Source organism: Manis pentadactyla, chromosome 6 (genome assembly GCF_030020395.1).
Source record: "Manis pentadactyla isolate mManPen7 chromosome 6, mManPen7.hap1, whole genome shotgun sequence".
Lineage (NCBI taxonomy): Eukaryota > Metazoa > Chordata > Mammalia > Pholidota > Manidae > Manis > Manis pentadactyla.
This window is the reverse complement of record NC_080024.1, coordinates 93,597,595-93,669,683: the sequence shown is the minus strand read 5'-3', so window position 1 is coordinate 93,669,683 and position 72,089 is coordinate 93,597,595.

Below are 72,089 nucleotides of genomic sequence, written 5' to 3'. Positions count from 1 at the left end.
ACTGTCCTGAACTGTCATTTCTTCCCTCTTTATATTTATTTATTTAATGTTTTCAGAATCCACATTTAAATTTCAGCAATTGTTCAAAAATACTCCTTTATAGCTCTTCCCTCCAAATCTAGAATCATGTCGCCTTTGGAGACATGTCTCTTTAATCCCTTAAATCTAGAACAGTCCTCAGCCTTTGTCTTTCATGACACTAACATTTTGTAAGAGTAGAGGCCAGTAGTTGGGTAGGATGTTTCTCAATTTGCATTTTTCTGATTGTTTCTTTGTGTTTAGATTAAGAATATGTAGTTTTGACAGGGTTACTACAAGACAGAGAATACGTCCTTCCCAGTACCTCCCATCATGTCATTTTTCCCATAATTGGTGACATTATCTTTGACCATTTGCTTAGGGTGGTGTCTGTCAGATTTATCCACTGTAAAGGCAACATTTTTATCCCTTTGTAGTAAATAAGAAATCCAAGGTCACTTTGATGCTGTGTAAAAATCCTTTCTCCAACAAACTTTCAATCACTGATTTTAACATGTATTGATAATTCTACCTGAATCAATTATTACTTTAATGGTTGCAAAATGGTGATGTCATAATTTCTTCTGGTGTATCAATTGGTATTCCACTGTCAAGAATTGTCATTTCTTCCCTCTTTATATTTATTTATTTAACGTTTTCAGAATAAGTATGCCCTTGTGAATTTTTTTAAAATTCATTGCGTTATAATCCATTTGTCATTATGCATTAATAATGCCTGAATTGTCCCAGATTTGGTAAGTGCAGGTACCTTCAAGCTGGCTCCTATTTCCTTTTGACAGGTCCTCATCTTTTTTTGAGAATCTTGCTTTCTGACACAAGATTTTTCAAGGGCATTTTATGCTTTCCTTCTCTCTGCCCTGGAATCAGCCACTTTATCCCTAGAGAAGTGGAGACTGGCTTTTAGAAGCCAAGATCTGCAGGCATGTAATGTTATTCAAAATACTAAATAATATTGTACCTGTTTCTTTGGGTCACCATAAGGAAGACTGGTGTCTGATTTGCAATCCTAACTAGCATAACCTGTGTGACTTCAGCAGTTCCCTTCATTGGGGAACTGACTCCTCATCCAAACAGAAATTGGATTAGATGAATATTTCTTAACCTTTTCAGGGTCTCCAAAACATCTGGGAATCTCATAAAAGCTATAGTCCCATCTCACCAGAGACAAGCTCAAATAAGCAAAAATTTTCGTACAATTTAAGGGGTTCGAGGTTGCGAAGCCCATCTGAAGCTCCAAATCCCTGGATTAAGTGACCTCCATCTTCAACGCTGAGCTCTCTGAGTCTCTAAGAGACCGTGCTGCTGCCAGGTTGATTCCTCAGAGACATCAAAATGTGGAGGGATTGATGCACAAACACGAAAAACAGTTACAGGGGAGCCTGTGAACGAGGCACTGTCCCTGCGGGTGCCAACACAGGCGCACCGTAGCCAGCGGCAGGAGGTTTTGGCGGGAAGGTGCCCTGGCGGTCAATAGATGCCTGGGAGAGTGGAGGCTGCAGGGCTGTCCTGGCCGCTGCACCCCTCCGCTCTGTCACCAGGACTTGCCCCTGCGCTTCTGCTGGGAGCCGAGGGACTCCGGCGGGCCGCAAGGCGGCGTCAAGAGTCCAGGGCCCTTGAGCCAGGAAAGAACGCGCGTCCAGGACCCACCCATTCCCCCTTCCAGCCACCGACGCAGCGCAGCTCCGGTCGCCATGGTGACCAGCGGAGGCCCGCCCCACCTCCGACCCTGCCCGGGACCCTGACGTCGGAGCGCATAAGCGGCCGCCACCAGAGCCGCTCGTCCGCCCGCCGCCCGCGTGCACTCCAGCCCGCTGTGTCTAGCAGAGGGCCCAGCATGGTCATGGCGGATGTCCTGAAGCACTTGCAGGGCGGGCAGGTCCGGGTGGGGTTCTACGACATCGAGGGCACTCTGGGCAAGGAAAATTTCGCCGTGGTGAAGCTGGGGCGGCACCGGATCACCAAGACGGAGGTGCGGCCCGGGCTCGCAGGAGCGTCTGAGGCTCGGCTCGGGAGAGGGGCTGTTTCCCGAGGGGGAGCGGTTGCAGGGGTCCGGGGCTGTCCGACAGGCCGCATACTGGCGGAAGCGAGAGGGTCTGGGACTGAGGAACAAGGAGGCGCCGGGGGCTGGTGTGCGCTGGTGGGGTTGGGCCTGGTCACCGGACCCAAGTGTCGTCCGATTGGCAGCCCGACCAGACCAGGCTTTGGCGCCCTGGTGGCTCCACGGAATTTCTCCTCAGGCCTCCCACCCGGGCTGTGACATGGTCTGTGGCTTCCACTTCGCATCCCAAGTTCCGTGTCTTCTCTGGTGTCACTGGGGGTGGGGCGGAGGGGAAGTCTCGGTTCCCCTAGGCTGCGTGGCCAGAGACGTCGCCAGCTGCGAGGAAGGGACCGCCTGCACTTGGCCTCCCACATGGGGCATTGTGCGGCCCCGCGAGGAAGGGTCACCAGGCGGGGAGCTGAGACGGCCACTGTCCTTTTCTCTCCTTCCTTGTACCCAGTAGTGTCTCTGATCTCGTGGCAGCCTCGCTTGATCTCGTGCCTGAGGCATTTCCATCTAGTACCCCAGACGATAGAACTGGTTGAAAGGGTCTTGGCCACATCTGCACAGTTGGTGGGTGGTCATTCCTATCCTAGGTTGTGCCTTTCCTAGGTGTGCATTGTGGCCATGCTATGAGCTCCTTAGCCGAGCAATTCTGCCTGTGCGCGCGTGAAGCCCTCCAATGCTTCCCCAAGGTGAAGCCAGCATCCCCCTGCCTTGCACATTCTAACTCACTGCACATGTTTTCTCACAAGGCTCTCTCCTTACCTAACCTGCCTCCTTTCTTTCACTGCCTCAAGCTGCTCTCCTCAGGGTCTCTATTTTAGGACGTGCAGATTAAAATACCTGCAGATTAGAAATACAGTAGAAACAAAACCATTCATTAGGATAAAACCTTGTGGTTTTGACGTACTCTACACTGTCTCGTAGTTGTTCTGGACATTAATCCTTTTTTAGGCTCCCATCCCCACCCCCAGTTTTCATCCTGTTCAGTTTCCCCCTTATTAGTGTGAATATACTAGAATTTGAATACGGAATAACGTAGGACTTTTTTTGTCAAGCGTGGCTGTGTAAGGTGAGGGTCATTTGAAAACGAATGATTTTTGTAGCTGCTCTTAGAAGTTTTGCTTCATGTGAGGGAGTCCACTTCCAAAAAAGAAGGGGTGTGTGTTCTCTCATCTTCACTTGTTTGCCCTCCCCTACTAATCCTGAAGCAGCCCAAATCTGACTTTTTTTTAGATTGTTTGTAATGATAAATAATGTGACTCTGGTAAGACTACTTCATCTAATCCAGCGTTTTTAAAAATGAAGAAATTAATTCCATTCCTCTAGTGAACCATGGTCTAATGTCATGCTGTTTCCCCTTAAATTACATGAAAAGAGTGCATTTTTAATATGTGTTTGTATTTGAGCCCCTGCTTAATGACTGCCTAAAAATGGAACAAATTGCATCTTACAGAAAGCTTCTACAGAAATTTTGAACTATGTTGTTGGGTGAGTGAATTCCAAACCTACCAGTTTACAATATTTTTTCTCATCAGCTCTTAATCAGTTTTAGTTGAAATATTTAATTAAATCAAATCTTACTTATCAGGTCAAATTTTGGTAATACAGAATCTACTTAAGAACTGCTGAGTGGAGCTGATAGTGACTGACATTTCTCGAGGTTGACAGTTCAAACGGTGTCCCTTTTAAACTGATATATCTTGTAGAGACTGGGGGCACTGTGGAGTAATATGGTTTGGCTATTAGAGTGAGATCAGTGCATTTACATAGTTGAAGGCACGGTTGAGATGGTTAAAGACCACTCAGATCCTGGATTGTGTGTATAGTATATGTGTGCAAAATTATTGAAGTTAAGAGCCAATATTTTTGGTATCATTAATCTACAATTACATGAAGAACATTATGTTTACTAGGCTCTCCCATTCACCAAGTCCCCCCCACATACCCCTTCCCAGTCACTGTCCATATGCGTAGTAAGATGCTCTAAAATCCTACTTGTCTTCTCTGTGTTGAGCAGCCCTCCCTGTGCAACCCCTACACACTATACATGCTAATTGTAATTCCCCCTTTCTTTTTCCCCACCCTTATCGCTCCCTTCCCACCCATTTTCCTCAGTCCCTTTCCCTTTGGTAACTATTAGTCCATTCTTGGACTCTGTGATTCTGCTGTTTTGTTCCTTCAGTTTTCCTTTGTTCTTATATTCCACACAAGAGTGAAATCGTTTGGTATTTGTCTTTCTCTGCCTGGTTTATTTCACTAAGAATAAAATTCTCTACCTCCATACATGTTGTTGCAAATGGTAGGATCTGTTTTTTCTTATGGCTGAGTAATTTCCATTGTGTATATGTACCACATCTTCTTTATCCATTCATCTACTTATGGACATTTAGGTTCATTTCATATCTTGGCTATGGTAAATAGTGCAGCGATTAACATAGGGGTGCATCTGTCTTTTTAAAACTGCAATGCTGCATTCTTAGGGTAAATTCTTAGAAGTGGAATTCCTGGGTCAAATGGTATTTCTCTCGGTGTCTTCTAGAGCATATTGCTGGCCTGATGGACAGCGACACTTACGGGCTACGTGGTGGGGACTTCAAAGTGGGGGTAGTCTAGGAACCATTATATTGTTCACGTAACTGTGAAGTAGTGACAACAAAACAAAAAGGAAAACACATTACCTTGGCTCTGGATTCCATTTACCCTGATGCTGTCAAGACGGTCAGTGTCCACCTCACCGGAATCACACTTGCTCCTCTCAGCATACACATTATGTCTCTATGACACAGGCACCACTGTGACATCACGGAAACTGCAGGCAACAGTGATGCCCTTAGAAACTCCACCCATGGGGGTGGAGTGGGAACTGCCCAGCCAAGGGGATGTGCATCATCTTACCAAATATTAGGGTTACTTACCTACATATATACATATATATATATATATATATATGGATAATGATATCACTCATCATTACAGTATCAGAACAAACAAAAAACTGAAGAAGGAAACAGCAGCAGTCTCAGAAAACCCAAGAATGGACTAAAAGTTAAGAGACGGAAAGAGACTGAGGTGTATGGGTGGGAATGGAGGGACTAGGGAGGGGTGAAGTAAGGACACATTAGAATAAGAATATATAATGTGGGAGGGGTGTCACAGACAGGGCGGAAAAATACAGAAAAGAAAAGTAGGGATTCTACAGTATCTTACTATGCTCATGGACAGTGACTGCAATGGGTTATCTGGGGGCACGTGCGTGATGGGGGGAGTCTTGTAAACAAAATGGAACTCATCTAATTGTGCATTAATGACAGAAACATCCATGGATAGATAGGTAGACAGATAGTAAATGAATGAATGAATGAATGGATGCATGGATGGATGAATACATACATACACACATTCATACATACAAACATACATACATAAAGAATGCAGCAGCCCAGTTCTAGAAAGACATATGCACCCCTAAATTTATGGCAGCACTATTCACAATAACCAATCTACAATTACATAAGGAACCTCAAGGTTACTAGACTGCCCAGATCATCAAGTCGCCCCCCAGACCCCATTACACTGACTGTTCACCAGCATAGTAAGATCCTACAGAATCACTGCTTGAATTCTCTGAACTATACTGCCTTCCCTATAGAATTCCCCCCCACATTATGTGGGCTAATCGTAATGCCCCCTTACCAGCCTGCAACCGTCCTTCACAACCAGCCTTCTCAGTCCCTTAACCATTCCTACGATGGTGATGGGGGGAGTGTAATAAACATGATGTTATCCACATAATTGTAGATTCATGATAAAAAAATTAATGAATAAACAGATGAATGAATGAATGAGACATTGCCGCCCCCAGTTTAAAAGCGACACGTGCATCCCTATGATTACCACAGCACTATTCTCAATAGCCAAGCTCAGTGTCCATCAGTAGATGAACAATGGAATATTATTCAGTCATAGGAAAACAAATCCCACCATTTGCAGAAACACAGATGGTGTGAGAGGGCATCATACTCAGTGTAATAAGGCAGGCAGGTGGAGAAACACAAGTATCAAATGATAATCACTCGCGTGTGCAGGAGGGGAACCAAGAGACATCCGAAGAAGGAAAACGGCACCACAAGAGTGGACTAACAGTTACCGAAGGGAAAGGGATGGAGGTGGACAGGTGGGAACGGAGGAAAATGTCAGGCGGAGCGGGGGCGAATGTGCACATTAACTTTGGCATGCATCAAGCAGACGGGGGGCACGGGGAGGGACGTACGACACAGAGAAGACAACAAGGGATTCTACAGAATCTTAATATGCTCATGGCCAGTGACTGCAATGAGGTATCTGGGGGCATCTCATTGTGGGGGGCAGTTTACTAAGCTACATGAGACTCACGTAGATGAAGACTAATGATAAATAAATAAATAAATAACAGATATGCAAGTGAGTAATGAACTAACTAAATATATTCATACATCCGGACATACAGAAATAAACACTAGAATACAGCAGCCCAGTTTAAAAAAGACATGTGCACCCGTATAATTATCACAGCACTGTCCACAACAACAGACAAGGTAAGTGTCTATCAGAGGATGAAAAGTGGAATATTATTCTGCCATATGCAGAAACCAATCCTACCATGTGCAACAACATGGAGGGAGGTAGAGGGTATCATGCTCCGCGAAATAAGCCACGCAGACAAAGACAAGTGTCAGCTGATTTCACTCACCTGTGGAGAACCAGAGAAAAGAAAAGGAGTGATAGAAAAGGACAGTAGCAGGCGCACCGAACCCAAGAATGGACTCACAGTTACCAAAGGGAATGGGACTGAGGAGGATGGCTTAGGAGGGAAGGGAGAGAGGGAAAATGGGGCATTATGAGTGGCACACAGGGTGTGGCCCGGCGGCAAGCTTAGGTAGGTCCGTATAACATAGCGATGATCAGCAGCACTTCTACAGCATATTCCTGGGCTGTTGGACAGCGACTCTTATGGGCTACGTGGTGGGGACTTGACAGTGGGGGTAGTCTAGGAACCATAATGTTGTTCATGTAACTTTGAAGTAGTGACAACAAAATGAAAAGGAACACACAGTACCTTGGCTCTGGATTCCATTTAGCCTGATGCTGTCAAGTTGGTCAGTGTCCACCTCACCGGAATCACACCTGCTCCTCTCAGCATACACATTATGTCTCTAGGACAGAGGCACCACTGTGACATCGTGGAATCTCCAGGCAACAGTGCTGCGCTTACAAACTCCACACACGGGGGGGGGAGGGGCAGTGCCCAGCCGTGTGGAGCATCATCTTAGCAAACATTAGAGTTACTTACCTACATACATACATTTATATATATATATATATATATATATATATATATATATATATATAAAATTATCTATATATGTATAATAATATCACTCGTCATTACAGTATCAAAACAAACAAAAAACTGAAGAAGGAAACAGCAGCAGTCTCAGAAAACCCAAGAATGGACTAAAAGTTAACAGAGGGAAAGAGACTGAGCTGTATGTGTGGGAATGGAAGGATTAAGGAGTGGCGAAGTAAGGACACATTAGAAGAAGAATATATAATGTGGGAGGGGTGTCACAGACAGGGCGGAAAAACACAGAAAAGACAAGTAGGGATTCTAAAGTATCTTACTATGCTCATGGACATTGACTGCATGGGGTATCTGGGGGCACGTGCGTGATGGGGGGAGTCTAGTAAACATAATGGAACTCCTCTAATTGTACATTAATGACAGAAACATCCATGGATAGATAGGTAGACAGATAGTAAATGAATGAATGAATGAATGGATGCATGGATGGATGAATACATACATACACACATACATACATACAAATATACATACATAAAGAATGCAGCAGCCCAGTTCTAGAAAGACATCTGCACCCCTAAATTTATGGCAGCACTATTCACAATAACCAATCTACAATTACATAAGGAACCTCAAGGTTACTAGACTGCCCAGATCATCAAGTCGCCCCCCAGACCCCTTTACACTCACTGTTCACCAGCATAGTAAGATCCTACAGAATCACTGCTTGAATTCTCTGAACTATACTGCCTTCCCTATAGAATTCCCCCCCTCATTATGTGAGCTAATCGTAATGCCCCCTTACCAGACTACAACCGTCCTTCACAACCAGCCTTCTTAGTCCCTTAACCATTCCTACGTTCGTGATGGGGGGAGTGTAATAAACATGATGTTATCCACATAATTGTAGATTCATGATAAAAAAATTAATGAATAAAAAGATGAATGAATGAATGAGACATTGCCGCCCCCAGTTTAAAAGCGACACGTGCATCCCTATGATTACCACAGCACTATTCTCAATAGCCAAGCTCAGTGTCCATCAGTAGATGAACAATGGAATATTATTCAGTCATAGGAAAACAAATCCCACCATTTGCAGAAACACGGATGGTGTGAGAGGGCATCATACTCAGTGTAATAAGGCAGGCAGGTGGAGAAACACAAGTATCAAATGATAATCACTCGCGTGTGCAGGAGGGGAACCAAGAGACATCCGAAGAAGGAAAACGGCACCACAAGAGTGGACTAACAGTTACCGAAGGGAAAGGGATGGAGGTGGACAGGTGGGAACGGAGGAAAATGTCAGGCGGAGCGGAGTCGAATGTGCACATTACCTTTGGCATGCATCAAGCAGACGGGGGGCACGGGGAGGGACGTACGACACAGAGAAAACAACAAGGGATTCTACAGCATCTTACTATGCTCATGGACAGTGACTGCAAAGAGATATCTGGGGTCATCTCATTGTGGGGGGAAGTTTACTAAACTACATGTGACTCACGTAGATAAAGACTAATTATAAATAAATAAATAAATAAATAACAGATATATAAGTGAGTAATGAACTAACTAAATACATTCATACATCCGGACATACAGAAATGAACACTACTTTACAGCAGACAAGTTTAAAAAAGACCTGTGCACCCGTATGATTATCAGAGCAATGTCCACAACAGCCAAGGTAAGTGTCTGTCAGAGGATGAACAGTGGAATATTATTCTGCCATACGAAGAAACCAATCCTACCATGTGCAACAACATGGAGGGAGGTAGAGGGTAACATGCTCAGCGAAATAAGCCACGCAGAGAAAGACAAGTGTCAACTGATTTGACTCACCTGTGGAGTACCAGAAAAAAGAAAAGGAGTGATAGAACAGGACAGTAGCAGCCTCAGCGAACCCAAGAGATGACTCACGGTTACCAAAGGGAATGGGACTGAGGAGGAAGCGTTAGGAGGGAGGGGAGAGAGGGAAAATGGGGCATGACGAGTGTAACACAGGGTGTGGCCTGGCGGCATGCTTAGGTAGGTCCGTATAACATAGCGATGATCAGCAGCACTTCTACAGCATATTCCGGGCTGGTGGACAGCTACTCTTACGGGCTACGTGGTGGACACTTGACAGTGGGGTTAGTCTAGGAACCATAATGTTGTTCATGTAACTGTGAAGTAGTGACAACAAAATGAAAAGGAACACACAGTACCTTGGCTCTGAATTCCATTTATCCTGATGCTGTCAAGTTGGTCAGTGTCCACATCACCAGAATCACACTTGCTCCTCTCAGCATACACATTATGTCTCTAGGACAGAGGCACCACTGTGACATCGTGGAATCTCCAGGCAACAGTGCTGCACTTACAAACTCCACCCACGGGGGGAGGCACTGCCCAGCTGTGCGGAGCTGAATCATCTTAGCAAACATTAGAGATACTTACCTATATTTTTATATATATATATATATATGTATATATATGTATGTATGTATATATATATGTATATATATATATAGATGTATATATATGTATGTATGTATATATATATGTATGATGATATCACTCATCATTACAATATCAGAACAAACAAAAAGTGAAGAAGAAAACAGCAGTAGTCTCAGAAAACCCAAGAATGGACTAAAAGTTAACAGAAGGAAAGAGACTAAGGTGAATGGGTGTTAATGGAAGGATTAGGGAGGGGGTAAGAAAGGACACATTAGAATAAGAATATATAATGTGGGAGGGGGGTCACAGGCAGGGCGGCAAAACACACAAAAAGACAAGTAGGGATTCTACATTATCTTATTATGCTCATGTACACTGACTGCAATGGGGTATCAGGGGGCACGTGCGTGATGGGAGGAGTCTAGTAAACATAATTTACTCATCTAATTGTACATTAATGACAGAAAGATACATGGGTAGATAGGTAGACAGATAATAAATGAACGAATGAATGAATGGATGCATGGATGGATGAATACATACATACACACATACATACATACACACATACATACATAAGGAATGCAGCAGCCCAGGTCAAGAAAGACATCTGCACCCCTAAACTTATGGCAGCACTATTCACAATAACCAATCTACAATTACATAAGCAACATTAAGGTTACTAGACTGCCCAGATCATCAAGTCGCCCCCCAGAACCGATTACACTTACTGTTCACCAGCATAGTAAGATCCTACAGAATCACTGCTTGAATTCTCTGAACTATATTGCCTTGCCTATAGAATTCCTCCCCAAATTATATGAGGTAATCGTAATACCCCCTTACCAGCCTGTAACCGTCCTTCACAAACAGCCTTCCTAGTCCCTTAACCATTCCTACATTGGTGAAAGGGGACTGTACTAAACATGATGTTATCCACATAATTGTAGATTAATGATAAATAAATGAATAAATAGATGAAGGAATGAATGAGACATTGACGCCCCCAGTTTAAAAGCGACACGTGCATCCCTATGATTACCACAGCACTATTCTCAATAGCCAAGCTCAGTGTCCATCAGTAGATGAACAATGGAATATTATTCAGTCATAGGAAAACAAATCCCACCATTTGCACAAACACGGATGGTGTGAGAGGGTATCATACTCAGTGTAATAAGGCAGGCAGGTGGAGAAACACAAGGATCAAATGATATCACTCGCCTGTGCAGGAGGGGAACCAAGAGACATCCAAAGAATAAAAACGGCACCACAAGAGTTGACTCACAGTTAACAAAGGGAAAGGGATGGAGGTGGACAGGTGGGAATGGAGGAAAATGTCAGGCGGAGCGGGGGCGAATGTGCACATTACCTTTGGCATGCATAAAGGAGAAGGGGGGCACGGGGAGGGACGTACGACACAGAGATGACAACAAGGGATTCTACAGAATCTTAATAGGCTCATGGACAGAGACTGCAATGAGGTATGTGGGGGCATCTCATTGTGGGGGGCAGTTTACTAAACTACATGAGACTCACGTAGATGAAGACTAATGATAAATACATAAATAAATAACAGATATATAAGTGAGTAATGAACTAACTAAATATATTCATACATCCGGACATACAGAAATAAACACTAGAATACAGCAGCCCAGTTTAAAAAAGACCTGTGCACCCGTATAATTATCACAGCACTGTCCACAACAACAGACAAGGTAAGTGTCTATCAGAGGATGAAAAGTGGAATATTATTCCGCCATATGCAGAAAGCAATCGTAACATGTGCAACAAAATGGATGGAGGTAGGGGGTATCATGCTCAGCGAAATAAGCCACACAGAGAAAGACAAGTGTCAACTGATTTCACTCACCTGTGGAGTACCAGAAAGAAGAAAAGGAGTGATAGAAAAGGACAGTAGCAGCCGCACCGAACCCAAGAATGGACTCACACTTACCAAAGGGAATGGGACTGAGGAGGATGGCTTAGGAGGGAAGGGAGAGAGGGAAAATGGGGCATTATGAGTGGCACACAGGGTGTTGACCGGCGGCATGCTTAGGTAGGTCCGTATAACATAGCGATGATCAGCAGCACTTCTACAGCATATTCCTGGGCTGTTGGACAGCGACTCTTACGGGCTACGTCGAGGGGACTTGACAGTGGGGGTAGTCTTAGGAACCATAATGTTGTTCATGTAACTGTGAAGTAGTGAGAACAAAATAAAAAGGAACACACAGTACCTTGGCTCTGGATTCCATTTACCCTGATGCTGTCAAGTTGTTTAGTGTCCACCTCACCTTAATCACAACTGCTCCTCTCAGCACACACATTATGTCTCTAGGACAGAGGCACCACTGTGACATCATGGAATCTCCAGGCAACAGTGCTCCACATACAAACTCCACCCACGGGGGGGTCGGGGCACTGCCCAGCCGTGCGGAGCTGCATCATCTTACCAAACATTAGAGTTACTTACCTTTAGGGAGAGGGGAAGTAAGGACACATTAGAATAAGAATATATAATGTGGGAGGGGTGTCACAGTCAGGGCAATAAAACACAGAAAACACAAGTAGGGATTCTACAGTACCTTACTATGCTCATGGACAGTGACTGCAATGGGGTATTTGGCGGCACGTGCGTGATGGGAGGAGTCTAGTAAACATAATGTTACTCATCTAGTTGTGCAGTAATGACAGAAAGATACACAGATAGGTAGGTAGACAGATAATAAATGGATGAATGAATGAATGGATGCATGGATGGATAAATACATACATACACACATACATATACACAAACATACATACATAAGGAATGCAGAAGCCCAGTTCAAGAAAGACATCTGCACCCCTATATTTATGGCAGCACTATTCACAATATCCAATCTACAATTACATAGCAACATTAAGGTTACTAGACTGCCCAGATCAACAAGTCGCCCCCGCAGACCTGCCTTGTATGTAAATTATACCTTGATAAAGATGTTATAAAACTATATGTTTGATGTTCTTCAATGCTTGAAGCTCAGGATCCTTTTCCTTAAAGGATCCTTCACCACTCAATCTAGTGACCACCATTCTTTTATCTCAACTCCTGGTATTATACCTTTTCCTATCACTCACTTAGCAATTAATTTTATCCCCCATATGACAAATCTCTGGTGTTTTTTAATTACCATTACACCTTAATTATTTCATTATGCTTTGTTTACAAAACTAGTTTCGTTGCTCAAATTATCAAATTAAGACCCATATTTAATTTTTGTTTTTACTATTTTTCAAACAAGATTAATAACAGCTCACTCTTAAATCAGGATCCAGAAGCCCTCTGCCTTCTTCAAATCATCAAAAATAATTCAATTTTATACTTGTACAAATACATGAAGTAAAAATTTCAATTATGTTAAGAGAAAGCATTCTGGGAAAAAATAATCAGAATATTCATTACTTGGGCTCTCCAATTAATAAGGGATGTAACAGATTTAGTTCAGTAAAATTATTTTTAAAAATAAGATATTTTCTACAGAAAATTTTCTGATTGACTTGTCATTTTTCTTTTTCCCCAACTGAATTAAAGACAAAACCCTACACATAAAAAATTAAAACAAAATAGTCAAAGAATACACAAACATTCAGCACATGTACTGATATATTTTATGTATAAGTAGAAATGTTCAGGATATATACTTCTACTCCTGGATGGAATTAACTAAAATATGTAATTACACAGATTATTTAGTTACAATAAAGAAGGGTGTTTTGGGGCCAATGAATATTTTTGTTTACTTAAAAAGTTCATTTAATGATTACAGTGAACTTAAATTTTACTCAAGTATTTGGGGTAAAATAATGAAAGAGTAGACTTTAAAGAAAGGAAAAAGATGGATGAATATGTATTTTTTCTTTCTTTGAAAAACAGCATAAAATGTTTTTAAATGTAAAAACCAGTACACTTGAAATAAAGCCATATACTTACAGAACAGAAACATAAAGGCTAGGTGAATTTCCTACCTATGTCCTAAATTATAGGCTTTGTGAATCCACAGCAGGGCTTTAATATTTCTTGTCTGAAGAATATCTGAAATTACTTGCTCTTAAGTATGTCTTTCAAAACATATAAATACATACAGTATCAAGTTTCATGAAATTTAAGACATAATTTTGATCTAAAGGCAAACGTTTAAGTATTTGAAATATGGCATCATTACCGCAAAAGCAAACGTTTCAATGGACACCAATATACCCATTTCCTACTGAAATAGAAGGACTTATGTTCAATTTCACAGTGAAAATAGCCATTGGCATCTCAGAGAATATTGCTTTTCCAGTCAGAAAAACAGCTCTTTATCAAACTCACCTCCCCAGAAAACAGCCAATAAAGGGAAAGAAACAAAAAATGGCTTCTGTGAGACAAAATACATGCGTTAAAACTAATGGTTCATTAATTAGGAAGTCCTTAATCTCTGAGGTTTTATAATTTACACGATTCCAATAAGCTTGATTTGCTATTGCCCAGGCCACAACATGCTAGAGGGGGAGATAAAGACGACGATGACAGCAGCTGTGGTTTTCTAAGTACGTATTAAGCACTACACGTGGGAATGGAGGCTGGGGAAAGAGGACCTTCTGTAAGAGCCAACTGTACTGACAGCTGCAGTTCAAAAAATAATAACCAATGATAGGACTCCACTTCCTTGCAACATTAAACAAAAGTTTAAAAATTCACAAAGTTAAAAAATAGACATTTAAAAAATAAGGAACATGGGCAATAGGATCTAAAGACCTACATTTTAATCCACACTGATCGCTTAATATATCACTGACCTCTGGCAATGTTAATCTCTCTCAGACCCAGTTTCTCCAAATGTAAAATAGGAGTCATGTTTTGTTAAGGAACTATGGTAAAAATCAATATATGTAAAAGCACCCAGTACAACTTATGGATACAGCAGCCGCTGAAATACTCTGAAAACTTGACCCAGAATAATTTGTTGAGATAAAAAATCTTATTGCTTTTTAAATAATACTCTTTAGATGTTTAGATATTACAATGTAGTAGTAAAATAGAGAATGCGTAAAGTAGATAATGCCAAGATTCATTTAAGTGTATAAAGAATGCTTTCAAATCTCATCATAAATCACCTCTTTGTTATGTCCAATTTATTCTTCAACCTCGATTTAGATGGTATTCCTCTGGAAAGTTTTCAACAATCTCCACTTGTGTATCTACTAGACACTTAAACACCTACTATATCCAAAACCAAACTCCTGAATTCCCCATTCCTATCCCAAACCTGCTCCATCTGACAAACTTCAACATCTCACAGTTGATGACAACACCATCTTGCCAGTTGCTCAGCCAGAAAGTCAAATTGGGATTCATCTTGTCTTCTCGTTTTCTCATATCACATATCCACCCAATCAAAGAAACTTTTTTGTACCTTATAAACATTCAGAATTTGACTGCTACCACTATTATACAAGCCACTATCTTCAAATACTGACTCTTTGTTCCTTATGCAGACGTCCATGTCACACAAAACTTGTACCACATAAATTTGTATGCTTTCCTCCTGTTGAGCTCTTATGTCAGTTTAACCCCCAGGCCCAGGCAAAAGAACTCTAAAAAGGTGAAAGTTTACCTCTCTTACAACAGAATTAGCCCAGTTATTTGCACATACTAGGTATCCAATATATGACATTGTTATAAATTAAATAGAGGCACTACATAGGCACTACTGTTAAGTCTCACTTCATTAATCTCACTAAGCTAGAATATTTGCTAAACATCTTAGAATCTCCTTAGGAAGCACCAATAATTTATATTAAAAAATCCTGAGTTACTAAATAACTCTGATAAGCATTTTGTAAAATAAGGTACCTTTAACTCTCTCAATAAAAGTAGGATTCTATTTACATCATCAGAGACTATACCTGTATAATATAGTAAGAGCATTAAATGTCAGCTATTTGAATGAATTAATAAATGCAGGTAATCTAGTCTGGCTGTGTATAGACCATATGCAGAAAATAGTGGTTGAAAAGGTAGTTTAGGACCTTATAATAGATAACCCTGAATACCACATTAAGTGTTTAAATTTAACACTGCAAACAATGGTAAACTACTTACATGAGAAATACTGATCTAGCACTTTTAAGCAGGATGGATTGGAGCAGGAAGAGATTTCCAATAGAGAGACTACAATATTCACTCCGGTGCAATAGTTTAGGAAACAAGTAAGGGTCTCATCTAAGGTTGTAGCAGTAGAGTCAAAAATACAGAGATGATTAGGAATACGAGATAAAATGAATCAAAAATTTTTCTCACTTCGTGGCTGGGCAAAGAAGAGCTAGAAATAAAAAATTGTTGAAGTAAAATCTACTGGACTTCATAGCAAGTTCTATATAGAGAAAGTGGGAAGGCAAAAAACAAGGAACTCCCAAAGATTGGCAAAAATGTAGAGCAGGAAATCTCTTACGCACTGGTGGTGCCAACGGGTATCAACACTGTCTAAAAATATTAAGCAGTACATTGTAAAATCAAAGCTGAATGCCATTTCCATCACAGCAATTCCACTTCCAGATATAGAATCCAGAAAAGTTCTCATCCATGTGCACAAGAGGTCATTTACAAAAATGTAAATTTCAGCACTATTTGTATACTGAAATATTGGAAAAATAAATTAAGAGGCTGTGGTATGTTTATAAAACAAATTAGTATATACCAGTTAAAATGAATGAACTAGAGCTACACATATTAACATGGACATGTATCTTTAGTATATAAACACAACCACCTGAGGAAAGAAAAAGTTATGTTTATTTACTTCTATTCATCATTTTTAAGACAGAGCAATCCTAATAAACCAGTGAAAAAAGGAAATGGGTATGTCTTATGAATGATCAATGAAACAAGTCTCTGGAGAACATAGAAGAGGAAGAAAATCAAAAAGTACGAATAGTCTCAGGTTTAGTGGGGGGATGAAACAGTTTTTTGTTTGTTTTGACAAATATAACACTTGAAACCATAGAACTCTGGAGAGAAAGAATAGGTAGTAAGCGCTTGGATGTCGGTTTCAGCAAACTTTTTCTGCGTATGTCTCCCCAGGCAGGGGAAACAAAAGCAAAAGTAAACAAGTGTGGCTACATCAAACTAAATGGCTTCTGGGCAGGAAATGAAACCCTCTAAAAGACAAAAAGGAAACCTACTTGTTAGGCAGGAAAATAGCTGTAGCGAGGTGGAAAGAGAAAAAGGCCAGAAAGTCCACTAAAAAGACCCAAAATTAATCAATCAAAGCTCAAAACGCCAAGAGCAACTTAGTTACTTCTGGGCAAATAGTGAATCTGTGGCATCTTACTACACTGATGGACAGTGACTGCACTGGGGTAATGGGGGTGGCGTCTAGATAATATGGGTGAATGTAGTAACCACATTGTTTTTTCATGTGAAACTCTCATAGGGGTGTATATCACAATACTTTAATAATAATAATAAAAAGAATCTTACTTCTCAACTGCCTGGGTGTTAAAATGCAATCTCATCTTTAAGATGGGATGCTTCCTGCCTTTTACTATGTTGTCTGTGGCTGGGCTTACTTGCCATATTAATTGTCCAGGTTATACATTACTTGATTAGGGGCTGGAGGAGGAAAAGCAGCATCTGGGCAAAGTTAAAGGTAAACTGGGCCTTTTACTGGGCTAAAGTAAATTTCACAACAGCCTCATTTAATTGACACAATGAAGACATGATCTATTGAACTTGCTGGGTGTAAAAATGCAATCTTATCCTTAGGATGGGGTGCTTCCTGCCTTTTAGTATGTTGTCTGTGGCTGAGCTTACCTGCCATATTAATTGCCCAGGTTATATAGTACGTGATTGGGGCTAGAGGAGGAAAAGCAGCATCTGGGCAATGTTAAAGATAAGCTGGACCTTTTAGCGGCTAAAGTAAATGTCACAACAGCCTCATTAAATTGACACAATGAAGTCATGGGCTATGTGGAGGTATTTTCTTATCTGGGGGATGTTTGATCAAACATTCCAGGACAGGTTACTCCTGGCTTTTTAGTTTTAAATAATCTTCACTGAAGAATAATTATACTCGTAATTTGGTATTTTACTTTAGAGAATTAATGTGATCCTGACTTTGCTGAATTGTTTAACATGGAATTTTGGTAGGGGTATTTTTCCAGAGGCCCCCACTGTACTGTGACTACACCCACGGTCCCTGTCTCAGAATCTCTGTGGCTAGTTATAAATTACCCAACTGAAGATTACAAACAGAAAAGATAGAAAGATAGGAGTTTCTAAATAAAAGAGAATGCACTGTCAGTTCCCAGACCAAAGTAAAGAAACTTCATTCAAAAAAAAATACAGGAGGTGCCTCATGAAAAACTTCTAATTCTAAAGCTGCCGCCTCCGGGCGGCATCTCGCCCGCTGCCCCGCCGCGGGTCACACTTGAACCTCAGCCCACCCGGCCCGCGCCCTCGAGGCCCCCGCCGAGAAAATCCACACACGTCAGGGCGTCCGCCAGCCTCCCCATCTGCCCGGCCCAGCCCGGCCCCTCTGCCTGGGGCCCCGGCCCGGGCGGCAGCGCGACACCGGGCCGGGCAGACACGCGCCGCGGGGCGGAGAGCAGCCTCTCTCACCATCCGGGCCCGGACGGAGGAGCATCGGCTCCAGCGGGCCCCTTTATCCCCACCCCGGCAAACTTCGCAGGCCGGTGGGGCGTCCGCCCCGGGCCCTCCTACACCGCTCCCTCCCTTCCCGGGCGGCCCCTTTGGCGGAGTGCGCCAACTCCTGACCCCAGGCCGGGCCCCGCGAGTCCCCCACCCGTGGTGGCCGCCCGCCATACCCCGCGGGCCACGCGCCGCCCGCCGACCTCGCACGGCCTTCCCACTCGGGGCCCCGCGGCCACGTACCTTAAGGCCTGCAGAGCCGTCGCTGTCACCTTCACCCATGAAGAGGGGCCCTACCTATACGCTCCGCCGCAGGTCTGACGGCGACAGGCTGGAGGCGGCAGAGCTGGAAGAGCGCAGGTCAGCCCGGGGCGGCGGCTCCAAGTCCGAACCGGTCTCCGCCCTCCGTCCGCCGCGGGAGAGCCGCGAAGGGGCGAGTGCGGCGCTGGGAGCCCAGCCGGCTGAAGGAGGAGATCCGAGGCCGAGGGCGAGGTCGGTGCGGCCTGGCGCCTGCGCGCCGGTAGGACGGCGCGAGTCCGCCATCTAGGCTCCGCCGGTCTCGCTGCGCGAACGGGACGGCGGGCCAGAGGCGCCCGGACAGGGATGGCTGGCCGGAGGATGGACTGAGCAATGGGAGCAGCCCCTCCCAACGGCGCTCGCAACGCTTCTGACTCTTCAACATGGCGGCGGCGGCGCCGGCGACTACAACGCAGCCGCTGGAGTTACGTGTTTGGCACACGCGCCCAATGGCTGCCTGCTCCACGGAGCCGCTCCCTCACTGGTCGCGAGTGCCGTCAGTCGGGGGCGGGCCCGAGCGCGGCGCCGCATGCTCATTGGCCGAGAGGGCTGTCAGGCAGGAGCTTTCATTTTGTTCAAAGTACTTTCCAATTTTTCATGAGATGACCCACTGGTTATTTTTTACTTATTTATTTTAATTAATTTTGCTGTCGTTAATCCACGATCACATGAGCAACAATGTGGTTACTAGAGTACCCCCGTTATCAAGTCCCCGCAACACACCCCATTACAGTCACTGTCCTTCTGCGTAGTGAGATGCTGTAGAGTCACTACTTGTCATCTCCGTGTTGTACCGCCCTCCACGCGCCCCCCCTGCATTATGTGTGCTGATCTCAATGCCCTCATTTCCCTTCTCCCTCCCTTCCCACCTGCCTCCCCAGTCCCTTTCCGTTTGGTAACTGTCAGTCCATTCTTGGGTTCTGCGACTCTGGGGCTGTTTTGTTCCTTTAGGTTTTTCTTTGTTCTTATACTCCACAGATGAGTGAAATCATTTGGTGCTTGTCTTTCTCCACCTGGCTTATTTCACTGAGCATAATACCCTCTAACTCCATCCATGTTGTTGCAAATGGTTGGATTAGTTTTCTTCCTATGGCTGAATAATATTCTACTGTGTATATGCACCACCTCTTCTTTATCCATTCATCTACTGATGGACACTTAGGTTGCTTCCATTTCTTGGCTATTGTAAGTAACTCACGTGTTATTAAGTTATTTAATTTTCAAGTGACTGGGATTTTCTAGATATCTTTCTGAAGGAACAGAACAGCAGCAGACTCACAGAACCCAAGAATGGACTGACAGTTACCAAAAGGAAAAGGACTGCGGAGGGTGGGTGGGAAGGGAGGGATAAGGTGGAAAAGGGGCATAACGATTAGCACACATAATGTAGCGGGGGGACACGAGAAAGGCAGGAAATACAGAGAAGACAAGTAATGACTCTATATCATCTTACAACGTTGATGGACAGTGACTGTAATGGGGTATGTGGGAGGGGACTTGATAATAGGGGGAGTCTAGTAACCATAATGTTACTTAGGTAATTGTACATTAACGATACCAAAATAATAATAATAATAAAAACAAGCAAATCCATTTAAGCACTAGTGTTGTTTTTGTGTCTGTTCTTTGGATCCTCCCTTAAAGTAGTAGTGACATCTACTGGTTCCTTTGTTAATTAATTAATTTAATAGAACCTTTACAAATGTTCGTTTTATGTTTGTATGAAAGTCATGATCGTACCTTTTTAAAATGATTATCCCCTACCAGCATTTCAAATACTAAACTATGATAGGATTATAGTAAATGAAACTGCAGAGAAATCAGAGTGAATTTTAGAATTACTTTCTGCATGGCCAGCGCTATGCCAGAGGCTGGAATAAATGAAGCTCAAGACCTGGCATCTGGCCCTGGGAGCTTAGATGCTGTCATGCACGGCCAATGTATGAGGCTCTTATCCCATCAGTGTTCCTCAGGGATTGGTTAGTTTTTCTCATCCATGCTCCCCTCTCCTGTGCTCTCAGCTATGCCTTAGTTGTCGCTCCAATCTTCACAAGATCCCCTCTTCCATTGCTTCTCCACCATCCACTTCTTGCCCCCCCACCAGAGCCTTGTAAACAACCACCTGCTTGTACTATTTCACTTTGATGCCCCACCAGTGCCTCAAGCTCAGCATGTTCAAAGCACTTGCAAGGTCCATCCAGGAGTACCAGCCTCCTCCAACCTGCTGTATTTTCAGTATGGCTGAGACCATGCCTGGAACTGCTGGGACTATGGGCAGTACCCACTTTAGCTAAGCCTGAATAGTCTCTATGTGCCATCTACCTTTGCACAGGCCAGACAGGACCTACTGTACAGCAAATCTATGGACACCAGTGCTCCAGCTTCCAGCATGTCACTCCTACGAATGGTGATAAGTTTGTCACCTTCCAGCCATTCCCAATTTAGCATGTCCAAATAAACAGGCCTGAGGGCAGGCTTACATGCCTTCTGTTTTACTGTATTAGGCAGGGGAAGCCAACCCCAGTTAGACATAGTATCCATCGCAATAATACTTTCAGGTAAAGGGGATGCAACCACCTCAAGAAAAACCTGATCAAACACCCAATTTTCACCCAAACTTCCACCGCAATACCATCAGCCACTGCATCTCCATACCTTCTCAATCTAACCTTAGCCCCTGCTAGGACTTCACCAACAGGTTTTGGTATCGCAGAGCATTGGGCTCCTGTACCAAGGAGTTCCAGGGCCATTTTCCTCCTCTCCTGGCCATTTTTCTCACACATCCAACTAAAATGCTCTGTACTGCGAAGGACACCATCAACCATACAGAAGAATAATGTACTGAATGGTAGAAGATGTTCGCACAGGACATGTTCAATTTGGGGTTAACATACAAAACATACAAAGTACTCCTACAACTACTATTGAAAAGACAATCCAATTAAAGAAATGGTCAGAGGACCTAGACAGGCACTTTTCCAAGGAAGACATGTAGATGGACAACTGACAGGAAACAAGTCTCAGTATCACTAAACGTCAGGGATATAAAAATCAAAACCACAATGAGATCTCAATTCAAACCTGTTAGAATGGAAGTTAGAACTGAAGACAAAAAGTAAGTAGACAAGGATGTGGAGAAAATGCAACCCTTGATTATTTTGAATGGGAATTGGCATATCCAATGCGAAGAACAGTATGGAGGCTCCTCAAACAATTCAAAATAAAACTCCCATATATCCCAGCAATTTTGCTGTAGTATTTACCCGAAGACAGTGAAAATATTAATTTGAAAAGATATATGCACTTCTATGTTCACTACAGCATTATTTACAATAGACAAGATAAGGAAGCAGCCTAAATTTCTGTAGATACATAAATGGATAAACATATGACAAACACCCATACACACACATACACAGTGGCATATTACTCAGCTTTAAGAAAGAAAAAAATCCCTGCCATTTGGGACAACATCTACAATATCAGTCTCTTTCAGAGTACTTGCCCTTGACATGAAGTGCTGTGAACTGGACTTGCCCTCTGTAACCTTCTTCCCCATAAAACACAGCTCCAAGTAATCACTAGAGAAATGTCACAGTAAGTGCCATTGGGGAAAAATTCTACAATATTAAATGCAAAGAATCTTGAAATGGAAAACATCATCCAAAACAAAGAATGTCTCAGAAATGCCAACAACAAAGAGTGTCCTAAGAAGAAGAGGTCACTGGATGTACTGAGGTGTCATGAACTGGATCTTCGAGAAAGGGTCCAACTATGGAAATCTGAGGGAAAGAATGGATGGTGGATGGTGACAGTGCAGCATCACTGTTTGTAACTGTAACAAAGAACTGTAGTGATGGTAGGAAGAGGCAAGGTGATCTGAGCAAACTGCGAAACCCTGCCGCGTCTTTGCAAATTTTCTGTAAATCTGAAACCATCTTAAAATAAAAATGTACTAAAACACTTTTCATAGTTCAACACTTATTACCTTTAAACTATCTGCTAGAAATTACTATTATTTTTGATTGGCAACTAGTTCTGTTTTGTTTTTTAAAGATACTATTTACGTCACAGAGAAATAATTAACCCAGGAAGATAATTTCCAAACTATGTTGCAGTTTTCACATTTAATGGAGAATGCATGTGCGTATTTACTTATTACACATAACATTTGCAGGGTCTTTTTTAAGTCATTGTTTCACTGGTATGGCTGTGTCCTGGGGTCCCACTGAAAAAGTGTCATCATAAATATATGTAGAGATTCAGATACTATGGGTGTGTATTTCACTTCATGGCTGAACATATTCAAAAGACTGCTTAAAAGAACACAAAATAAAGTGGTCCAGTGTGACTGGCTCACAAACTCCAAGAATATCTCTATATTTCAGTAGTAATGAAACAAAATCAACTGTCTGTGACTCAAATACTCAGATTATAATAACAAGAACAGACATGTGACCATGAAGAGATTCAATGTTTCATCTCGATATTTTATAATCAGAAAATGTCTAAAACATATTCAAACATCAGTTCCTATGTGAAAGTGAGCAAACAGTGAAAAAAATCAAAGAATTAGAACTGGCAGACATTCCTGCAAATGATAGTAGGGGTTGATACACTGTGTGCCAGACGGAAATGATTCTTAAGCGATCACAGATAATTATTCAAAGCTAGGACACTGGTATGCTTCACAATTTGGTAAAACTTACAAGTTGATGTAATTCTTTATACCTAATGATGTAGGTTAACACAAAAAGTGATCCATTGCTTTATGCTTACAATTCAAAAGGAACATATAACGTGCCTAGGAAACTGGGTTAGATCTGAAATACAACTGAGAACATAAAAATCTAATCATTTTCCTACACTTTTGATTGCATAAGAGAAGTAACCCTGCATGAATACGTCAGAGGACAAGCTATGTTTAAGGTAAGAGGACTGCCATCACCACAGAAGCACGGCCCCTCAACAGACCCAAAGGCACATCTAGCAGAGATGCACCCCACTGCCCCTCTCAGTCTACAATCACAGGAAATGCAAAAATAGGAAAGAAACGTGGGACAGAGAGAACACCTGGCAAACAAACAGTGATCAGAAAGAGTAAATTTTCCACTAGCCTCTGGGAATATCTTGCCAAGTGTTTCTATGCAGTTTTAGAAAGATTTTGCTTGAAATGTGGTTGGGACCACTCTGAACTATGAAGTTAGTTAACGTAATAAACCAGGACAGGAGAGCAAAGAGCACCAATGGTGTGTCTCCTGTGTATTAGGCCAAGGTGTAGGGGCTTTATTTCTACTACATCACTTCATCTCGACATGATTGATGTGATTTTACTCATCACTTTCATACATGTGTAAAAAATTGCTTCACAATCATTTCTCTAAACAGAAATGCAAGGACATAAATATTCTTAGAATTCCTGACACCTTCACCCAACTCTTTAGGCTCAGCACCTTTTTCATACAAACAAAAATAAACATAGCTCTAAAAGCTACAATTCCATTTCAAATAGAACTCACTCAAACCTAAATGCCTAAATGTAGTGAAATACCACCTCCACCTTGACAGAAGAGAGGGAAGCAATTTCCCAGCAAGCTAGCTGGCCTGCCACCTCAGCAAGCTCAAGGGCCACTAATCCAAACTAGGCCTAGGTATCCCCAAAAGGTGACTCCCTTACCTGTGACTACCCATACACTCTGGAGAAGGGCCACCAGGCAGGGCCATGGGGGTGACATCAGTGCACAGGCACAAAGACCTACTGGGCCTGCACCTGCCTCGGCCCCCACAGGCAAGTCAGGGTGCTCCCTCTGTGGGGCCTCACATCCAGCACCTGGTCAGCCTCTCTCTCCATGAGGGTGTACCCTCGCCTTGTAGCCTGTGTGACAGTGGTCGATCACCTCCTCTGCCAGGCCTACTGAGCTTCACCACTGCTAACCACCATGGCCTGCACCTTGCCTTGATTTCCCTCTTGCCTTCCTACTAAGCAAGAGTCACCTCAGAGCTCTGGATTTTTAGTGCGACCTTACCAGTGTGCTCCTACTTTATGTCTTTTGGGAGTTCTAATCTAGATCCTACTTTTCTCTGCACAAGCTTTAGCATAGTACACTCTGGATCATTCCTTGAGAGCCCCCTGCCTGTCTGATAAGTGCAGGGACTGTGTGACCTCTCACTGCCAGAGCCTTGGTCAGAGTCACAAGCCGTCTACTAGTCTGGTCTGCCCTCGCAGTCTGCAGATCAGGAGAGGAAAGGAAGAGATTTGCTCTGCCACTCCCTGACATACCTGTCCATCCAGAGGCGGGGGACCAAGGAGTGGCAGACACTGGGAAACCTTTCACACGAGACTTAAGACTGGAAGACGATGATGATTGTCTTTTAAGTTGCTAACTGGTGTCCACACACACTTTTAGGACATAAACACAACAGCATTTATTCAGGAATAAAAGTGACACAAAGATCTCGTAACTTGTGGTGGTGAGCATTGGGTTCTGTGACATTGATGAAGTTAGAAGAGAGTTAGGGATGCCCCCTGCCTCACAAAGAGGCCAGAGCAGCCTTAAGAACCAGACTGTAAGTGAAAGAGAGACAGAAAGAGAGACACTCCTCATGGATACCCAGTTGGGCTGCCGGAGTCTGATTCCAGACATGCGGGCCTTTAAGAAGCCGCAGAAGTATAGCCTCAGCCTAGACTCTGGCAGTTGCCCATGGCCTTCCTCAGTGCCTCGCATCCAAGGAGATGCCTCTCAAGGGGAATCCTGGCCTCCACTCAGGTGACATTCCTGGCTCCCAAGGGAGATGGGGGATCCACTGAGGGAGACACAGGGGAACCTGTCACTTGAGACTTTGAGATCGCAGCCGGGCTAGTCCCATTTAAGTGGCTGACGAGTGCCCAATGTTCTGTGCCATAGACGGCTTCCTTCTATAAAGACAGTGAAAGAAAAGGCAGGCTGGGATGCTGATACTCACCTCCGAAATTATCCCAGATGAGCCCTCAGAAATGATGCAGCTTCTCACACCACAAGGGTATGAAACTAGAAATAACTTGCATGAATAAAATGAAAAAGCATACCGTCATGTGGAGACTTAACAACATGCTCCTAAATAACCAACACATCAATGACCAAATAAAAACAGAAATCAAGCAATATGTGGAGACAAATGACACAATAATTCAATGATGCAAAATCTGTGGGACACAGACAAGGTGGTGCTATGAGGGAAGTATACTGCAATACAGGCCTACCTCAGGGAAGAACAATCCCATATGAACAGTATAAATTCACAATTATCACAACTAAAAAAAGAAGAACAAATGAGGCCCAAAGTCAGAAGAAGGAGGAACATAATAAAGATTAGGGCAGAAATAAAGAAAATTGAGAAGAAAAAGCCATACAAAGAATCAATGAAAGCAGGAGCTGTTTCTTTGAGAAAATAAGCAAAACAGACAAATCCCTTTCCAGACTAATCAAGAAAAAAAGAGAGCCTGCACACATAAACAGAATCAGAAATGAGGAAGAAAAAATCACTACAGAAACCACAGAAATACAAAGAATTATTAGAGAATACTATGAAAATGTATATGCTAACTGGATAACCTACAAGAAATGAACAACTTTATAGAAAAATGAAACCCTCCAAGGCTCACCCAGAAAGAACAGAAAATCTGAACAGATCAATTACTATCAACAAAATTGTACTGCTAATGAAAAAACTACCTGAGAACAAAACACCTGAACCAGATGGCTTAGCCGATGACTTTAATCAAACATGCAGTGTAGATATAATAGTCATCCTCCTTAAACTTTTCCAAAATGTAGAAGAGGAAGGAATACTTCCAAACTCATTCTACGAAGCCAGCATCACCTTAATACCAAAACCATCCAAAGCCTGGAAAAAATAAAATTACAGACCAATATCGTTGACAAATATACATGCAAAAATACTCAACAATCTACTTCTAGGAATTTACCCTAAGAATGCAGCAGCCCAGTTTGAAAAAGACAGATGCACCCCTATGTTTATCGCAGCACTATTTACAATAGGCAAGAAATGGAAGCAACCTAAGTGTGCATCAGTAGATGAATGGACAAGGAAGATGTGGTACATATACACAATGGAATATTATTCAGTCATAAGAAGAAAACAAATCCTACCATTTGCAACAACATGGATGGAGCTAGAGGGTATTATGCTCAGTGAAATAAGCCAGGTGGAGAAAGACAAGCACCAAATGATTTCACTCATGTGGAATGTAAGAACAAAGAAAAACTGAAGGAACAAAACAGCAGCAGAATCACATGAACCCAAGAATGGACAAGCAGTACCAAAGGAAAAGGGACTGGGGAAGATGGGTGGGAAGGGAGGGATAAGGGCGGGGAAACAAAAAGGGGGAATTATGATAAGCATGTATAATTTAGGTGGGGAGCATTGGGAGGGCTGTGCAACATAGAGAAGAAAAATAGTGATTCTACAACATCCTACTACACTGATAGACAGTGACTGTAATGGGGTTTGTAGGGGGGACTTGAAGAGGGGAGCCTAGTAAACATAATGTTCTTCATGTAACTGTAGATTAATGGTAACAAAATTAAAAAATTATTAGATAAATAATAAATAAAAGAAGAGCATCAGAGTAAATATTGTTACCTTTTTGGAAAGATAGAGCTAAACTTAACATAGTGCTCCACTTATTGTTATAAGGCCACAGATTTACTGTTGAATAGCCTTAGTTTCTTCACTTTTAAAATAGGAAATGATAACAGAGCCAACCTCATAGTATATAATTCAACATGATTAGCACAATTCCCATTGCACAGCAAAAACACAATAAGTATTAGCATGTATCTATTATGTCTTTCCTATCAAACATGAACTCATGGAGGTAAACTTTTGATGGAGATAATAGGACCAACCTTAAATAGGCTGAAGACCAGACCCTATTCAACATCCTGGAGATGTTACTTTTGCAAAGGCAATGTGCTATAAAGAATTTTTTCCTTCTCTTTATTTTTCCAGTCAGCTCACACAACACACTTCTTGTTACTGAGGGCCACCAGTAGGGAATCTCACTGTAATTAAAATATTGATCTTCTAGAAACAATGCTTAATAACAGGCATGAAAAAGTGTGAGTAATTCTGCATTTTCAAACACTGTCCTCAAGTTAATTTAACCTGAGTTGCTTGTGAACAACCTAGAAAGTCTACAATCAGTATGTCCAGGCTGAAATCAATGGACCAGAGAGAAGAGGAGACAAACTACAATTTTCCAGTTCATTCGGATCAGGGGAGCCTTGTTAAAAAAAAAAAAAGAGGTGAACACACATTTTATGTGCTCCAGATGCTAACAGTTCAAATTTGCAATGGTAATTTTTTTTGTATTTTCTGTGTTCTCTAAAGGAAAAATCTATCCTTATACATATGTGTGTGTGAGTGTTTGCACATGCGGGCTGCAGGTATAGTGGGAAAATCACTTTGTATATTGAAAGGCAAAAAATACAAGTGGCTCTGGACAAAAAAAATACTCAACAAAATATTAGCACATTAAATTCAAAACTACATCAAAAAGATCATCCATCATGAACAAGTGGGACTCATTCCAGGGATGCAAGTATGGTACAGTATTAGAATATCCATCAACGTCATCCACCACATCAAAAAAAGGAGGACAAAAACCACATGATCATGTCCACAGATGCTGAAAAACATTTGACAAAATTCAACATCCATTCATGATAAAAACTCTCAGCAAAATGGGTATAGAGGGCAAGTACCTCAACATAATAAAGGCCATATAAGACAAGCCCACAGCCAACATCATACTTAACAGCAAGAAGCTGAAAACTTTTCCTCTAAGATCAGGAACAAGACAGGTATTCCCACTCTCCAAACTGTTATTCAACATAGTACTGGAGGTCCTAGCCATGGCAATCAGACAAAACAAATAAATACAAGGCATCCAGGTTGGTAAAGAACAAGTCAAACTGTCACTATCTGCAGATGACATGATATTGTACATAAAAAACCCTAAAGACTCCACTCCAAAACTACTACAATTAATATCTGAATTCATCAAAGTTACAGGATACAAAATACACAGAAATCTGTTGCTTTCCTAGACACTAACGATGAACTAGCAGAAAGAGAAATTAGGAAAACAATTCCATTCACAATTGCATCAACAAGAATAAAATACCTAGGAATAAACCTAACCAAGGAAGTGAAAGACCTACTATACCCTGAAATCTACAAGACACTCTTAAGAGAAATTAAAAAGGACCCTGACAAATGGAAACTCATCCCATGCTCTTGGCTATGAAGAATTAGTATTGTCGTAATGTCCATTCTGCCAAAAGCAAACTACAGATTCAATGCAATCCCAATCAAAATACCAACAGCATTCTTCAACAAACAAGACACATATTTTTATGAGATAAAAAGTACAGCATTTTGTCAAGAATAAGAGCGAAATGTAGATCTCCTACCTTGCAGTGGTGAGCATCGGGTTCCGTGATGTTGATGAAGTTAGAAGAGAGTTAGGGACACCCTCTGCCTCACTGAGGCCAGGGCGGCCTGAACAACCAGGCTGGAAGTGAAAGAGTGACAGAAAGTGAGACACTCCTCATGGATACCCAGTTGGGCTGTCGGGGTCTGATTCCAGACATGTGGGCCTTTGAGAAGCTGCTGAAGTGTAGCCTCAGCCTAGACTCTCGCAGTTGCCCATGGCCTTTCTCAGTCACTTGCATCCAAGGAGATGCCTCTGAAGGGGAATCCTGGCCTCCACTCAGCTGACTTTCCCGGCTCCCTTGGGAGGCGGGGATCCACTGAGGGAGACACAGGGGAACTTGTCACTCGAGACTTTGAGATCGGCAGCCGGGCTAGTCCCATTTAAGTGGCTGACAAGCGCCCGATATTGTGTGCCATAGACAGCTTCCGTCTATAAGGACAGTGAAAGAAAAGGCAGGTTTGGAAGCTGATAACTCACCTCCAAAATTATCAAGGATTAGCCCCACAAAATGATCCTCGAGTTCTTCTTGTCTGCAGAGTCGAAGAATGAACTTAGCAAACACCCAAGGTAGGAGAGGCTTTCAGTGGGAGATACAGTAAGAGGACAGAGCTCCTGGCTTGTGACGGCAGGAGGGGACAAGAGAACCCATAGCTGTGCATCGTCTAAGGGGCTTTATAGGCAGTTGAGGATTTTGGGGAACTGGATAAAGGCTCCACGGTGTGGACTTGTTAAGTGGTCCCTGAATATTTAACATTAACTTAACACACAAAATTTACTGCTCTGGCTTCTCCCTGGGATACCAGCATCTTGGTCAGGGAGTATATCAGACAAGGCTGCCTGCCCAGCCCTCAAGGTGGGCTGAGTTGTTGTCTGTCTGCTAAAGAATAACTTAAGAATCTTACCACTTCTTCATTCTGAAGTGGAAAGGTAAATCCCAGATATCACAGTAGCTCCTCTCCTGACAGTAAATTAACTGCACCCAACAGAGCCATACAGATTTGACAAGTCACATCTCCAAGTTATGGGAAGAGAATCAAAACAACAGAGACTGGATTAAAGACAGCGGCATGAGAGGTGAGACAGACAACCCCTCGTAAAACCACATATAACATGAAAACATAATTAACACAACTAATTCTGAAAGAGCACCAGGAAAGAGGCTGCACCAGACTGCATACACCTGGAGAAAACAGCAGACCTCACAGAATAGGGCACCTGCACCACTCCCCTGTGACCCCGGACATCCCTCCAGGCATTGAGCAGCTCTAGGGAGGAGAGCTTCTGGGCGCTAGAGGGGGCCACATACAAATATGAAAAGTCAAAGGAACCTGGTTCAAAGCAAAATCTCAACAACAGAGAAAGGACTGAGACTGAATTAATAAATCTTCCTGAAAGAAATTTCAAAATAAAAATCATAAACATGATCATGGAGGTACAGAAAAATATTCAAGAACTCAGCAAAGAATTTAGGACTGAGATCTAATCATTGAAGAGCACCGTGGAGGATATTAAAATCAGATTAGATTTGGTGGAGAAGATGATAAATGAAAATAGAAAGTAGGGAAGAGGAATACAAAGAAGCTGAGGCACAGAGAGAAAAAAGGATCTCTAGGAATGAAAGCATACTGAGAGAACTGTGTGACCAATTCAAACGAAACAATATTCGTATTAAGTGGTGCCAGAAGAAAAAGCAGAGAGAGAGAGAAAGGGATAGAAAGTGTCTTTGAGGAAGTAATTGCTAAACACTTCCCCAATCTGGGAAAGGAGAGAGTCTCTCAGGCCATAGAGGTGCACAGATCTCCCAACACAAGGGACACAAGGAGGACAACACCAACACATATAATAATTAAAATGGCAAAGATCACAGATAAAGACAGACTATTAAAAGCAGCCAGAGAGAGAAATAAGACCACAAAGAAAAACCCAATAGGCTATCATCAGACTTCTCAGCAGAAACCTTACAGGCCAGAAGAGAATGGCATGATATATTTAATGCACTGAAACAGAAGGGCCTTGACCCAAGAATACTGTATCCAGCATGACTATCATTTAAATTTGAAGGAGGGATTAAACAATTCCCAGACAAGCAAAAGTTGAAGGAATTTGCCTCCCACAAACCACCCCTACAGGATATTTTAAAGGGACTGCTCTAGATGGAAGCACTCCTAAGATTATATAGATGTCACCATAGTAAATAAAATCACAGCAAGGAAAGAAGACCAACTAAATATTAACTAAAGGCAAAAAAATAACATCAATTATCCACAAAAGCAGTCAAAGGAAACACAAAGGAGTACAGAATAGAACACCTAACATGTAAAGAATGGAGGAGGAAGAATAAGAAGGGAGAGAAATAAAGAATAATCAGACTGTGTTTATAATAGCCTAATACAAGAGTTAAGTTAGACAGTTGGACAGTAAAGATGCTACCCTTGAACCTTTGGTATCCACGAATCCAAAGCCTGCAATGGCAATAAGCACGTATCTTTTGATAGTCACCCTAAATGTAAATGGACAGAATGCACCAACCAGAAGACACAGAGTAACAGAATGGATAAAAAAAGCAAGAACCATCTACATGCTGCTTACAAGAGACTCACCTCAAACCCAAAGACATACACAGACTAAAAGTGAAGGGATGGAAAAAAGATCTTTCACGGAAACAACAGGGAGAAAAACGCAGGTCTTGCAGTACTTCTATCAGACAAAATAGACTTCAAAACAAAGAAATTAACAAGAGATAAATAAGTACATTACAGAATGGTAACCACAACATTCCAACAAGAGGATATAACCATTATAAATATATATGCACCCAACACAGGAGCACCAACATATGTGAAACAAATACTAACAGAGTTAAAGGAGAAAATAGAATGCAATGCATTCATTCTAGGAGACTTCAACACACTACTCACTCCAAAAGATAGATTAACCAGACAGAAAATAGGTAAGGACACAGAGGCACTGAACCACACACTGAGAACAGATGGACCTAACAGACATCTACAGAACTCTACACCCAAAAGCAGCAGGATACACATTCTTCTCAAGTGCACCCCAAACATTTTCCAGAATAGACCACATTACTAGGTCACAAAAGGAGCCTCAGTAAATTCAAAAAGACTGAAATTCTACCAACCAACTAATCAGACCACAAAGGTATAAAACTAGAAATAAATTGTACAAAGAAAACAAAAAGGTCCACAAACACATGGAGGCTTAGCTACATAGTAGCTACACTTACTACGAGAAAAAGAGAATCTACACACGTAAACAGAATCATAAATGAGAAAAGAAAAATTACAAAGGACCCCGTAGAAATGAAAAGCATTATTAGAGAATACTATGAAAATCTACATGCTAACAAACTGGATAACCAAGAAGAAGTGGACAACTTCCTAGAAAAATACAATCTTCCAAGTCTGACCCAGGAAGAAATAGAAAACCTAAACAGGCCATTTACCAGCAAACAAAATTGAATCGGTAATCAGAAAACTACCCAAGAAGAAAACCCCTGGCCCAGATGGATTGACCACTGAATTCTAACAGACATATAGAGAAGACATAATTTTCATTCTCCTTAAAGTTTTCCAAAAAAACAGAAGAGGACAGAATACTTCCAAATTCATTCTGTGAAGCCAGCTTCATCACTCTAATAACAAAACCAGGCAAAGACCCCACGAAAAAAGAAAATTACAGACCAATATCGCTGATGAACATAGATGCAAAAATACTCAAGAATATATTATCAAATCGAATTCAAATATACATCCACAGGATCATACACTATGATAAAGTGGGATTCATCTTAGGGATGCAAGGATGGTATAACACTTGAAAATCTATCAACATCATTCACCACATCAACAAAAAGAAGGACAAAAACCCCACGATCATCTCCATAGATGCTGAGAAAACATTCAACAAAATTCAACAACCATTCATGATAAAACTCTCAACAAAATGGGTATAGAGGGCAAGTACATCAACATAATAAAGGCCACATATGACAAGCCCACAGCCAACATCATACTTAACAGTGAACAGCTGAAAGCTTTTCCTCTAAGATCAGGAACAAGACAGGGATGCCCACTCTCCCCGCTGTTATTCAACATAGTATACTGGAGGTCCTAACCATGGAAATTACACAAAACAAAGAAATACAAGGCATCCAGACTGGTAAAGAACAAGTCAAACTGTCATTTGCAGATGACATGATATTGTATATAAAAAACCCTAAGGACTCCACTCCAAAACTACTAGAACTAATATCTGAATTCAGCAAAGTTGCAGGAGACAAAATTAATACACAGAAATCTGTTGCTTTCCTATAGACTAACGAAGAACTAGCAGAATGAGAAATCAGGAAAACAATTCTTTAAACAACTGCATCAACAACAATAAAATAGCTAGGTATAAACTTAACCAAGGAAGTGAAAGAACTACTGGACGCTGAAAACTACTAGACACTCTTTAGAGAAATTAAAGAGGACACTAAAACATGGAAACTCATCCCACGCTTTGACTAGGAAGAATTAATATTGTCAAAATGTCCATCTTGCCTACAGCAATCTACAGATTCAATGTAATCCCCATCAAAACACCAACAGCATTCTTCAAAGAACCAGACACATTTTTATAAGATAAAAAGTACAGCATTTCGTCAGGAATAAGAGTAAAGCGTACATCTCCTACCTTGCGGTGGTGAGCATTGGGTTCCATGATGTTGATGAAGCTGGAAGAGAGTTAGGGACACCCCCTGCCTCACTCAGAGGCCAGGGCGGCCTGAAGAAGCATGCTAGAATTCAAAGACAGACAGAAAGAAAGACACTCCTCATGGATACCAAGTCGGGCTGTTGGGGTCTGATTCCAGACATGCAGGCCTTTGAGAAGCTGCTGAAGTGTAGCCTCAGCCTAGACTCTCGCAGTTTCCCACGGCTTTACTCAGTCCCTTGCATCCAGGGAGATGCCTCTGAAGGGGAATCCTGGCCTCCACTCAGGTGACTTTTCCAGCTCCCAAGAGAGAAGTGGGAACCACTGAGGGAGACGCAGGGGAACCTGTCACTCGAGACATTGAGATTGGCAGCCCAGCTAGTCCCATTTAAGTGACTGATGAGCGCCTGATGTTGTGTGCCACAGACAGCTTCCTTCTATAAGATCAGTGAAAGAAAAGGCAGGCTTGGATGCTGATACTTATCTCCGAAGTTATCCCGGACGAGCCCCCCAAAATTATGCAGTTTCTCACACTATAAGGGTATGAAACAAGAAATAAATTGTGCAGATGAAATGAAAAAGCCTACCGTCCCATGGAGGCATAACAACATGATCCTAAATTACCAACGGATCAATGACCAAATAAAAACAGAGATCAAGCAATATATCGAGACAAATGACAACAATAATTCAACAATGCAAAATCTGTGGGACACAGACAAGGCAGTGCTAAGAGAGAAGTACACTGGAAAACAGGCCTACCTCAGGAAAGAACAACAATTCCATACGAACAGTCTAAACTCACAATTATCACAACTAGAAAAAGAACAAATGAGGCCCACAATCAGCCGAAAGAGGAACATAATAAAGATTAGAGCAGAAACAAGTAAAATCAAGAAGAATGAAACAGTACTAAGAATCAACTGAAGCAGGAGATGGTTCTTAAAGAAAGAAAACAAAGTAGATAAACCCCTAGCCAGACCAATCAAGAGAAAAAAAGAGCCGGCACACATAAACAGAATCAGAAATGATAAAGGAAAAGTCACTACAGAAACCACAGAAATATAAAGAATTATTAGATAATACTATGGAAAATTATATGGTAACAAACTGGATAACCCAGAAGTAATGGACAACTTTCTAGAAAAATGCAACCTTCCAAAGCTAACCCAGAAAGAATAGAAAATCTGAACAGACCAATTACTAGCAACCAAATTGAACTAGTAATCCAAAAATTACCTAAGAACAAAAGACCTGAACCACATGGCTTCACCGCTGACTTTAGTCAAACATTTAGTGAAAATATAATACCCATCCTCCTGAAAGTTTTCCACAAAGTAGAAGAGGAAAGGATACTTCCAAACTCATTCTATGAGGCCAGCATCACCCTAATACCAAAAAACAGGCGAAGACACCACAAAAAAAGAAAATTACAGACCAACATCCCTGATGAATACAGATGCAGAAATACAAAACAAAAGATTAGCAAACCGAATTGAAAAACACATCAAAAAGATCATCCGTCGTGAACAAGTAGGATTTATTCCAGGGATGCAAGGATGGTACAGTATTAGAAAATCCATCAATATCATTCACCACATCAACAAAAAGGAGGACAAAAACCGCATGATCATGTCCATAGATGCTTAAAAAACATTCGACAAAATTCAACATCCATTCATGATAAAAACTCTCAACAAAATGGGTAAAGAGGGCTAGTACCTCAACATAATGAAGGCCATTTAGGACAATCCCACAGCCAACAACATACTTCACAGTGAGAAGCTGAAAGCATTTCCTCTAAGATTGGGAACAAGACAAGGAAGCCCACTCTCCCCACTTTTATTCTGCATAGTTCTGGAGGTCCTAGCCATGGCAATCAGACAACACAAAGAAATAAAAGGCATTCAGATTGGCAAGGAAGAAGTCAAACTCTCCCTGTTTACAGATGACATGATATTGTACATAAGAAACCCTAAAGTATCCACTCCAAAACTACTAGAACTAATATGTGAATTCAACAAAGTTGCAGGAGACAAAATTAACACACAGAAATCTGTTGCTTTCCTATGCACTAACGATGAACTAGCAGAAAGAGAAATCAGGAAAACAATTCTGTTCACAATTGCATGAAAAATAATAAAATACCTACGAATAAATCTAACCAAGGAAGTGAAAGACCCATACCCTGAAAACTATAAGACAGTCTTCAGAGAAATTAAAGAGGACACTAATAAATAGAAACTCATCCCATACTCTTGGGTAGGAGGAATTAATATTGTTAAAATGACCATCCTGCCTAAAACAATCTACAGATTCAATGCAATTGCATTCAAAATACCAACAGCATTCCTCAATGAACTGGAACAAATAGTTCAACAATTCATATGGAACCACAAAGACCCAAACTAGCCAAAGCAATACTGAGAAGAAAGAAAAAAGCAGGGGGGACTTCCCTTCCCAACTTCAAGCTCTCCTACAAAGCCACAGTAATCAAGACAATATAGTACTGCCACAAGAACAGACCCACAGACCAGGGGTACAGAATTGAGATTCCAGATATTAATCCAAGCATATATGGTCAATTAATATACGATAAAGGAGCCATGAATACACAATGGGGAAATGACCGCCTCTTCAACAGCTGGTGTTGGCAAAACTGGACAGTTACATGCAAGAGAATGAAACTGGATTATTGTATAACCCCATATACAATAATAAACTCAAAATGGATTTTAAAAAGACCTAAATGTAAGTCATGAATCCATAAAACTCTTGGGAAAAAGCAAAGGCTAAAATCTCTTAGACATAAACATGAGCAATTTCTTCATGAACATATCTCCCCAGGAAAGGGAAACAAAAGCAAAAATGAACAAGTGGGACTATATCAAACTAAGAAGCTTCTGTACAGCAAAGGACACCATGAGAAGAAAACAAAGACATCCTACACTATGGGAGAATATACTCATAAATGACATATCCGATAAGGGGTTGACATCCAAAATATATGAAGAGCTCATGCATCTCAACAAACAAAAAGCAAATAATCCAATTAAAATTTGGGCTAAGTATCCGAACAGACACTTCTCCAAAGAAGAAATTCAGATGGTCAACAGGCACATGAAAAGATGCTCCACATCACTAATTATCAGGGAAAATCAAATTAAAACCACAATGATATATCATCTCATACAAATTAGGATGATCAACATCAAAAAGACTAGGAACAACAAATGGTGGAGAGGATGTGGAGAAAAGGGAAACCTCTTACACTGCTGGGGGGAATGTAAAGTAGTTCAACTACTGTGGAAAGCAGTATGGAGGTTCCTCAAAAAACTCAAAATAGAAATACCATTTGACCTGGGAATTCCACTCCCAGGGATCCGCCCAAGGAAAACAACCTCTCACATTCAAAAAGACATGCACCCCTATGTGTACTGCAGCACTATTTACAGGAGCAGAGATATGGAAGCAACCTAAGTGTCCATCAGTAGATGAATGGATAAAGGAGAGCTGGTACACTTACGCAATGGAATACTACTCAGCCATAAGAAATAAACAAATCCTATCAATTGCAACAACATGGATGGAGATAGAGGGTATTATGCTCAGTGAAATAAGCCAGGCAGTGACAGACAAGTACCTAATGATTTCCCTCATTTGTGAAGTATAACAGCAAAGAAAAACTGAAGGAACAAAACAGCAGCAGTCACAGAACCTGCTGCCTGGGGCCCACATCCCACTAAACACACAGCCCACCTGCCTGCACCTCAGGGGTCCCTGCGCCCACGCCCCGCCTACCTTAAACCAGCGCCTGGAGCAAGTGTAGCTGGAGCGTCATGAGCGGCCACCACCTGCGCCGCCAGGCTGCCCTCAACTTTGGAGTCGGCCGCCCGCGGCAACACCCCACGTCCTGTCAGGGCTCTCGGGCACTGCGCGGACTCAGCAGCGCAGCCGCCACAGCTGCTTGGGGTGGGGAAGGGAGCCCCGTAGGCCATATTGAGGGGCTGCAACCTACCCATGGCTTAGGGCCCTCACGTGCTCGCAGAATGGCCCATTAATGGCGGGGGTGTGTGTGTGTGCAGGCTTTGAAGGGCATGGCAGCGGCGGCGGCAGCAGCCAAATTGTCAGCATGGCAATTCCCGTCAGAATGCCTTCAGCGACCCTGCAACAAGAGCACCCGGTCCATGCCACGCCTCGCGAGGAGTCTGACTGCAGCTGAGGAGACGCTGCTTTCGTTTTCCTCCTCTCCCGGTGCAGGGGAGAAAGTGCACCCCCACAGGTGCCCGCTGCAGCTGCTGATTGGCCAAAGGGAGGTGGCTCGTGGGCCCCGCGTGCCCCCCCCTCCCCGCCACCCTCATGTGTTTTCTAACTTGTCGAACTGCCTGCTTGGAATTTTGCACAGACCAGCAAGCCCAGGCGGCTTGCCGCATGGCTTGCCCCCTAAGGACATGCGGCAGGCCCTCCTGCCCTTAAACCTTTGGTAACCACATATCCAAAGCCTGGCATTGGCAGTAAGTATATATCTATCAATAATTACCCTAAATCTAAATGGACTGAATGCAACAACCAAAAGACAGAATTGCACAGTGGCTAAAAAAGCAAGACCCATCTATATGCTGCCTACAAGAGACTCACTTCAAACCCAAAGACATACAAAGACCCAAAGTGAAGGGATGGAAAAAGATATTTCATGCAAACAATAGGGAGAAAAACACAGGTGTTGCAGTACCTGTATCAGACAAAATAGACTTCAAAACAAAGAAAGTAACAAGAGACAAGGAAGGACAGGATATAATGATAAAGGGGTCAGTCCAAAGAGTGGATATAACCATTATAAATATCCATGCATCCAACACAGGAGGGAGCACCAACATATGTGAAACAAGAACTAACAGAATTAAAGGGGGAAATAGAATGCAATGCGTTCATTTTAGGAGACTTCAACACACCACTCAAAGGACAGATCAACCAGACAGAAAATAAGGAAGGACACAGAAGCCCTGAACGACACCCTAGAACAGATGGACCTAACAGACATCTACAGAACTCTACACCCAAAATGGCAGGATACACATTCTTCTCAAGTGCACATGGAACATTTTCAAGAATAGATCATATACTAGGCCACAAAAAAAGCCTCAGTAAATTCAAAAAGATGGAAATTGTACCAACCAGCTCCTCAGACCACAAAGGTATGAAACAAGAAGTATATTATGCAAAGAAAATGAAAAAGCCCACAAACACATGGAGGCTTAACAACATGCTCCTAAAAAACCAATGGATCAATGACCAAGTAAAAACTGAGAACACGCAATTTATGGAAACACATGACAACAATAATTCAACACTGCAATATCTGTGGGATGCAGCAAAGGCCATGCTAAGAGGGAAGAATATTGCAATACAGGCCTACCTCAGGAGACAACAACAATCCCATATGAACAGTCTAAACTCACAATTAATGAAACTAGAAAAGAAGAAAACCTGAGGCCCAAAGTCAGAAGGAGGAGGGACATAATAAAGATTTGAGCAGAAAAAAATAAAACTGAGAAAAATAAAACAACAGAAATCAATGAAAGCAGGAGCTGGTTCATTGAGAAAATAAAATAAATAAACCCCTAGCCAGACTTATCAAGAAAAAGAGTGTCTACATGCATAAACAAAATCAGAAATGAGAAATGAAAAATCACTACAGATGCCACAGGAAAAAAAATTATTAGAGAATACTATGAAAAATGATATGCTGACAAACTGCATACCCTAGAAGAAATGGACAACTTTCTATAAAAATACAACCTAGCAAGGCTGACCCAGGGAGAAACAGAAAATCTGAACAGACCAATTACCAGCAACGAAATTTAATTTGTAATCAACAAACTACCTAAGAACAAAATCCCTGGGTCACATGGCTTCAATGCTGAATTTTATCAAACGTTTAGTGAAGACCTAATACCCATCCCCCTTAAAGTTTTCCAAAACGTAGAAGAGGAGGGACTTACACTCATTCTATGAGGCCAGCATCACTTTAATGCCAAAACCAGGCAAAGACACCACAAAGAAGGAAAATCACAGTCCAACATCCCTGATGAGTATAGATGCAAACTACTCAACAAAATACTCCAAACCAAATACAAAAATACATCAGAAAGATCATCCATAATGATAAAGCAGGATTTATTCCAGGAATGCAAGGATGGTACAACATTTTAAAACCTATCATCATCATCCACCACATCAACAAAAAGGGTAAAAACCACATGATCATCTCCATAGATGCTGAAAAACTATTCAACAAAATTCAACATCCATTTGTGATAAAAATTCCCAACAAAATGGGTATGAGGGCAAGTACCTCAACATAATCAAGTCCATATATGACAAAGGCACAGCCAACATCATACTTAACAGAGAGAAGCTGAGAGCATTTCCTTTAAGATTGGGAATAAGAGAAGGATGCCCAATCTCCCTCCTTTTAGTCCACGTAGTTCTGGAGGTCCTAGCCACGGCAATCAGACAACACAAAGAAATAAAAGGCATCCAGATTGGTAACAAAGAATTGAAACTCTGACTGTTTGCAGATGATGCGATATGGTACATAAGAAAACAAGAAGAATCCACAACAAAACTATGAGATCTAATATTTGAATTCAGCAATGTTGAAGGAGACAAAATTAACACATAGAAATCTTGCATTCATATACAATAATGATGAATTAGGAGAAAGAAATCAAGAAATCAATTCCATTCACAATTGCATCTAAAAGAATAAAATACCTAGGAATAAACCTAACCAAGGAATTGAAAGACATATACCATGAAATTACAAGACACTCATTAGAGAAATTAAAGATACCAATAAATGGCTAGGAAGAATTAGTATCATCAAAATGGCCATCCTGCCCAAAGCAGTATACAGATCCAATGCAATCCCTATCAAATTACCAACAGCATTCTTCAATGAACTGGAACAAATAGTTAAAAAATTCATATGGAACCGTCAAAGACCCCGAATAGCCAAAGCAATCCTGAGAATGAAGAATAAAGTGGGGGGGATCTCGCTCCCCAACTCCAAGCTCTACTACAAAGTCACAGTAATCAATACAATTTGGTACTGGTACAAGAACAGAGCCACAGACCAGTGGAAGAGAATAGAGACTCCAGACATTAACCCAAACGTATATGGTCAATTAATATATGATAACGGAGCCATGGACATACAATGGGGAAATGACAGTCTCTTCAACAGATGGTGCTGGCCAAACTGGACAGCTACATGTAAGAGAATGAAACTGGATCACTGTCTAACCCCATACACAAAAGTAAACTCCAAATGGATCAAAGACCTGAATGTAAGTCATGAAACCATGTAGAAAAAAACATAGGCAAAAATCTCATGGACATAAACATGAGTGACTTCTTCATGAACATATCTCCCCGGGCAAGGGAAACAAAGGCAAAAATGAACAAGTGGGACTATATCAAGCTAAAAAGCTTCTGTACAGCAAAGGACACCATCAATAGAACAAAAAGGTATCCTACAGTATGGGACAACATATTCATAAATGAAAGATCCGATAAAGGATTGACGTCCAAAATATATAAAGAGCTCACATGCCTCAACAAAAAAAAAGCAAATAATCCAATTAAAAAATTGGCAGAGGAGCTGAATAGACAGTTCTCTAAAGAAGAAACCCAGAAGGCTAACAGGCACATGAAAAGATGCTCTACATCGCTAATCATCAGAGAAATGCAAATTAAAACCACAATGAGATATCACCTCACACCAGTAAGGATCGCCATCATTGAAAAGACAAACAACAACAAATGTTGGCGAGGTTGTGGAGAAAGGGGAACCCTCCTACACTGCTGGTGGGAATGTAAACTAGTTCAACCATTGTGGAAAGCAGTATGGAGGTTCCTCAGAATGCTCAAAATAGGAATACCATTTGACCCAGGAATTCTACTTCTAGGAATTTACCCTAAGAATGCAGCAGCCCAGTTTGAAAAAGACAGATGCACCCCTATGTTTATTGCGGCATGTTTACAATAGCCGAGATATGGAAGCAACCTAAGTGTCCATCAGTAGATGAATGGATAAAGGAGAGCTGGTACACTTACGCAATGGAATACTACTCAGCCATAAGAAATAAACAAATCCTATCAATTGCAACAACATGGATGGAGATAGAGGGTATTATGCTCAGTGAAATAAGCCAGGCAGTGACAGACAAGTACCTAATGATTTCCCTCATTTGTGAAGTATAACAGCAAAGAAAAACTGAAGGAACAAAACAGCAGCAGTCACAGAACCTGCTGCCTGGGGCCCACATCCCACTAAACACACAGCCCACCTGCCTGCACCTCAGGGGTCCCCGCGCCCACGCCCCGCCTACCTTAAACCAGCGCCTGGAGCAAGTGTAGCTGGAGCGTCATGAGCGGCCACCACCTGCGCCGCCAGGCTGCCCTCAACTTTGGAGTCGGCCGCCCGCGGCAACACCCCACGTCCTGTCAGGGCTCTCGGGCACTGCGCGGACTCAGCAGCGCAGCCGCCACAGCTGCTTGGGGTGGGGAAGGGAGCCCCGTAGGCCATATTGAGGGGCTGCAACCTACCCATGGCTTAGGGCCCTCACGTGCTCGCAGAATGGCCCATTAATGGCGGGGGTGTGTGTGTGTGCAGGCTTTGAAGGGCATGGCAGCGGCGGCGGCAGCAGCCAAATTGTCAGCATGGCAATTCCCGTCAGAATGCCTTCAGCGACCCTGCAGCAAGAGCACCCGGTCCATGCCACGCCTCGCGAGGAGTCTGACTGCAGCTGAGGAGACGCTGCTTTCGTTTTCCTCCTCTCCCGGTGCAGGGGAGAAAGTGCACCCCCACAGGTGCCCGCTGCAGCTGCTGATTGGCCAAAGGGAGGTGGCTCGTGGGCCCCGCGTGCCCCCCCCTCCCCGCCACCCTCATGTGTTTTCTAACTTGTCGAACTGCCTGCTTGGAATTTTGCACAGACCAGCAAGCCCAGGCGGCTTGCCGCATGGCTTGCCCCCTAAGGACATGCGGCAGGCCCTCCTGCCCTTAAACCTTTGGTAACCACATATCCAAAGCCTGGCATTGGCAGTAAGTATATATCTATCAATAATTACCCTAAATCTAAATGGACTGAATGCAACAACCAAAAGACAGAATTGCACAGTGGCTAAAAAAGCAAGACCCATCTATATGCTGCCTACAAGAGACTCACTTCAAACCCAAAGACATACAAAGACCCAAAGTGAAGGGATGGAAAAAGATATTTCATGCAAACAATAGGGAGAAAAACACAGGTGTTGCAGTACCTGTATCAGACAAAATAGACTTCAAAACAAAGAAAGTAACAAGAGACAAGGAAGGACAGGATATAATGATAAAGGGGTCAGTCCAAAGAGTGGATATAACCATTATAAATATCCATGCATCCAACACAGGAGGGAGCACCAACATATGTGAAACAAGAACTAACAGAATTAAAGGGGGAAATAGAATGCAATGCGTTCATTTTAGGAGACTTCAACACACCACTCAAAGGACAGATCAACCAGACAGAAAATAAGGAAGGACACAGAAGCCCTGAACGACACCCTAGAACAGATGGACCTAACAGACATCTACAGAACTCTACACCCAAAATGGCAGGATACACATTCTTCTCAAGTGCACATGGAACATTTTCAAGAATAGATCATATACTAGGCCACAAAAAAAGCCTCAGTAAATTCAAAAAGATGGAAATTGTACCAACCAGCTCCTCAGACCACAAAGGTATGAAACAAGAAGTATATTATGCAAAGAAAATGAAAAAGCCCACAAACACATGGAGGCTTAACAACATGCTCCTAAAAAACCAATGGATCAATGACCAAGTAAAAACTGAGAACACGCAATTTATGGAAACACATGACAACAATAATTCAACACTGCAATATCTGTGGGATGCAGCAAAGGCCATGCTAAGAGGGAAGAATATTGCAATACAGGCCTACCTCAGGAGACAACAACAATCCCATATGAACAGTCTAAACTCACAATTAATGAAACTAGAAAAGAAGAAAACCTGAGGCCCAAAGTCAGAAGGAGGAGGGACATAATAAAGATTTGAGCAGAAAAAAATAAAACTGAGAAAAATAAAACAACAGAAATCAATGAAAGCAGGAGCTGGTTCATTGAGAAAATAAAATAAATAAACCCCTAGCCAGACTTATCAAGAAAAAGAGTGTCTACATGCATAAACAAAATCAGAAATGAGAAATGAAAAATCACTACAGATGCCACAGGAAAAAAAATTATTAGAGAATACTATGAAAAATGATATGCTGACAAACTGCATACCCTAGAAGAAATGGACAACTTTCTATAAAAATACAACCTAGCAAGGCTGACCCAGGGAGAAACAGAAAATCTGAACAGACCAATTACCAGCAACGAAATTTAATTTGTAATCAACAAACTACCTAAGAACAAAATCCCTGGGTCACATGGCTTCAATGCTGAATTTTATCAAACGTTTAGTGAAGACCTAATACCCATCCCCCTTAAAGTTTTCCAAAACGTAGAAGAGGAGGGACTTACACTCATTCTATGAGGCCAGCATCACTTTAATGCCAAAACCAGGCAAAGACACCACAAAGAAGGAAAATCACAGTCCAACATCCCTGATGAGTATAGATGCAAACTACTCAACAAAATACTCCAAACCAAATACAAAAATACATCAGAAAGATCATCCATAATGATAAAGCAGGATTTATTCCAGGAATGCAAGGATGGTACAACATTTTAAAACCTATCATCATCATCCACCACATCAACAAAAAGGGTAAAAACCACATGATCATCTCCATAGATGCTGAAAAACTATTCAACAAAATTCAACATCCATTTGTGATAAAAATTCCCAACAAAATGGGTATGAGGGCAAGTACCTCAACATAATCAAGTCCATATATGACAAAGGCACAGCCAACATCATACTTAACAGAGAGAAGCTGAGAGCATTTCCTTTAAGATTGGGAATAAGAGAAGGATGCCCAATCTCCCTCCTTTTAGTCCACGTAGTTCTGGAGGTCCTAGCCACGGCAATCAGACAACACAAAGAAATAAAAGGCATCCAGATTGGTAACAAAGAATTGAAACTCTGACTGTTTGCAGATGATGCGATATGGTACATAAGAAAACAAGAAGAATCCACAACAAAACTATGAGATCTAATATTTGAATTCAGCAATGTTGAAGGAGACAAAATTAACACATAGAAATCTTGCATTCATATACAATAATGATGAATTAGGAGAAAGAAATCAAGAAATCAATTCCATTCACAATTGCATCTAAAAGAATAAAATACCTAGGAATAAACCTAACCAAGGAATTGAAAGACATATACCATGAAATTACAAGACACTCATTAGAGAAATTAAAGATACCAATAAATGGCTAGGAAGAATTAGTATCATCAAAATGGCCATCCTGCCCAAAGCAGTATACAGATCCAATGCAATCCCTATCAAATTACCAACAGCATTCTTCAATGAACTGGAACAAATAGTTAAAAAATTCATATGGAACCGTCAAAGACCCCGAATAGCCAAAGCAATCCTGAGAATGAAGAATAAAGTGGGGGGGATCTCGCTCCCCAACTCCAAGCTCTACTACAAAGTCACAGTAGTCAATACAATTTGGTACTGGTACAAGAACAGAGCCACAGACCAGTGGAAGAGAATAGAGACTCCAGACATTAACCCAAACTTATATGGTCAATTAGTATATGATAACGGAGCCATGGACATACAATGGGGAAATGACAGTCTCTTCAACAGATGGTGCTGGCAAAACTGGACAGCTACATGTAAGAGAATGAAACTGGATCACTGTCTAACCCCATACACAAAAGTAAACTCCAAATGGATCAAAGACCTGAATGTAAGTCATGAAACCATGTAGAAAAAAACATAGGCAAAAATCTCATGGACATAAACATGAGTGACTTCTTCATGAACATATCTCCCCGGGCAAGGGAAACAAAGGCAAAAATGAACAAGTGGGACTATATCAAGCTAAAAAGCTTCTGTACAGCAAAGGACACCATCAATAGAACAAAAAGGTATCCTACAGTATGGGACAACATATTCATAAATGAAAGATCCGATAAAGGATTGACGTCCAAAATATATAAAGAGCTCACATGCCTCAACAAAAAAAAAGCAAATAATCCAATTAAAAAATTGGCAGAGGAGCTGAATAGACAGTTCTCTAAAGAAGAAACCCAGAAGGCTAACAGGCACATGAAAAGATGCTCTACATCGCTAATCATCAGAGAAATGCAAATTAAAACCACAATGAGATATCACCTCACACCAGTAAGGATCGCCATCATTGAAAAGACAAACAACAACAAATGTTGGCGAGGTTGTGGAGAAAGGGGAACCCTCCTACACTGCTGGTGGGAATGTAAACTAGTTCAACCATTGTGGAAAGCAGTATGGAGGTTCCTCAGAATGCTCAAAATAGGAATACCATTTGACCCAGGAATTCTACTTCTAGGAATTTACCCTAAGAATGCAGCAGCCCAGTTTGAAAAAGACAGATGCACCCCTATGTTTATTGCGGCATGTTTACAATAGCCGAGATATGGAAGCAACCTAAGTGTCCATCAGTAGATGAATGGATAAAGGAGAGCTGGTACACTTACGCAATGGAATACTACTCAGCCATAAGAAATAAACAAATCCTATCAATTGCAACAACATGGATGGAGATAGAGGGTATTATGCTCAGTGAAATAAGCCAGGCAGTGACAGACAAGTACCTAATGATTTCCCTCATTTGTGAAGTATAACAGCAAAGAAAAACTGAAGGAACAAAACAGCAGCAGTCACAGAACCTGCTGCCTGGGGCCCACATCCCACTAAACACACAGCCCACCTGCCTGCACCTCAGGGGTCCCCGCGCCCACGCCCCGCCTACCTTAAACCAGCGCCTGGAGCAAGTGTAGCTGGAGCGTCATGAGCGGCCACCACCTGCGCCGCCAGGCTGCCCTCAACTTTGGAGTCGGCCGCCCGCGGCAACACCCCACGTCCTGTCAGGGCTCTCGGGCACTGCGCGGACTCAGCAGCGCAGCCGCCACAGCTGCTTGGGGTGGGGAAGGGAGCCCCGTAGGCCATATTGAGGGGCTGCAACCTACCCATGGCTTAGGGCCCTCACGTGCTCGCAGAATGGCCCATTAATGGCGGGGGTGTGTGTGTGTGCAGGCTTTGAAGGGCATGGCAGCGGCGGCGGCAGCAGCCAAATTGTCAGCATGGCAATTCCCGTCAGAATGCCTTCAGCGACCCTGCAGCAAGAGCACCCGGTCCATGCCACGCCTCGCGAGGAGTCTGACTGCAGCTGAGGAGACGCTGCTTTCGTTTTCCTCCTCTCCCGGTGCAGGGGAGAAAGTGCACCCCCACAGGTGCCCGCTGCAGCTGCTGATTGGCCAAAGGGAGGTGGCTCGTGGGCCCCGCGTGCCCCCCCCTCCCCGCCACCCTCATGTGTTTTCTAACTTGTCGAACTGCCTGCTTGGAATTTTGCACAGACCAGCAAGCCCAGGCGGCTTGCCGCATGGCTTGCCCCCTAAGGACATGCGGCAGGCCCTCCTGCCCTTAAACCTTTGGTAACCACATATCCAAAGCCTGGCATTGGCAGTAAGTATATATCTATCAATAATTACCCTAAATCTAAATGGACTGAATGCAACAACCAAAAGACAGAATTGCACAGTGGCTAAAAAAGCAAGACCCATCTATATGCTGCCTACAAGAGACTCACTTCAAACCCAAAGACATACAAAGACCCAAAGTGAAGGGATGGAAAAAGATATTTCATGCAAACAATAGGGAGAAAAACACAGGTGTTGCAGTACCTGTATCAGACAAAATAGACTTCAAAACAAAGAAAGTAACAAGAGACAAGGAAGGACAGGATATAATGATAAAGGGGTCAGTCCAAAGAGTGGATATAACCATTATAAATATCCATGCATCCAACACAGGAGGGAGCACCAACATATGTGAAACAAGAACTAACAGAATTAAAGGGGGAAATAGAATGCAATGCGTTCATTTTAGGAGACTTCAACACACCACTCAAAGGACAGATCAACCAGACAGAAAATAAGGAAGGACACAGAAGCCCTGAACGACACCCTAGAACAGATGGACCTAACAGACATCTACAGAACTCTACACCCAAAATGGCAGGATACACATTCGTCTCAAGTGCACATGGAACATTTTCAAGAATAGATCATATACTAGGCCTATACTAGGCCTCAGTAAATTCAAAAAGATGGAAATTGTACCAACCAGCTCCTCAGACCACAAAGGTATGAAACAAGAAGTATATTATGCAAAGAAAATGAAAAAGCCCACAAACACATGGAGGCTTAACAACATGCTCCTAAAAAACCAATGGATCAATGACCAAGTAAAAACTGAGAACACGCAATTTATGGAAACACATGACAACAATAATTCAACACTGCAATATCTGTGGGATGCAGCAAAGGCCATGCTAAGAGGGAAGAATATTGCAATACAGGCCTACCTCAGGAGACAACAACAATCCCATATGAACAGTCTAAACTCACAATTAATGAAACTAGAAAAGAAGAAAACCTGAGGCCCAAAGTCAGAAGGAGGAGGGACATAATAAAGATTTGAGCAGAAAAAAATAAAACTGAGAAAAATAAAACAACAGAAATCAATGAAAGCAGGAGCTGGTTCATTGAGAAAATAAAATAAATAAACCCCTAGCCAGACTTATCAAGAAAAAGAGTGTCTACATGCATAAACAAAATCAGAAATGAGAAATGAAAAATCACTACAGATGCCACAGGAAAAAAAATTATTAGAGAATACTATGAAAAATGATATGCTGACAAACTGCATACCCTAGAAGAAATGGACAACTTTCTATAAAAATACAACCTAGCAAGGCTGACCCAGGGAGAAACAGAAAATCTGAACAGACCAATTACCAGCAACGAAATTTAATTTGTAATCAACAAACTACCTAAGAACAAAATCCCTGGGTCACATGGCTTCAATGCTGAATTTTATCAAACGTTTAGTGAAGACCTAATACCCATCCCCCTTAAAGTTTTCCAAAACGTAGAAGAGGAGGGACTTACACTCATTCTATGAGGCCAGCATCACTTTAATGCCAAAACCAGGCAAAGACACCACAAAGAAGGAAAATCACAGTCCAACATCCCTGATGAGTATAGATGCAAACTACTCAACAAAATACTCCAAACCAAATACAAAAATACATCAGAAAGATCATCCATAATGATAAAGCAGGATTTATTCCAGGAATGCAAGGATGGTACAACATTTTAAAACCTATCATCATCATCCACCACATCAACAAAAAGGGTAAAAACCACATGATCATCTCCATAGATGCTGAAAAACTATTCAACAAAATTCAACATCCATTTGTGATAAAAATTCCCAACAAAATGGGTATGAGGGCAAGTACCTCAACATAATCAAGTCCATATATGACAAAGGCACAGCCAACATCATACTTAACAGAGAGAAGCTGAGAGCATTTCCTTTAAGATTGGGAATAAGAGAAGGATGCCCAATCTCCCTCCTTTTAGTCCACGTAGTTCTGGAGGTCCTAGCCACGGCAATCAGACAACACAAAGAAATAAAAGGCATCCAGATTGGTAACGAAGAATTGAAACTCTGACTGTTTGCAGATGATGCGATATGGTACATAAGAAAACAAGAAGAATCCACAACAAAACTATGAGATCTAATATTTGAATTCAGCAATGTTGAAGGAGACAAAATTAACACATAGAAATCTTGCATTCATATACAATAATGATGAATTAGGAGAAAGAAATCAAGAAATCAATTCCATTCACAATTGCATCTAAAAGAATAAAATACCTAGGAATAAACCTAACCAAGGAATTGAAAGACATATACCATGAAATTACAAGACACTCATTAGAGAAATTAAAGATACCAATAAATGGCTAGGAAGAATTAATATCATCAAAATGGCCATCCTGCCCAAAGCAGTATACAGATCCAATGCAATCCCTATCAAATTACCAACAGCATTCTTCAATGAACTGGAACAAATAGTTAAAAAATTCATATGGAACCGTCAAAGACCCCGAATAGCCAAAGCAATCCTGAGAATGAAGAATAAAGTGGGGGGGATCTCGCTCCCCAACTCCAAGCTCTACTACAAAGTCACAGTAATCAATACAATTTGGTACTGGTACAAGAACAGAGCCACAGACCAGTGGAAGAGAATAGAGACTCCAGACATTAACCCAAACGTATATGGTCAATTAATATATGATAACGGAGCCATGGACATACAATGGGGAAATGACAGTCTCTTCAACAGATGGTGCTGGCAAAACTGGACAGCTACATGTAAGAGAATGAAACTGGATCACTGTCTAACCCCATACACAAAAGTAAACTCCAAATGGATCAAAGACCTGAATGTAAGTCATGAAACCATGTAGAAAAAAACATAGGCAAAAATCTCATGGACATAAACATGAGTGACTTCTTCATGAACATATCTCCCCGGGCAAGGGAAACAAAGGCAAAAATGAACAAGTGGGACTATATCAAGCTAAAAAGCTTCTGTACAGCAAAGGACACCATCAATAGAACAAAAAGGTATCCTACAGTATGGGACAACATATTCATAAATGAAAGATCCGATAAAGGATTGACGTCCAAAATATATAAAGAGCTCACATGCCTCAACAAAAAAAAAGCAAATAATCCAATTAAAAAATTGGCAGAGGAGCTGAATAGACAGTTCTCTAAAGAAGAAACCCAGAAGGCTAACAGGCACATGAAAAGATGCTCTACATCGCTAATCATCAGAGAAATGCAAATTAAAACCACAATGAGATATCACCTCACACCAGTAAGGATCGCCATCATTGAAAAGACAAACAACAACAAATGTTGGCGAGGTTGTGGAGAAAGGGGAACCCTCCTACACTGCTGGTGGGAATGTAAACTAGTTCAACCATTGTGGAAAGCAGTATGGAGGTTCCTCAGAATGCTCAAAATAGGAATACCATTTGACCCAGGAATTCTACTTCTAGGAATTTACCCTAAGAATGCAGCAGCCCAGTTTGAAAAAGACAGATGCACCCCTATGTTTATTGCGGCATGTTTACAATAGCCGAGATATGGAAGCAACCTAAGTGTCCATCAGTAGATGAATGGATAAAGGAGAGCTGGTACACTTACGCAATGGAATACTACTCAGCCATAAGAAATAAACAAATCCTATCAATTGCAACAACATGGATGGAGATAGAGGGTATTATGCTCAGTGAAATAAGCCAGGCAGTGACAGACAAGTACCTAATGATTTCCCTCATTTGTGAAGTATAACAGCAAAGAAAAACTGAAGGAACAAAACAGCAGCAGTCACAGAACCTGCTGCCTGGGGCCCACATCCCACTAAACACACAGCCCACCTGCCTGCACCTCAGGGGTCCCCGCGCCCACGCCCCGCCTACCTTAAACCAGCGCCTGGAGCAAGTGTAGCTGGAGCGTCATGAGCGGCCACCACCTGCGCCGCCAGGCTGCCCTCAACTTTGGAGTCGGCCGCCCGCGGCAACACCCCACGTCCTGTCAGGGCTCTCGGGCACTGCGCGGACTCAGCAGCGCAGCCGCCACAGCTGCTTGGGGTGGGGAAGGGAGCCCCGTAGGCCATATTGAGGGGCTACAACCTACCCATGGCTTAGGGCCCTCACGTGCTCGCAGAATGGCCCATTAATGGCGGGGGTGTGTGTGTGTGCAGGCTTTGAAGGGCATGGCAGCGGCGGCGGCAGCAGCCAAATTGTCAGCATGGCAATTCCCGTCAGAATGCCTTCAGCGACCCTGCAGCAAGAGCACCCGGTCCATGCCACGCCTCGCGAGGAGTCTGACTGCAGCTGAGGAGACGCTGCTTTCGTTTTCCTCCTCTCCCGGTGCAGGGGAGAAAGTGCACCCCCACAGGTGCCCGCTGCAGCTGCTGATTGGCCAAAGGGAGGTGGCTCGTGGGCCCCGCGTGCACCCCCCTCCCCGCCACCCTCATGTGTTTTCTAACTTGTCGAACTGCCTGCTTGGAATTTTGCACAGACCAGCAAGCCCAGGCGGCTTGCCGCATGGCTTGCCCCCTAAGGACATGCGGCAGGCCCTCCTGCCCTTAAACCTTTGGTAACCACATATCCAAAGCCTGGCATTGGCAGTAAGTATATATCTATCAATAATTACCCTAAATCTAAATGGACTGAATGCAACAACCAAAAGACAGAATTGCACAGTGGCTAAAAAAGCAAGACCCATCTATATGCTGCCTACAAGAGACTCACTTCAAACCCAAAGACATACAAAGACCCAAAGTGAAGGGATGGAAAAAGATATTTCATGCAAACAATAGGGAGAAAAACACAGGTGTTGCAGTACCTGTATCAGACAAAATAGACTTCAAAACAAAGAAAGTAACAAGAGACAAGGAAGGACAGGATATAATGATAAAGGGGTCAGTCCAAAGAGTGGATATAACCATTATAAATATCCATGCATCCAACACAGGAGGGAGCACCAACATATGTGAAACAAGAACTAACAGAATTAAAGGGGGAAATAGAATGCAATGCGTTCATTTTAGGAGACTTCAACACACCACTCAAAGGACAGATCAACCAGACAGAAAATAAGGAAGGACACAGAAGCCCTGAACGACACCCTAGAACAGATGGACCTAACAGACATCTACAGAACTCTACACCCAAAATGGCAGGATACACATTCTTCTCAAGTGCACATGGAACATTTTTAAGAATAGATCATATACTAGGCCACAAAAAAAGCCTCAGTAAATTCAAAAAGATGGAAATTGTACCAACCAGCTCCTCAGACCACAAAGGTATGAAACAAGAAGTATATTATGCAAAGAAAATGAAAAAGCCCACAAACACATGGAGGCTTAACAACATGCTCCTAAAAAACCAATGGATCAATGACCAAGTAAAAACTGAGAACACGCAATTTATGGAAACACATGACAACAATAATTCAACACTGCAATATCTGTGGGATGCAGCAAAGGCCATGCTAAGAGGGAAGAATATTGCAATACAGGCCTACCTCAGGAGACAACAACAATCCCATATGAACAGTCTAAACTCACAATTAATGAAACTAGAAAAGAAGAAAACCTGAGGCCCAAAGTCAGAAGGAGGAGGGACATAATAAAGATTTGAGCAGAAAAAAATAAAACTGAGAAAAATAAAACAACAGAAATCAATGAAAGCAGGAGCTGGTTCATTGAGAAAATAAAATAAATAAACCCCTAGCCAGACTTATCAAGAAAAAGAGTGTCTACATGCATAAACAAAATCAGAAATGAGAAATGAAAAATCACTACAGATGCCACAGGAAAAAAAATTATTAGAGAATACTATGAAAAATGATATGCTGACAAACTGCATACCCTAGAAGAAATGGACAACTTTCTATAAAAATACAACCTAGCAAGGCTGACCCAGGGAGAAACAGAAAATCTGAACAGACCAATTACCAGCAACGAAATTTAATTTGTAATCAACAAACTACCTAAGAACAAAATCCCTGGGTCACATGGCTTCAATGCTGAATTTTATCAAACGTTTAGTGAAGACCTAATACCCATCCCCCTTAAAGTTTTCCAAAACGTAGAAGAGGAGGGACTTACACTCATTCTATGAGGCCAGCATCACTTTAATGCCAAAACCAGGCAAAGACACCACAAAGAAGGAAAATCACAGTCCAACATCCCTGATGAGTATAGATGCAAACTACTCAACAAAATACTCCAAACCAAATACAAAAATACATCAGAAAGATCATCCATAATGATAAAGCAGGATTTATTCCAGGAATGCAAGGATGGTACAACATTTTAAAACCTATCATCATCATCCACCACATCAACAAAAAGGGTAAAAACCACATGATCATCTCCATAGATGCTGAAAAACTATTCAACAAAATTCAACATCCATTTGTGATAAAAATTCCCAACAAAATGGGTATGAGGGCAAGTACCTCAACATAATCAAGTCCATATATGACAAAGGCACAGCCAACATCATACTTAACAGAGAGAAGCTGAGAGCATTTCCTTTAAGATTGGGAATAAGAGAAGGATGCCCAATCTCCCTCCTTTTAGTCCACGTAGTTCTGGAGGTCCTAGCCACGGCAATCAGACAACACAAAGAAATAAAAGGCATCCAGATTGGTAACAAAGAATTGAAACTCTGACTGTTTGCAGATGATGCGATATGGTACATAAGAAAACAAGAAGAATCCACAACAAAACTATGAGATCTAATATTTGAATTCAGCAATGTTGAAGGAGACAAAATTAACACATAGAAATCTTGCATTCATATACAATAATGATGAATTAGGAGAAAGAAATCAAGAAATCAATTCCATTCACAATTGCATCTAAAAGAATAAAATACCTAGGAATAAACCTAACCAAGGAATTGAAAGACATATACCATGAAATTACAAGACACTCATTAGAGAAATTAAAGATACCAATAAATGGCTAGGAAGAATTAGTATCATCAAAATGGCCATCCTGCCCAAAGCAGTATACAGATCCAATGCAATCCCTATCAAATTACCAACAGCATTCTTCAATGAACTGGAACAAATAGTTAAAAAATTCATATGGAACCGTCAAAGACCCCGAATAGCCAAAGCAATCCTGAGAATGAAGAATAAAGTGGGGGGGATCTCGCTCCCCAACTCCAAGCTCTACTACAAAGTCACAGTAGTCAATACAATTTGGTACTGGTACAAGAACAGAGCCACAGACCAGTGGAAGAGAATAGAGACTCCAGACATTAACCCAAACTTATATGGTCAATTAATATATGATAACGGAGCCATGGACATACAATGGGGAAATGACAGTCTCTTCAACAGATGGTGCTGGCAAAACTGGACAGCTACATGTAAGAGAATGAAACTGGATCACTGTCTAACCCCATACACAAAAGTAAACTCCAAATGGATCAAAGACCTGAATGTAAGTCATGAAACCATGTAGAAAAAAACATAGGCAAAAATCTCATGGACATAAACATGAGTGACTTCTTCATGAACATATCTCCCCGGGCAAGGGAAACAAAGGCAAAAATGAACAAGTGGGACTATATCAAGCTAAAAAGCTTCTGTACAGCAAAGGACACCATCAATAGAACAAAAAGGTATCCTACAGTATGGGACAACATATTCATAAATGAAAGATCCGATAAAGGATTGACATCCAAAATATATAAAGAGCTCACATGCCTCAACAAAAAAAAAGCAAATAATCCAATTAAAAAATTGGCAGAGGAGCTGAATAGACAGTTCTCTAAAGAAGAAACCCAGAAGGCTAACAGGCACATGAAAAGATGCTCTACATCGCTAATCATCAGAGAAATGCAAATTAAAACCACAATGAGATATCACCTCACACCAGTAAGGATCGCCATCATTGAAAAGACAAACAACAACAAATGTTGGCGAGGTTGTGGAGAAAGGGGAACCCTCCTACACTGCTGGTGGGAATGTAAACTAGTTCAACCATTGTGGAAAGCAGTATGGAGGTTCCTCAGAATGCTCAAAATAGGAATACCATTTGACCCAGGAATTCTACTTCTAGGAATTTACCCTAAGAATGCAGCAGCCCAGTTTGAAAAAGACAGATGCACCCCTATGTTTATTGCGGCATGTTTACAATAGCCTAGATATGGAAGCAACCTAAGTGTCCATCAGTAGATGAATGGATAAAGGAGAGCTGGTACACTTACGCAATGGAATACTACTCAGCCATAAGAAATAAACAAATCCTATCAATTGCAACAACATGGATGGAGATAGAGGGTATTATGCTCAGTGAAATAAGCCAGGCAGGGACAGACAAGTACCTAATGATTTCCCTCATTTGTGAAGTATAACAGCAAAGAAAAACTGAAGGAACAAAACAGCAGCAGTCACAGAACCTGCTGCCTGGGGCCCACATCCCACTAAACACACAGCCCACCTGCCTGCACCTCAGGGGTCCCCGCGCCCACGCCCCGCCTACCTTAAACCAGCGCCTGGAGCAAGTGTAGCTGGAGCGTCATGAGCGGCCACCACCTGCGCCGCCAGGCTGCCCTCAACTTTGGAGTCGGCCGCCCGCGGCAACACCCCACGTCCTGTCAGGGCTCTCGGGCACTGCGCGGACTCAGCAGCGCAGCCGCCACAGCTGCTTGGGGTGGGGAAGGGAGCCCCGTAGGCCATATTGAGGGGCTGCAACCTACCCATGGCTTAGGGCCCTCACGTGCTCGCAGAATGGCCCATTAATGGCGGGTGTGTGTGTGTGTGCAGGCTTTGAAGGGCATGGCAGCGGCGGCGGCAGCAGCCAAATTGTCAGCATGGCAATTCCCGTCAGAATGCCTTCAGCGACCCTGCAGCAAGAGCACCCGGTCCATGCCACGCCTCGCGAGGAGTCTGACTGCAGCTGAGGAGACGCTGCTTTCGTTTTCCTCCTCTCCCGGTGCAGGGGAGAAAGTGCACCCCCACAGGTGCCCGCTGCAGCTGCTGATTGGCCAAAGGGAGGTGGCTCGTGGGCCCCGCGTGCACCCCCCTCCCCGCCACCCTCATGTGTTTTCTAACTTGTCGAACTGCCTGCTTGGAATTTTGCACAGACCAGCAAGCCCAGGCGGCTTGCCGCATGGCTTGCCCCCTAAGGACATGCGGCAGGCCCTCCTGCCCTTAAACCTTTGGTAACCACATATCCAAAGCCTGGCATTGGCAGTAAGTATATATCTATCAATAATTACCCTAAATCTAAATGGACTGAATGCAACAACCAAAAGACAGAATTGCACAGTGGCTAAAAAAGCAAGACCCATCTATATGCTGCCTACAAGAGACTCACTTCAAACCCAAAGACATACAAAGACCCAAAGTGAAGGGATGGAAAAAGATATTTCATGCAAACAATAGGGAGAAAAACACAGGTGTTGCAGTACCTGTATCAGACAAAATAGACTTCAAAACAAAGAAAGTAACAAGAGACAAGGAAGGACAGGATATAATGATAAAGGGGTCAGTCCAAAGAGTGGATATAACCATTATAAATATCCATGCATCCAACACAGGAGGGAGCACCAACATATGTGAAACAAGAACTAACAGAATTAAAGGGGGAAATAGAATGCAATGCGTTCATTTTAGGAGACTTCAACACACCACTCAAAGGACAGATCAACCAGACAGAAAATAAGGAAGGACACAGAAGCCCTGAACGACACCCTAGAACAGATGGACCTAACAGACATCTACAGAACTCTACACCCAAAATGGCAGGATACACATTCTTCTCAAGTGCACATGGAACATTTTCAAGAATAGATCATATACTAGGCCACAAAAAAAGCCTCAGTAAATTCAAAAAGATGGAAATTGTACCAACCAGCTCCTCAGACCACAAAGGTATGAAACAAGAAGTATATTATGCAAAGAAAATGAAAAAGCCCACAAACACATGGAGGCTTAACAACATGCTCCTAAAAAACCAATGGATCAATGACCAAGTAAAAACTGAGAACACGCAATTTATGGAAACACATGACAACAATAATTCAACACTGCAATATCTGTGGGATGCAGCAAAGGCCATGCTAAGAGGGAAGAATATTGCAATACAGGCCTACCTCAGGAGACAACAACAATCCCATATGAACAGTCTAAACTCACAATTAATGAAACTAGAAAAGAAGAAAACCTGAGGCCCAAAGTCAGAAGGAGGAGGGACATAATAAAGATTTGAGCAGAAAAAAATAAAACTGAGAAAAATAAAACAACAGAAATCAATGAAAGCAGGAGCTGGTTCATTGAGAAAATAAAATAAATAAACCCCTAGCCAGACTTATCAAGAAAAAGAGTGTCTACATGCATAAACAAAATCAGAAATGAGAAATGAAAAATCACTACAGATGCCACAGGAAAAAAAATTATTAGAGAATACTATGAAAAATGATATGCTGACAAACTGCATACCCTAGAAGAAATGGACAACTTTCTATAAAAATACAACCTAGCAAGGCTGACCCAGGGAGAAACAGAAAATCTGAACAGACCAATTACCAGCAACGAAATTTAATTTGTAATCAACAAACTACCTAAGAACAAAATCCCTGGGTCACATGGCTTCAATGCTGAATTTTATCAAACGTTTAGTGAAGACCTAATACCCATCCCCCTTAAAGTTTTCCAAAACGTAGAAGAGGAGGGACTTACACTCATTCTATGAGGCCAGCATCACTTTAATGCCAAAACCAGGCAAAGACACCACAAAGAAGGAAAATCACAGTCCAACATCCCTGATGAGTATAGATGCAAACTACTCAACAAAATACTCCAAACCAAATACAAAAATACATCAGAAAGATCATCCATAATGATAAAGCAGGATTTATTCCAGGAATGCAAGGATGGTACAACATTTTAAAACCTATCATCATCATCCACCACATCAACAAAAAGGGTAAAAACCACATGATCATCTCCATAGATGCTGAAAAACTATTCAACAAAATTCAACATCCATTTGTGATAAAAATTCCCAACAAAATGGGTATGAGGGCAAGTACCTCAACATAATCAAGTCCATATATGACAAAGGCACAGCCAACATCATACTTAACAGAGAGAAGCTGAGAGCATTTCCTTTAAGATTGGGAATAAGAGAAGGATGCCCAATCTCCCTCCTTTTAGTCCACGTAGTTCTGGAGGTCCTAGCCACGGCAATCAGACAACACAAAGAAATAAAAGGCATCCAGATTGGTAACAAAGAATTGAAACTCTGACTGTTTGCAGATGATGCGATATGGTACATAAGAAAACAAGAAGAATCCACAACAAAACTATGAGATCTAATATTTGAATTCAGCAATGTTGAAGGAGACAAAATTAACACATAGAAATCTTGCATTCATATACAATAATGATGAATTAGGAGAAAGAAATCAAGAAATCAATTCCATTCACAATTGCATCTAAAAGAATAAAATACCTAGGAATAAACCTAACCAAGGAATTGAAAGACATATACCATGAAATTACAAGACACTCATTAGAGAAATTAAAGATACCAATAAATGGCTAGGAAGAATTAGTATCATCAAAATGGCCATCCTGCCCAAAGCAGTATACAGATCCAATGCAATCCCTATCAAATTACCAACAGCATTCTTCAATGAACTGGAACAAATAGTTAAAAAATTCATATGGAACCGTCAAAGACCCCGAATAGCCAAAGCAATCCTGAGAATGAAGAATAAAGTGGGGGGGATCTCGCTCCCCAACTCCAAGCTCTACTACAAAGTCACAGTAATCAATACAATTTGGTACTGGTACAAGAACAGAGCCACAGACCAGTGGAAGAGAATAGAGACTCCAGACATTAACCCAAACGTATATGGTCAATTAATATATGATAACGGAGCCATGGACATACAATGGGGAAATGACAGTCTCTTCAACAGATGGTGCTGGCAAAACTGGACAGCTACATGTAAGAGAATGAAACTGGATCACTGTCTAACCCCATACACAAAAGTAAACTCCAAATGGATCAAAGACCTGAATGTAAGTCATGAAACCATGTAGAAAAAAACATAGGCAAAAATCTCATGGACATAAACATGAGTGACTTCTTCATGAACATATCTCCCCGGGCAAGGGAAACAAAGGCAAAAATGAACAAGTGGGACTATATCAAGCTAAAAAGCTTCTGTACAGCAAAGGACACCATCAATAGAACAAAAAGGTATCCTACAGTATGGGACAACATATTCATAAATGAAAGATCCGATAAAGGATTGACGTCCAAAATATATAAAGAGCTCACATGCCTCAACAAAAAAAAAGCAAATAATCCAATTAAAAAATTGGCAGAGGAGCTGAATAGACAGTTCTCTAAAGAAGAAACCCAGAAGGCTAACAGGCACATGAAAAGATGCTCTACATCGCTAATCATCAGAGAAATGCAAATTAAAACCACAATGAGATATCACCTCACACCAGTAAGGATCGCCATCATTGAAAAGACAAACAACAACAAATGTTGGCGAGGTTGTGGAGAAAGGGGAACCCTCCTACACTGCTGGTGGGAATGTAAACTAGTTCAACCATTGTGGAAAGCAGTATGGAGGTTCCTCAGAATGCTCAAAATAGGAATACCATTTGACCCAGGAATTCTACTTCTAGGAATTTACCCTAAGAATGCAGCAGCCCAGTTTGAAAAAGACAGATGCACCCCTATGTTTATTGCGGCATGTTTACAATAGCCGAGATATGGAAGCAACCTAAGTGTCCATCAGTAGATGAATGGATAAAGGAGAGCTGGTACACTTACGCAATGGAATACTACTCAGCCATAAGAAATAAACAAATCCTATCAATTGCAACAACATGGATGGAGATAGAGGGTATTATGCTCAGTGAAATAAGCCAGGCAGTGACAGACAAGTACCTAATGATTTCCCTCATTTGTGAAGTATAACAGCAAAGAAAAACTGAAGGAACAAAACAGCAGCAGTCACAGAACCTGCTGCCTGGGGCCCACATCCCACTAAACACACAGCCCACCTGCCTGCACCTCAGGGGTCCCCGCGCCCACGCCCCGCCTACCTTAAACCAGCGCCTGGAGCAAGTGTAGCTGGAGCGTCATGAGCGGCCACCACCTGCGCCGCCAGGCTGCCCTCAACTTTGGAGTCGGCCGCCCGCGGCAACACCCCACGTCCTGTCAGGGCTCTCGGGCACTGCGCGGACTCAGCAGCGCAGCCGCCACAGCTGCTTGGGGTGGGGAAGGGAGCCCCGTAGGCCATATTGAGGGGCTGCAACCTACCCATGGCTTAGGGCCCTCACGTGCTCGCAGAATGGCCCATTAATGGCGGGGGTGTGTGTGTGTGCAGGCTTTGAAGGGCATGGCAGCGGCGGCGGCAGCAGCCAAATTGTCAGCATGGCAATTCCCGTCAGAATGCCTTCAGCGACCCTGCAGCAAGAGCACCCGGTCCATGCCACGCCTCGCGAGGAGTCTGACTGCAGCTGAGGAGACGCTGCTTTCGTTTTCCTCCTCTCCCGGTGCAGGGGAGAAAGTGCACCCCCACAGGTGCCCGCTGCAGCTGCTGATTGGCCAAAGGGAGGTGGCTCGTGGGCCCCGCGTGCCCCCCCCTCCCCGCCACCCTCATGTGTTTTCTAACTTGTCGAACTGCCTGCTTGGAATTTTGCACAGACCAGCAAGCCCAGGCGGCTTGCCGCATGGCTTGCCCCCTAAGGACATGCGGCAGGCCCTCCTGCCCTTAAACCTTTGGTAACCACATATCCAAAGCCTGGCATTGGCAGTAAGTATATATCTATCAATAATTACCCTAAATCTAAATGGACTGAATGCAACAACCAAAAGACAGAATTGCACAGTGGCTAAAAAAGCAAGACCCATCTATATGCTGCCTACAAGAGACTCACTTCAAACCCAAAGACATACAAAGACCCAAAGTGAAGGGATGGAAAAAGATATTTCATGCAAACAATAGGGAGAAAAACACAGGTGTTGCAGTACCTGTATCAGACAAAATAGACTTCAAAACAAAGAAAGTAACAAGAGACAAGGAAGGACAGGATATAATGATAAAGGGGTCAGTCCAAAGAGTGGATATAACCATTATAAATATCCATGCATCCAACACAGGAGGGAGCACCAACATATGTGAAACAAGAACTAACAGAATTAAAGGGGGAAATAGAATGCAATGCGTTCATTTTAGGAGACTTCAACACACCACTCAAAGGACAGATCAACCAGACAGAAAATAAGGAAGGACACAGAAGCCCTGAACGACACCCTAGAACAGATGGACCTAACAGACATCTACAGAACTCTACACCCAAAATGGCAGGATACACATTCTTCTCAAGTGCACATGGAACATTTTCAAGAATAGATCATATACTAGGCCACAAAAAAAGCCTCAGTAAATTCAAAAAGATGGAAATTGTACCAACCAGCTCCTCAGACCACAAAGGTATGAAACAAGAAGTATATTATGCAAAGAAAATGAAAAAGCCCACAAACACATGGAGGCTTAACAACATGCTCCTAAAAAACCAATGGATCAATGGCCAAGTAAAAACTGAGAACACGCAATTTATGGAAACACATGACAACAATAATTCAACACTGCAATATCTGTGGGATGCAGCAAAGGCCATGCTAAGAGGGAAGAATATTGCAATACAGGCCTACCTCAGGAGACAACAACAATCCCATATGAACAGTCTAAACTCACAATTAATGAAACTAGAAAAGAAGAAAACCTGAGGCCCAAAGTCAGAAGGAGGAGGGACATAATAAAGATTTGAGCAGAAAAAAATAAAACTGAGAAAAATAAAACAACAGAAATCAATGAAAGCAGGAGCTGGTTCATTGAGAAAATAAAATAAATAAACCCCTAGCCAGACTTATCAAGAAAAAGAGTGTCTACATGCATAAACAAAATCAGAAATGAGAAATGAAAAATCACTACAGATGCCACAGGAAAAAAAATTATTAGAGAATACTATGAAAAATGATATGCTGACAAACTGCATACCCTAGAAGAAATGGACAACTTTCTATAAAAATACAACCTAGCAAGGCTGACCCAGGGAGAAACAGAAAATCTGAACAGACCAATTACCAGCAACGAAATTTAATTTGTAATCAACAAACTACCTAAGAACAAAATCCCTGGGTCACATGGCTTCAATGCTGAATTTTATCAAACGTTTAGTGAAGACCTAATACCCATCCCCCTTAAAGTTTTCCAAAACGTAGAAGAGGAGGGACTTACACTCATTCTATGAGGCCAGCATCACTTTAATGCCAAAACCAGGCAAAGACACCACAAAGAAGGAAAATCACAGTCCAACATCCCTGATGAGTATAGATGCAAACTACTCAACAAAATACTCCAAACCAAATACAAAAATACATCAGAAAGATCATCCATAATGATAAAGCAGGATTTATTCCAGGAATGCAAGGATGGTACAACATTTTAAAACCTATCATCATCATCCACCACATCAACAAAAAGGGTAAAAACCACATGATCATCTCCATAGATGCTGAAAAACTATTCAACAAAATTCAACATCCATTTGTGATAAAAATTCCCAACAAAATGGGTATGAGGGCAAGTACCTCAACATAATCAAGTCCATATATGACAAAGGCACAGCCAACATCATACTTAACAGAGAGAAGCTGAGAGCATTTCCTTTAAGATTGGGAATAAGAGAAGGATGCCCAATCTCCCTCCTTTTAGTCCACGTAGTTCTGGAGGTCCTAGCCACGGCAATCAGACAACACAAAGAAATAAAAGGCATCCAGATTGGTAACAAAGAATTGAAACTCTGACTGTTTGCAGATGATGCGATATGGTACATAAGAAAACAAGAAGAATCCACAACAAAACTATGAGATCTAATATTTGAATTCAGCAATGTTGAAGGAGACAAAATTAACACATAGAAATCTTGCATTCATATACAATAATGATGAATTAGGAGAAAGAAATCAAGAAATCAATTCCATTCACAATTGCATCTAAAAGAATAAAATACCTAGGAATAAACCTAACCAAGGAATTGAAAGACATATACCATGAAATTACAAGACACTCATTAGAGAAATTAAAGATACCAATAAATGGCTAGGAAGAATTAGTATCATCAAAATGGCCATCCTGCCCAAAGCAGTATACAGATCCAATGCAATCCCTATCAAATTACCAACAGCATTCTTCAATGAACTGGAACAAATAGTTAAAAAATTCATATGGAACCGTCAAAGACCCCGAATAGCCAAAGCAATCCTGAGAATGAAGAATAAAGTGGGGGGGATCTCGCTCCCCAACTCCAAGCTCTACTACAAAGTCACAGTAATCAATACAATTTGGTACTGGTACAAGAACAGAGCCACAGACCAGTGGAAGAGAATAGAGACTCCAGACATTAACCCAAACGTATATGGTCAATTAATATATGATAACGGAGCCATGGACATACAATGGGGAAATGACAGTCTCTTCAACAGATGGTGCTGGCAAAACTGGACAGCTACATGTAAGAGAATGAAACTGGATCACTGTCTAACCCCATACACAAAAGTAAACTCCAAATGGATCAAAGACCTGAATGTAAGTCATGAAACCATGTAGAAAAAAACATAGGCAAAAATCTCATGGACATAAACATGAGTGACTTCTTCATGAACATATCTCCCCGGGCAAGGGAAACAAAGGCAAAAATGAACAAGTGGGACTATATCAAGCTAAAAAGCTTCTGTACAGCAAAGGACACCATCAATAGAACAAAAAGGTATCCTACAGTATGGGACAACATATTCATAAATGAAAGATCCGATAAAGGATTGACGTCCAAAATATATAAAGAGCTCACACGCCTCAACAAAAAAAAAGCAAATAATCCAATTAAAAAATTGGCAGAGGAGCTGAATAGACAGTTCTCTAAAGAAGAAACCCAGAAGGCTAACAGGCACATGAAAAGATGCTCTACATCGCTAATCATCAGAGAAATGCAAATTAAAACCACAATGAGATATCACCTCACACCAGTAAGGATCGCCATCATTGAAAAGACAAACAACAACAAATGTTGGCGAGGTTGTGGAGAAAGGGGAACCCTCCTACACTGCTGGTGGGAATGTAAACTAGTTCAACCATTGTGGAAAGCAGTATGGAGGTTCCTCAGAATGCTCAAAATAGGAATACCATTTGACCCAGGAATTCTACTTCTAGGAATTTACCCTAAGAATGCAGCAGCCCAGTTTGAAAAAGACAGATGCACCCCTATGTTTATTGCGGCATGTTTACAATAGCCTAGATATGGAAGCAACCTAAGTGTCCATCAGTAGATGAATGGATAAAGGAGAGCTGGTACACTTACGCAATGGAATACTACTCAGCCATAAGAAATAAACAAATCCTATCAATTGCAACAACATGGATGGAGATAGAGGGTATTATGCTCAGTGAAATAAGCCAGGCAGGGACAGACAAGTACCTAATGATTTCCCTCATTTGTGAAGTATAACAGCAAAGAAAAACTGAAGGAACAAAACAGCAGCAGTCACAGAACCTGCTGCCTGGGGCCCACATCCCACTAAACACACAGCCCACCTGCCTGCACCTCAGGGGTCCCCGCGCCCACGCCCCGCCTACCTTAAACCAGCGCCTGGAGCAAGTGTAGCTGGAGCGTCATGAGCGGCCACCACCTGCGCCGCCAGGCTGCCCTCAACTTTGGAGTCGGCCGCCCGCGGCAACACCCCACGTCCTGTCAGGGCTCTCGGGCACTGCGCGGACTCAGCAGCGCAGCCGCCACAGCTGCTTGGGGTGGGGAAGGGAGCCCCGTAGGCCATATTGAGGGGCTGCAACCTACCCATGGCTTAGGGCCCTCACGTGCTCGCAGAATGGCCCATTAATGGCGGGGGTGTGTGTGTGTGCAGGCTTTGAAGGGCATGGCAGCGGCGGCGGCAGCAGCCAAATTGTCAGCATGGCAATTCCCGTCAGAATGCCTTCAGCGACCCTGCAGCAAGAGCACCCGGTCCATGCCACGCCTCGCGAGGAGTCTGACTGCAGCTGAGGAGACGCTGCTTTCGTTTTCCTCCTCTCCCGGTGCAGGGGAGAAAGTGCACCCCCACAGGTGCCCGCTGCAGCTGCTGATTGGCCAAAGGGAGGTGGCTCGTGGGCCCCGCGTGCCCCCCACTCCCCGCCACCCTCATGTGTTTTCTAACTTGTCGAACTGCCTGCTTGGAATTTTGCACAGACCAGCAAACCCAGGCAGCTTGCCTCATGGGTTGCCCCCTAAGGACATGCGGCAGGCCCTCCTGCCATTAAACCTTTGGTAACCACATATCCAAAGCCTGGCATTGGCAGTAAGTATATATCTATCAATAATTACCCTAAATCTAAATGGACTGAATGCAACAACCAAAAGACAGAATTGCACAGTGGCTAAAAAAGCAAGACCCATCTATATGCTGCCTACAAGAGACTCACTTCAAACCCAAAGACATACAAAGACCCAAAGTGAAGGGATGGAAAAAGATATTTCATGCAAACAATAGGGAGAAAAACACAGGTGTTGCAGTACCTGTATCAGACAAAATAGACTTCAAAACAAAGAAAGTAACAAGAGACAAGGAAGGACAGGATATAATGATAAAGGGGTCAGTCCAAAGAGTGGATATAACCATTATAAATATCCATGCATCCAACACAGGAGGGAGCACCAACATATGTGAAACAAGAACTAACAGAATTAAAGGGGGAAATAGAATGCAATGCGTTCATTTTAGGAGACTTCAACACACCACTCAAAGGACAGATCAACCAGACAGAAAATAAGGAAGGACACAGAAGCCCTGAACGACACCCTAGAACAGATGGACCTAACAGACATCTACAGAACTCTACACCCAAAATGGCAGGATACACATTCGTCTCAAGTGCACATGGAACATTTTCAAGAATAGATCATATACTAGGCCTATACTAGGCCTCAGTAAATTCAAAAAGATGGAAATTGTACCAACCAGCTCCTCAGACCACAAAGGTATGAAACAAGAAGTATATTATGCAAAGAAAATGAAAAAGCCCACAAACACATGGAGGCTTAACAACATGCTCCTAAAAAACCAATGGATCAATGGCCAAGTAAAAACTGAGAACACGCAATTTATGGAAACACATGACAACAATAATTCAACACTGCAATATCTGTGGGATGCAGCAAAGGCCATGCTAAGAGGGAAGAATATTGCAATACAGGCCTACCTCAGGAGACAACAACAATCCCATATGAACAGTCTAAACTCACAATTAATGAAACTAGAAAAGAAGAAAACCTGAGGCCCAAAGTCAGAAGGAGGAGGGACATAATAAAGATTTGAGCAGAAAAAAATAAAACTGAGAAAAATAAAACAACAGAAATCAATGAAAGCAGGAGCTGGTTCATTGAGAAAATAAAATAAATAAACCCCTAGCCAGACTTATCAAGAAAAAGAGTGTCTACATGCATAAACAAAATCAGAAATGAGAAATGATAAATCACTATAGATGCCACAGGAAAAAAAATTATTAGAGAATACTATGAAAAATGATATGCTGACAAACTGCATACCCTAGAAGAAATGGACAACTTTCTATAAAAATACAACCTAGCAAGGCTGACCCAGGGAGAAACAGAAAATCTGAACAGACCAATTACCAGCAACGAAATTTAATTTGTAATCAACAAACTACCTAAGAACAAAATCCCTGGGTCACATGGCTTCAATGCTGAATTTTATCAAACATTTAGTGAAGACCTAATACCCATCCCCCTTAAAGTTTTCCAAAACGTAGAAGAGGAGGGACTTACACTCATTCTATGAGGCCAGCATCACTTTAATGCCAAAACCAGGCAAAGACACCACAAAGAAGGAAAATCACAGTCCAACATCCCTGATGAGTATAGATGCAAACTACTCAACAAAATACTCCAAACCAAATACAAAAATACATCAGAAAGATCATCCATAATGATAAAGCAGGATTTATTCCAGGAATGCAAGGATGGTACAACATTTTAAAACCTATCATCATCATCCACCACATCAACAAAAAGGGTAAAAACCACATGATCATCTCCATAGATGCTGAAAAACTATTCAACAAAATTCAACATCCATTTGTGATAAAAATTCCCAACAAAATGGGTATGAGGGCAAGTACCTCAACATAATCAAGTCCATATATGACAAAGGCACAGCCAACATCATACTTAACAGAGAGAAGCTGAGAGCATTTCCTTTAAGATTGGGAATAAGAGAAGGATGCCCAATCTCCCTCCTTTTAGTCCACGTAGTTCTGGAGGTCCTAGCCACGGCAATCAGACAACACAAAGAAATAAAAGGCATCCAGATTGGTAACAAAGAATTGAAACTCTGACTGTTTGCAGATGATGCGATATGGTACATAAGAAAACAAGAAGAATCCACAACAAAACTATGAGATCTAATATTTGAATTCAGCAATGTTGAAGGAGACAAAATTAACACATAGAAATCTTGCATTCATATACAATAATGATGAATTAGGAGAAAGAAATCAAGAAATCAATTCCATTCACAATTGCATCTAAAAGAATAAAATACCTAGGAATAAACCTAACCAAGGAATTGAAAGACATATACCATGAAATTACAAGACACTCATTAGAGAAATTAAAGATACCAATAAATGGCTAGGAAGAATTAGTATCATCAAAATGGCCATCCTGCCCAAAGCAGTATACAGATCCAATGCAATCCCTATCAAATTACCAACAGCATTCTTCAATGAACTGGAACAAATAGTTAAAAAATTCATATGGAACCGTCAAAGACCCCGAATAGCCAAAGCAATCCTGAGAATGAAGAATAAAGTGGGGGGGATCTCGCTCCCCAACTCCAAGCTCTACTACAAAGTCACAGTAGTCAATACAATTTGGTACTGGTACAAGAACAGAGCCACAGACCAGTGGAAGAGAATAGAGACTCCAGACATTAACCCAAACGTATATGGTCAATTAATATATGATAACGGAGCCATGGACATACAATGGGGAAATGACAGTCTCTTCAACAGATGGTGCTGGCAAAACTGGACAGCTACATGTAAGAGAATGAAACTGGATCACTGTCTAACCCCATACACAAAAGTAAACTCCAAATGGATCAAAGACCTGAATGTAAGTCATGAAACCATGTAGAAAAAAACATAGGCAAAAATCTCATGGACATAAACATGAGTGACTTCTTCATGAACATATCTCCCCGGGCAAGGGAAACAAAGGCAAAAATGAACAAGTGGGACTATATCAAGCTAAAAAGCTTCTGTACAGCAAAGGACACCATCAATAGAACAAAAAGGTATCCTACAGTATGGGACAACATATTCATAAATGAAAGATCCGATAAAGGATTGACGTCCAAAATATATAAAGAGCTCACACGCCTCAACAAAAAAAAAGCAAATAATCCAATTAAAAAATTGGCAGAGGAGCTGAATAGACAGTTCTCTAAAGAAGAAACCCAGAAGGCTAACAGGCACATGAAAAGATGCTCTACATCGCTAATCATCAGAGAAATGCAAATTAAAACCACAATGAGATATCACCTCACACCAGTAAGGATCGCCATCATTGAAAAGACAAACAACAACAAATGTTGGCGAGGTTGTGGAGAAAGGGGAACCCTCCTACACTGCTGGTGGGAATGTAAACTAGTTCAACCATTGTGGAAAGCAGTATGGAGGTTCCTCAGAATGCTCAAAATAGGAATACCATTTGACCCAGGAATTCTACTTCTAGGAATTTACCCTAAGAATGCAGCAGCCCAGTTTGAAAAAGACAGATGCACCCCTATGTTTATTGCGGCATGTTTACAATAGCCTAGATATGGAAGCAACCTAAGTGTCCATCAGTAGATGAATGGATAAAGGAGAGCTGGTACACTTACGCAATGGAATACTACTCAGCCATAAGAAATAAACAAATCCTATCAATTGCAACAACATGGATGGAGATAGAGGGTATTATGCTCAGTGAAATAAGCCAGGCAGGGACAGACAAGTACCTAATGATTTCCCTCATTTGTGAAGTATAACAGCAAAGAAAAACTGAAGGAACAAAACAGCAGCAGTCACAGAACCTGCTGCCTGGGGCCCACATCCCACTAAACACACAGCCCACCTGCCTGCACCTCAGGGGTCCCCGCGCCCACGCCCCGCCTACCTTAAACCAGCGCCTGGAGCAAGTGTAGCTGGAGCGTCATGAGCGGCCACCACCTGCGCCGCCAGGCTGCCCTCAACTTTGGAGTCGGCCGCCCGCGGCAACACCCCACGTCCTGTCAGGGCTCTCGGGCACTGCGCGGACTCAGCAGCGCAGCCGCCACAGCTGCTTGGGGTGGGGAAGGGAGCCCCGTAGGCCATATTGAGGGGCTGCAACCTACCCATGGCTTAGGGCCCTCACGTGCTCGCAGAATGGCCCATTAATGGCGGGGGTGTGTGTGTGTGCAGGCTTTGAAGGGCATGGCAGCGGCGGCGGCAGCAGCCAAATTGTCAGCATGGCAATTCCCGTCAGAATGCCTTCAGCGACCCTGCAGCAAGAGCACCCGGTCCATGCCACGCCTCGCGAGGAGTCTGACTGCAGCTGAGGAGACGCTGCTTTCGTTTTCCTCCTCTCCCGGTGCAGGGGAGAAAGTGCACCCCCACAGGTGCCCGCTGCAGCTGCTGATTGGCCAAAGGGAGGTGGCTCGTGGGCCCCGCGTGCCCCCCACTCCCCGCCACCCTCATGTGTTTTCTAACTTGTCGAACTGCCTGCTTGGAATTTTGCACAGACCAGCAAACCCAGGCGGCTTGCCTCATGGGTTGCCCCCTAAGGACATGCGGCAGGCCCTCCTGCCCTTAAACCTTTGGTAACCACATATCCAAAGCCTGGCATTGGCAGTAAGTATATATCTATCAATAATTACCCTAAATCTAAATGGACTGAATGCAACAACCAAAAGACAGAATTGCACAGTGGCTAAAAAAGCAAGACCCATCTATATGCTGCCTACAAGAGACTCACTTCAAACCCAAAGACATACAAAGACCCAAAGTGAAGGGATGGAAAAAGATATTTCATGCAAACAATAGGGAGAAAAACACAGGTGTTGCAGTACCTGTATCAGACAAAATAGACTTCAAAACAAAGAAAGTAACAAGAGACAAGGAAGGACAGGATATAATGATAAAGGGGTCATTCCAAAGAGTGGATATAACCATTATAAATATCCATGCATCCAACACAGGAGGGAGCACCAACATATGTGAAACAAGAACTAACAGAATTAAAGGGGGAAATAGAATGCAATGCGTTCATTTTAGGAGACTTCAACACACCACTCAAAGGACAGATCAACCAGACAGAAAATAAGGAAGGACACAGAAGCCCTGAACGACACCCTAGAACAGATGGACCTAACAGACATCTACAGAACTCTACACCCAAAATGGCAGGATACACATTCGTCTCAAGTGCACATGGAACATTTTCAAGAATAGATCATATACTAGGCCTATACTAGGCCTCAGTAAATTCAAAAAGATGGAAATTGTACCAACCAGCTCCTCAGACCACAAAGGTATGAAACAAGAAGTATATTATGCAAAGAAAATGAAAAAGCCCACAAACACATGGAGGCTTAACAACATGCTCCTAAAAAACCAATGGATCAATGGCCAAGTAAAAACTGAGAACACGCAATTTATGGAAACACATGACAACAATAATTCAACACTGCAATATCTGTGGGATGCAGCAAAGGCCATGCTAAGAGGGAAGAATATTGCAATACAGGCCTACCTCAGGAGACAACAACAATCCCATATGAACAGTCTAAACTCACAATTAATGAAACTAGAAAAGAAGAAAACCTGAGGCCCAAAGTCAGAAGGAGGAGGGACATAATAAAGATTTGAGCAGAAAAAAATAAAACTGAGAAAAATAAAACAACAGAAATCAATGAAAGCAGGAGCTGGTTCATTGAGAAAATAAAATAAATAAACCCCTAGCCAGACTTATCAAGAAAAAGAGTGTCTACATGCATAAACAAAATCAGAAATGAGAAATGATAAATCACTATAGATGCCACAGGAAAAAAAATTATTAGAGAATACTATGAAAAATGATATGCTGACAAACTGCATACCCTAGAAGAAATGGACAACTTTCTATAAAAATACAACCTAGCAAGGCTGACCCAGGGAGAAACAGAAAATCTGAACAGACCAATTACCAGCAACGAAATTTAATT